This window comes from Calypte anna, chromosome 2 (genome assembly GCF_003957555.1).
Source record: "Calypte anna isolate BGI_N300 chromosome 2, bCalAnn1_v1.p, whole genome shotgun sequence".
Lineage (NCBI taxonomy): Eukaryota > Metazoa > Chordata > Aves > Apodiformes > Trochilidae > Calypte > Calypte anna.
The window spans coordinates 62,839,024-62,899,971 of record NC_044245.1 but is presented as its reverse complement, the minus strand read 5'-3'; the positions used below and the strand labels follow the sequence as shown (position 1 = coordinate 62,899,971).

The 60,948-nt window shown below is 44.1% G+C and overlaps 1 protein-coding gene across 1 annotated transcript; it reads right to left on the bottom strand.

Annotated features, from left to right (window-relative positions):
- Window positions 1-231: 231 nt before the first annotated feature.
- Window positions 232-43,634, bottom strand: GMPR (guanosine monophosphate reductase). Its single transcript, XM_008497140.2, has 9 exons — window positions 43,217-43,634; window positions 38,326-38,445; window positions 37,576-37,659; window positions 35,777-35,950; window positions 25,599-25,680; window positions 23,275-23,381; window positions 17,674-17,716; window positions 11,177-11,336; window positions 232-2,632 (listed from the first exon to the last, which is right to left on the bottom strand). Exons 1-9 carry the CDS (start codon window positions 43,301-43,303, stop codon window positions 2,452-2,454), a joined length of 1,038 nt encoding a protein of 345 aa, XP_008495362.1. The 5' UTR covers window positions 43,304-43,634; the 3' UTR covers window positions 232-2,451.
- Between the last annotated feature and the right edge of the window lie 17,314 nt (window positions 43,635-60,948).

Here is a 60,948-nt window from a genome sequence, read left to right as displayed (position 1 = left end):
GGAAGGAAAGGGGGTGTAAGAGTGGCCCCTGGCCAGGCTGGCTGTGTAAGTGTGCAGCCTCCCTCCCTGGGGGGGGGGGGGGGGGGGGGGGGGGAGGAGAGGGGGAAGCTCCGAGCTTGCCATGCCTATGCAGAGGCAGCTCCCCTACCCTCCCAGCACCTGCCCTTTGGAAAAGAAACTGTTCTGAAGCTATGTCATAAAGCTGCTCTGCTCAATGTGCATATGACTTTAAAAAAAAATGTTTACAAATATATATTTTATATATGTATACGTATTTCTTAAATTCCATTTAGAAATGTAGCTAAAAAAAGTAGAAAAGCGCTAGCGAGGGTGGGTGAGAGACCAGCAGACTGCTGCACTTCCCACGTATGAAGGCACGAGTGTGGGGACACACCTGTAGTCACCCTGGTCAGGCCTGTGCTGTCATGGTTGAACCCCACTCCTAGCAGAGGTGTTGGTTTGCCTGTGTACCCCTTCCCTTCACAGCACACAAATAAAGCAACAGTGACCACCTCTTGCTGTGCTGATGCAGCGTAGCAGAACTGTCTGTACTCAGGTAAGAGCAGTGTGTGGTTTGTGGTAAAGAAGCCTGGCACCTCGTTAATGTGATGCTTTCAGGCTGGAGGGAACAGAGATCAGGTCCTTTATTTACAGGGCCGCCTTCTCTTCTGTGTTCAGGTTCCTTTATGGTATCTATGTGGGCAGAACAAGTAGTCCTTAAAGCCAGCACAAGCATAACCTGTGTTCACATTAAGGCCATTATGCACCTCCAAAGAAGAGAAAGGGGTCATACCATAATTAAAAATTATGTCATACATGTTGAAAGGAAAACATTTGAAACACCAGGCTATTTAGAAGATATTCTGTGGGGTTTTTTTCTGATGTGCACACAGCACTTCAGAATCACCAGGGATCAGCCTGTGGCCTGGGTCTGTTCCTCTGCATGATCATTGTACCAATCCTTGTGTATGGCTTTTTTGAGCAGTCCAGCATATAAGTTTCTCTTTGCTGTTCTTCTTTCTATAGATGACTCTTTTGCTTTTAAAAGGAAGCCTGCCTCTTTCTACAGGTATCTACAGGAGGGGAGAGCAAGACACTGAAGTACTATCAGCTGTATTACAACCTCAGCAGCACTTTAAAGTAAGTGGCCCAGCATTATTAATTCTGTTGGTGCTCACTTTTACATCATTTATCATAATGAGCTACTGTGGTATTCATGTGGATGCAGTGTGTTTCCTAAGAAATTTCATTGTGATTTATCAATTAATTAGTGGGACATTACAGTTGATTAAAGTGTTACCCAGAGTCTTAAACATTCATTACTGTCTTTGCAGCAAATGCTTTAACTCCATGTCAGCCTACCAGTGTCTTGCAACTGGGGTATTGGGCTGAAAGCTCACTTTTGCTTTTCATGGTGCAAGGACTGCAAAGGAATGGCACCAGATAACTACAAGGGAATTTGATTCTTCCAGCTTCATTCACCAGGCCACAGGCACTGCACAGCACAGCATGTTTACATCTTTGTTAAGTGGATATGAATAAGCAAGGGAAGAGAGTGGGCTTGCAGAGAAACCCCCACCTCCCTTGGTGGAGTTACTGTTGCTGAGCTTCAATGTCTTAAAAATCTGCTCAGAGGGAAGAGGTAAAAGCAAGAACCCAGGTAATTCAGTAACTGATTGCATGAAAAAGCAGGTGAGCTCTGAGATGTTTTCTCCTGAATGACCTCCACAGATGGAGGCAGGGGAGACAGTATGGGTTTGCTACATTCAATGCCAGCTTCTCTGAAGAGGCAAGTCCATTGAGTAGGGAGATTAAGTACAGCAGGACCAGGCCTGTGACCTGAGAGTGAGAGAGGTCTGACATTTTTGTCATCACAGTAAGAAGTCACCAGTAGCCAGGCCTCATCCACCATCCACCTCTAACGTTCTGCAGGCTGGCAGCCATGCCACAAACATCCATTCTGTTGCCAGAACAAAGCTTAAGAGAATTTGATTTTTGATTTCTCTGTGCAATTCCTTGAATCTTTTTCCCTCCCAGCCTGCAGTGTCTGGAGGTCACGCTGCCAGAAGCGGTGGTAGCTGACAGGTCAGTCTTAAAAAAAGGGAATGTGTGTATGTGTGCAGGCATAACAGCCATGTCTGTACAAGCCAGTTCCTGCTAACTGAGGTTTCAGCAGCTATTCAGCAGAGAGGGAGAAAAATCAGGTGAAGAAATATTGATTACAAAATTAAATAGGCACAGCAATAAAAGATGAGGCTATTGCATTTTGAACCAATGGCACTGTGTTAATAGCACGACCTTCCCCTTCCAAATCCCATCTACATTTATCCACTGCCATTCCGAGAGAGGAGAGTTTGCCACTAACACAACATGGAGGAGAAAGCAAAAGAAAACAGCAGCCCTTCCTGCTCCTCTCCTCAGCCCCTCTCTCTCCAGACCCCCAACCCTTGGCTAAGAGAAGACCTGACTGTGTTGCTGGGTGACCCGGATAAATGTTGTTCTTCTGCTCAGTTCCTTGAGTTTGGCAGCTCCCACGTAGGTGCAGGTGGAGCGCAGCCCCCCAAGGATGTCCAGGATGGTGAGTTCCACATCCCCTCTGTATGGGACCTCCACAGTTCTGCCCTCTGAAGCCCTGCAGAAGAGATTAGTTACTTCATTTACAGCAAGATGAAAAACATAACTGTTCACCTGAGCAATCATATGGAGCTTAACACTCTACATGCTGCAGTTTACAAATATTCCCACAGCTTTATTGTTTGCTGGCCTGTTGCAGCTTGGTGATCTCTAGCACTGAAATGCCTCAACTCTACTCACCATCAATGCTGTGAATTAGGAGCAGAAAGATTCTTTTTAGATGCCCCAGTATCCTTCTCTTCAGTATCTGCCTACAAGCAAGTGAAGCTCCCAGGTTTAGGAAAAGGTACATGTGACCTTGAGAGTTTCAAGTTTTAAAGGATAAGGAATGGCCAGGCTCAGGCAATGAACCTCAGGAATGGTGGAGCTGGGTCTCAGCAGGTACCACTCATCCCAGTTCTACAGGGGTTTTGCAGCCCCTGGGTTCTGTCCCATGTCACTGAGCAAATGCAGGTGGACATACTCCAGCTGTCTCCTACCAGCCTGATCCTCTGGAGCCCACAGAGCTGACCCGCTCTGTGGAAAGCTGCTGCAGAGCTGTCCCCTGAAGCTAAAAGGTGAGCCAGTGTAATTCAGGGCCAGAAAAAAAAAAAGAGGTCTGTGTATACTGTCAAGTATGCACGTATGCCAGCACGGACTGCACTGTCGTCAAAAGCACATCTGAAGAGTTACATGATGGAAAGATCCAGGCAAATAACTTTAACCCCTGCCCCTTCAGCTTTCTTCAGCCTCATGCTCAGCAATTCCTCCTGCAGCAGAGTTCCCCAACCACCAGCTGATCTCTCTGGGCTTTAGAGGAAGCTTGTTCTGTATGGCATTCTGGCTCCTTGGAAGGGGGTCTAAGAGAAATGCAGAGGGGAGAGGGGACTACTGTCCTTCTCCCCTACAGAATGGAGAGAGAAATCACATTAGGAATCTGCCATTTTACATGTGGCTTTATTTACATCTCCTTAAACAGGTTGTCTAGGGGATAGTGCAAGAAAGAAAGGGCATGCCTGTTTAGAAGTTCCATTTGCAAATCATTAGCAACAGCGGCTATGTGGAGGTACTTCAGTGAGAGCCTGGCTATCTTTCATTCTGTTAGTTTAAATATGAGGTCAAAGCCCTAGAGAGACAATAAAGAAGGAGTGTTAATATGCCATGTGAATAAGGAACCAGGATTAATCTCCCTACATCTGAAGAGTAATTGCCTTTTTCTTGAAACCCTTAAATAAACACTGTAATAACTGCCCAATGGGAAATCCACGTGCCACTGGCATCCAGCAGACTGCATGGGGCTCACTGGTGCCTTGTAGGGCTGGTGCTGCCTGATGGGACTTCACAGGCTTGTGTTTTCAGCACTAGTGCCAGCAGTAAGAGCAGGCCTGGCCCACAAAACAACACAAAAGAAGTCATGCTGTATCATTCTGGAGCTTGGTTTTTGGCCATGGCCACCACCTCCAGTCAAAGTTGGGAAGTCCAGTCTGGCCTCTGGGGAGCTTCCTGTGAGAATGTGCAAGACAGCGCACAGCCGGGATTTAGGGAAAGCAGTGTGAAATTTAGCTACCAGATTCTGCCAGCTGAAGAGCCCTGGATGTGCTTCTGGGCAAGAAATGCAGGGTTCTGCATTCATGCATGACTGACCATTCAGCTCACGCATGAGTGTCCAAATGATTTATGCATGAATGCCCCTTTAGTTCAAACACGAGTGCCCTGCTAATTCATGCTTGAGCAACATGTGGGGCATAAGTTGCAGGGTTCTGATAGCAGAGAGCTGATGGCACAGGCAGCCCCAGTCACAGTGGTTCAACAGACCTGCAGAGGTGGGAATATAGCTCCTGAGAGCGTGAAGACTTGGCAGTCCTTTGCTCAGAGGAAGTTATAAAAATGTGGGATACTTACAGCCACTGCCCTTGGAAAGTGCCACTGCAGTGGCTATGGTGGTGGTGGGGAGCTTGAGCTTATGGATGCCCCTTTTGGCTTTGGAGACAAAAACCTGTAGGTTTTAGTGGTGAACACTAAGGTCACAGCCCCAAAGCTCTGACAGCTCAAAAGTTGCTATTGCTCTTCTAGCATCAGCTGGTGGGATTCCCTGTTGATCCAAGAGTGACTTACAGATACCATACTGGGGAAGCATGCTGGAAGAGGTGTGTGAGATGAGCTCCATAGAACAGTGTGTCCAGTTTTATGTTCACCCTTGGGAAAAAAAGTGTCAAAAAAGGGATGAAAATTCTCCATGCTTTCACCCTACATGCTTGGAGTAGCAGATATTCCAGAAGGAAAAGGAGGAGGATAGAATGGAAGTGGGACAGAAATCTAGAACTGTGAGTTAAGTAACTGCAAGTGCATCAAAAAGGTCAGCACCCAATTAATGTTATGGCTTTGGAACAAGCCCCAAGAAAGTGAAGCTCTTTAGTGTGTCATCTGACTCCCCAGATGGGGAAATGCCCATGCTGCTGCATGTGAACAGTGTTCACACACACACACTCACACACACACATACACCATTCTGGATGTAAATGAACCCTACAGTTGCTAAACTCAAGAACATACTGGTACCTTCAACAGCAGTGTTAACTTTTCTTTATACAATCTCAGTCATATGTTTTAGAGCTAAAGCACAGTGAATGGCTGCTGTTTTGGTCTTGGTTGTCTGTTTTGAAGGGACAAGTCCTAAATTTTGTAGCAGGTATTCAGATGAAAATGATATTAACCCTGACAGGAGTCCACAGAGGTGAGGCATAGAGTTTGTAATGAGTAAATATTCAAACTGTTGGGGCTTTCTTGCTTATGTGGGGTGTTTTGGGTTTTTTTTGCATATATGGTAAAATTTTGGTATCAAGGGCTGTTGGTGTGACTTGTATGGAAGAAGGCCATGATCTGCTGCATGCCAGTCACAGAGATGGCTCCACCTTACTCTGAAAATGGGGTAAAGCCATTTCAGCCAGCGGGGGAGCACACGAAACCTCTCCTCAAGTGTATTTAAGAAACAGCAGCAGCCACTGGGAGAGGAGACACACCTGAACATGCCTGAGGAGACAATGCAGCTAAAGATGTACTCTCAGAAAGAGGTGCTTCATGAAAATGGTGAGCACTCTCCTTAAAGAGACTGTAGTCCCTGGGCAACCCGTGCCACAGCAGAGACAGCTGCAAAAGGCCCTGTGGCCTGTGGACAATCCATGATGGAGCAGGCACAGTTAGAAGGAGGAGTGGCAGACAGAAGCCATTACACACATGACTACAAGATCCCATGCCACCCCTCTCATCACTGGAAGGAGCTGGGACAGATTGTGATCTGTGGTGAAAGTAAGGGGAGCTGAGACATGGCAGGGCAAAGAGAGGTGTCTGGCTTAAGTGGAGTCTGGAAAAGGGGGAGGAAAGGGGTTGGCTTAAGTGTGTTTTTTTAATAACCCAACAGTGATTACAAGTTTGTCTTAGTCGGCAATATATGAAACCAAGTAGAAAAATCCCCACTTTGAGACAGTTCTGCCAGCAACAAATGCCTGCACACAGGCCATGCATGGATTACAACAAGTGTCACAAAAAGCTGGCACGCTTGGCATAGTTGTACACACCAGTCAGCAGAAACTGCTGAGGGACTTGCAGCTCTGATACCTCTCCTGGTGTTACCACCTGAAATTAACCCCTTCTCAGGAAAGAAAGGTGAAGCAATTGGGACTCTCAACATCTGGAAAGGTGTGCTCAGATGCTCTCAGCAGATGCTCTCTGTCTCTTGCTAGCCACTGCATGGTGAATAGAAAGGGACAAGGGTTTGCTTTAGACTTTTCACACAGGGTCCAGTCTACAGTCTAACCCCTGTCCAGCTCAAGCCTGCTGCTGGCGTGGAGGGCTCTGCATGATGGGTGGGAATCCTGGCAGGGTGGATTGGGGTGAAGCATCCATATGATGGTGCTCTGTCAGCCTGGCAAAACATGAGCCACAATAAAGGGGTCAGGATGCCCCAGCATCAGGCAACCTTATGAGTGGAGCATTTAATAAATGGCAGGAACGGGGGGCAGATCTTCCAGGCTATCATTTGGGATACAGAAAAAGACAGTAAGCAGCAGTCAGCTGCTGGTGCTAGCCTGTCTCTGTGGCCAAAATTCCACCCTACAGCTAGTACAAAGTGCCAAAACCTAGCTTAGTAGCAGCTGTGAATTGCTGAGTGACCACAATGTGAATTGCAGCATTCACACACAAAACCTGTGAAATCTCAAAAGGGTTAACGAAGTAAATTGGCTCTAACTGAAAAATACTGCATGCTTCCCTCTGTTCCTGCTTGCCATATTCCTTTTCTCCCATAAAAGAAAATAATTGCCTTTCAGAAAATCCCAGCTCTTATCCATGTTCCTTGTGGAAAGAGGTGAAAATCCACATAAAAGTAATCAAACCAGGTACATGGATTTTGAACAAAATTAAATAGGATCAACTTGACATATCCATTACAAAAACAATTACTCTCCTGACTTTACTCCCTGCTACAGCAATCTCACCATACCTGTAAATTTTAATTTAACTGTTTGCTGGAGGCTTAAGTTCTCCAGCCAAAATGTGTGATTTTGAGAGGATGCAGTTAAGTGACAAGTAGTCTGATTCTGCAGGGGGGTTCAGCACACTGAACTCCCACTGCCTGAATAAAACATTGTGAGTGCTCAGGCTCTTTTAAAGACGAAGCAGCTTTTGGGGTTAACTGATACAGACTTACAGCTGGGCTTTTTAAATGCATATGAACAATACCCCTGACTTTTTACCTGCTCAGGGTATCCTGAAATTAAAATGCTGATTTAGAACACTTTTAGTTAAAGTTTGCCATAAGCTAAATTACTAAGTGTCTAAACTTTCTCTAACTCTTCCTGTAAGAGTAATTTAAAGCAAAGCCTTGCCCTATTTCAAATCATCCCTTCAATGGTCCATATATTTTCAGTGCTGGGTAACTAAGCAGTTGCTATTTTTAAACCACAGTGATGCTCATCATGCTTGCTAAGCAAGAACAAGACCAAAAGATGGTAGAGGCAGCCAGGTCTGGCTGCAATGCAAAGATGATGAGAATCAGCTCCTTCACAGTTAACAGCCAAGGCTTATAGATACAATGTTTGGAACTATCAGTAGATTGGGGACTCACAAAAAAGCAGTATCTCAGCAGGGACTAAACATTTTAGATTGTGCTTCTGCTCCCTTGTTGCTGAGAAGGTTTCAGAACTCCTTCCTCAGGGGACTCTAAAATCAGGATACAAAACAAAATACAGCTATGGATCAAGCAGAATTTGTGTAGTATTGCCATAAGAAAGGGAAAATGTCTATCTAGACCGAGCTTAAAACAGTGCTCTTCATTCCTGCAAGACATAATGCTTGCATTTTATCTCATTTTTAAGGACAGTGTCAATGAATTCTCCTGCTGGTGATAATTTTTTTTCCAGATCACACATACACCTAACTAGGCAAAGCAGAATTCAACTGCTGCCATATATATCCCTTTGGCTCACTGACACAGCAAGCTTTCCCAAAGTTTTTCCTGCAACTTTCACAAGCTTTGTGGTACTCAGGCCCTAGATGGCTACACAGCACTGAGATCCACATAGCATGCTTGGGATCAGCTTCCATTAACTACAGGCCTGAGCAGCATCAGGACTTTGCCACATCATTACTGTAGTTCAGACAAAAGCTTGCCAGCACCTCTGGGTAACCAGCAGCTGTCAGTTTTAAATTATGAGATAATTACTAGTGCTGTCCACTCAGGCCATTTGTTCAGAGGCTTTGATGACAAGCAAATTTGCTGGGGGATGAAAAAAGCCCCCAAACAACTGTGCAATGCTTCCAGGAACTGGTATATGAGCCTAGAGTTAATCAAAGCTCAGAGATATGCAGCACATCTTTCTGCTGCATCACTTCAGCTTATCTCGGATCCAGATGGCCACTTGTCAACTCTCGTCTTCTGCAAAGAAACAGCCTTGCTTGAAAGCCAAAGCACACTGAACCTGCAGCATCAAAACAGCTTGGCAGGCCAAGCAGGTGGAACCCTGCAACCTGCACCCTCAGCAGGCTTGCTGATGACACCAAACTGTATGGGGAAGTCAAGACGCAGGAGGAAAGGGATGGCATCCAGAGGGACCTGGACAGGCTCCAGAAGTGGGCTTGTGAAAACTGCATGAAGTTCAACAAGGCCAAGTGCAAGGTTCTGCACCTGGGTTGAGGCAATCCCATGCGCCAAAACAGGCTGGGATGAGAAAGGATTGTGGAGCCTCAGCCCTGAGGAGAGAGGCTTGGGGGTGATGGTGGAGCAGAAGCTTAACAGATGTCAATGAAAGGGGCCTACAAGAAAGCTGGGGTAGGGCTTTCTGCACAGGTGTGTATAGAGAGGATAAGGGGAAATTGTTTAAGACTTGAAGAAGGAAGATTTAGGTTATACATTAGGAAAAAACTCTTTCCTGTGAACGCGTGAGATGCTGGAACAGGATGCCCTAGGAAGTTGTGACTGCCCTCTCCCTGGAAGTGTTCAAGACCAGATTGAATGGGGCCTTGAGCAACCTGGTCTGGTGGGAGGTGTCTCTGCCCATGCAGGGGAGTTGGAACTGGATGATCTTTAAGGTCCTTTCCAACCCTATCCATTCTATGAATCTATGAAAGACAGTCACATGGGTTGCTCCCCTAAGCAATCCACTGGCTGTCATCAGCATAGCCAGATATCCTGCAGACAGCACTGCTTTTAATTGGTACAGATGTGGCCCCATATGAGACTAAAAAAGAACATCTTTTCAGCTTCTGATGTGAGCCCCAGAAAGAGAGACATGTGCTCAGGTAAAGTACAATGTACACTCTACTCCAGAAAGACATGTATGTCCTACTTAGGCAGAAGGTAAAGGTATCCCTGTCCTCTTCTCATCCATTAGATGAGAAAATTTCTGGCTTTAAAAATCTGCCAGAATATACATGTTCTCCAACTACAATATTCAATTGTGTATTTTTGCTTATTAAGATTTTTTTTTCCTGTGAAAAACAAATGCCCTTGGAACTTGCCAAAACTCATCAGAAGCTTTTTGGCTCTTATAAAAACTCTTTGCTACCATCTCCCATCCAACTGATTTTCTTTTCTTGAGAAGCCTTCCTCAAAAAGTAGTACTGAGCCAGACTGTGTCTATTAGGAACAGCCTGTCAGGTAAGTGTAGAATCCACAAGCTCTCTCTTTCCACATTTTCACACAGGCTGCTCTTTTAATGAGCCTGGGTTACCTGACAGACCAGGAAAGCTGATGACTTCATTTGTCTCCAGGTCTCTCCAGCACCATGTCTACCACCACCCTGGACATGCTCAAAAAGTGAGTGCATGTGAATCTCATGAGATTCACACAAGGCCAAGTGCAAGGCACTGCACCTGGATCAGGGCACTCCCCAGTATCCATACAGGATGGGGGATGAAGGGTTGAGAGCAGCTCAGGAGTCCTCAGTACAGGAAAGACATGGGGCTCTGGGGTCCAGAGGAGGGCCACAAAAATTATCAGAGGACTGGAGCACCATTCCTATGAGGAAAGACTGAGAGAGTTGGGGTTGTTCAGCCTGGAGAGGAGAAGGCTCCAGGGAGACCTTACTGCAGGCTGTCAGTACTTAGGAGGGGGCTTATAAGAAAGACAGGGACAAACTTTTTAGCAGGGCCTGTTGTGATAGGACAAGGGAAAACTAAAGGAGCGTAGAAATTTTTTACAATGAGTGATTCCAGTAAATCACTGGAATAGGTTGCCCAGAGAAGTGGTTGAGGCTCTCCTTGTAAATATTCAAAGTCAGGTTGGATGGGACTCTGAGAACCCTGATCTAATTCAAGATGTCCCTGCTCATTGCAAGGGGAGAAAGTTGGAGATAACCTTTTAAGGTGTCTTCCATCCCAAACTGTTCTATGATGCTGTGGTTTAGGCTTAAGGAGACAGATGTAAATGCTCTGAAGTAGGCTGTGTCTTATCACTTCATTAAGTGCTAAGTGAACTAATGCACCTTTTATGGAACATTTTAACTCCATAGAAGTGGCAGACCACCTGCCACTGAGAGGGCTTTGGAGGGTCTGGGCCTTCATTACTGTTATGGCTGTAAGTCAGCTCCATACTGAGGAAACCTCATCTGAGCTTCACTGATTCACCAGGCACCCACTTTTTGCAATTGGAAGGGAGCATGTGGGCCAGCTAGGAACCTGTACCCCAACAGGACACCCAACCTGCAAAAGCAGAGAGCCAGAAACTGCAGCCTAGCATGCCATGTTCCAGCACTTAAATTCCCACGTGTCTCCAAGAGACCTGTAAGATCCATAATGACTTCCCAGACCATACACCTAGTGCTGCAGTGACAGGACACTGTGATGGATGCAGCTGAGTAAAGATGGTTGCACTCACCCAACTCCTTCTCCCTGTCTCCCTCTTTATGTCATCCCTCCCTCAAATCTGCTGCTCTGAATGTTGGTTAACAGCTTCCAAAACGGGAACAGAGGCATGGGCCTGTTTCCAACAGATGCCTTTTGCACAGTTCTGTTCCACAAGTTACTGGCTGGATGGATCACTGCAATCACTCCTGTGTGGAATTCATACCTGTATTCAGCAACCCCTCCTGCGTGCTTCTTCATGGCTGTATCAGAGCTCATTCCATAGAAGAGTTTCACCTTCTTGCCATTCTTTTCCATAATCTCTCCAGCACACTGGTCGTGGCCTGCAAACATTCCTCCAAGCATGACAAAATCAGCACCAGCTCCTGTGATCAGCAAAGTGACATGTAAGAAAGCAGAGAAAGGAAAAAAGGGTGAAGACAAAGCAAGAACATAGTGGCCTCCAAAAACAATAGCCAGCCCTAAATCGTTTGGTACAGAGAGTCCCCTCCTGTAACAAATGCAGCAAACTTGGAAGAAATACTGTACTGAAGAACTGACACATGATGAAATTATTTGGTATTTTAAATGGAAAGAATCCTCTTTGGTTGTGGTGAGAAAGTTGCATATTATTCTACTCAACCTCACACTCTTCATTTTCAAATTAAGTTTTAACCCTTTACTTCATAACAGTATCTGAGCACAGTTCCTTATTAAATACTACTGTGACTGCAGAAGTCAGAAGCCCTAAACACAGGGCTGGGACCCATGGAGCTCCTGTACCTGAGTACAGAAAAGAAGACCAGTCCTCCTTCCAGACCTGTCTAGGCTACAAATCTGTGAGTAGAACTCTACACTTAATGAAGGCAAACTCATGAATGTAATGTACTCGTCCCTCCACTAATATAAAACAAGCAGATTTTGTTAATTAAGTGATGGATTTTTTTAAGTCCATCAGCCATATGTGTTCAGTGCAGGTCTGAGTGATCCCTTGTCAAAGAGCTATGGATGGGTCTGTATTTGATTCCTGTTGTTTCAAAACTCCAGGCCAAGGGCCTCTACCCCTAGGTTCTGTGCTTCTCAGCATGCACAACAAAGGAGGTCTAACCCATAGCTACAACTTCTAAATATGTTCCAGATACTGAATAACAACACTGAATACTCAATCATTCCTGTTCAGTCTCTCTATCTCCCCTGGCTTTGCAAATCATTAAATCAGTTCCACTGGGAGTAAGATCAGGAAGAAGGTTTTTGGAATCACTCTTGATTTTCTACTGTGATTTCCAATATTTCCAGCTGGGCTGGAACTATTCCACCAGCAGCTCCTCTTGTAATATTTTGGCATATCTAGCCTTGCTCAGAAAAGTTTGGTTTTCACTCTTGTATGAGCCTGTGGTGATCCATCCCTGAAACAAAGCACTTTCCTGATCAGAAATTCAATGTGGATGTGTTAAAGCAGGCCTCCCCTCTGCCCAGATTCTTCCCAAAATTGTCTAAAGAACTGGACTACAAAACTCACTTCACAGAAAGCAGATGAGCCTGAACTAACTCAGACCCACTATGAACATGTCCAAAGTCTGGGGAGATCCCAGGCTAGGTAAGTCTGACATTAGGATTTGCTCGGATCTGTCTCACTGTCTAAACATTAACACTGAACCTTTAAAGTAAAATCATTATCAGTTCTGCTCAGCTTCCGCCACTTTTAAAAGCTCTGAAGACAAACCTGAATTTCAGAATATTCTGATCTAAGATACATGACAACTGTGGAGTGTGCACTGCTTCATAAAAGCCAGTTCCTTCCCTTCACCCCTTTGCCAAAGGGCAGACCCAGCAGCAAAGCCAGGGAGTGGAGCACGCAGCTGCTCTGCTGACCTCACCTCCTTTTCCCTGGTTGTTGTTTGAAGGGAACAGTATGTTCGTGGTTCAAGGATATTAAAAACGAGGCTTGTACAAATCTGCTGAGCACATCACAAGCATTATTTATAGCCAGGCACCCATTCAGGTGTCCTGTCATGCCAGCTACCTGGCAGATTTTTCCTGCGTTCTCTTTCTTCAGATGGCTGAGTTTTAAAGGCTCAGTTTGACTCACATCTGATACTATTATTAATCTGCCAAAAACAAAGGGAATGCTCATCCTTTAAGACATCCTCAGTTATTGGTGGGGAGCTCCTGCTGTTACCTGGCACATCTTTGCTACACCTTTGCAAAAAATAAGTACCCTGGGAAATCTAGTTGATGTCTTCTTAATGAGTGCAAGAAAACATTGTGAGGAAGGAGAGATGGATTTGGGGTCAGATTTCAAAGAGGGTGTTTAAACAAGTCATAGGCCTGCCAAAGGATACCCTGGACTCTTGGCCTTGTCAATACTAACCCCTGATCCCAAATTCTAGTCCTGTCTCTGGCTGTGGGTCTCACAGCCTCCAAATTATTTATGCAAAACAGTCACAATAACTTTACACTTCAGAATCACAGAATTCTGGTTCCTGTGCATTTGAGTTTCTATTTCTTATGTTTCTATTGACTGCGTATTTTGGGAGGAAAGCAAATGTGTTTGAATTACAGGATTAAAACTCATCCAACTTGAGTAACTTTTGCAAACTACAACATAATTCATCAAATTCTTCCAGAAGAAAGGAGCTATTTTACAGCAGAGGTGGCACGTCTTAACATTGGAATGATACATGCCCAGTGCCCTGAAGCTCCTGGAATGACAAGCCCATATTAAACACACTTTTCCAGTACTGTCCAAAACTTTCCACTCTGCCTCAGTGTTGCAAAGATTTCTGAAAGTCTCAAGTCTGTGCCACTATTTTCCTGCCAGTTAACTCCAACTAGGAGGCTGTGGTTTTCAGCATAGTCTTTCTTTACTTATGCATGGCTTTTTGTATGACAGAAGCACTTGTGAGGCTTTAACACCTGGCTGCAGTCGTTCATTCTCAAGCACAGATAGCAGTGTGCCATCATTTTAGGTTGTGGGGTAACTGGGAACACAAGGCAACAACCCCCTAGATAATACAGGATGTGATGGGGTACCCTGATTGTAAGCATCCCAGTAGCTCTCCCAGGGTTTGCCAGATCAGTTCTGTTCCTACATGATGCCACTTCAATGCTCTGACTTCCCCCTTGAGGCCTACGTTTTACCTGGGCTGATTTCTGCTCATCCACATTTCTCTTTCAAGCTGTTATAGAGTATGTGTGCTGATACCAGCCCAGTCTTGCAGCACTTGCACAGTTATGCTGGATCTGGATGGAGTCCCTCAGATGTCTTTTATATGCCTGATAATACAAGTTACAGATAACCAGATTGGCTTTGCACAAATTCAGCTGGAGTCAGCCTGGATCTGTAGCCTGGGCAGCCCTCCAGACAGATGCAGTGTAATTCTGCCTGGACCACAGCTGACCCTGGAATCAACATTCACCTGTGCTCCAGCTGAGTTAGCAAGACTTTGCAACAGTAGGTATACACACAGCTATTGAAAACATTAAAAAAAGCCAGTATGATCTGTCACGTATATTTTGGAAACAGTGTATGTCCCCAGTTGACTTTTCCACATGATTTTTTCTTCCTTTTCCTTCCCTGCTCCTGTATCTCTTCTCACAACTGCTGTAAGGAACAGCAGTACTGTGTTAAAGATGCTGGCATAGGATTCAAAAGGCACATTCTGTTCCTGGCTCTGTCACAAAAATATATGTGACCTCAGGCAATTGAACTTAGCATTTCTGTGCTTTGACTTCTCAACTTAAAAAAAGGAGACAGTAGTGCCTCCCTGGGGCTTTCTGAGAAATGTGTCCATGTTATCAGCCTTTCCAAGGGTGCAGTTATATCAACAACCTGAGCTCAGCACAAGGTTCTTTACTGATTTCTCTGATTCCTGTACAAAAACACATCTTTTTTTTTTTTTTTTTTTTTCCTGACTAACCCATGTCTTTTCCATTATCATCTCCCATACCCAGCTGGCTGTAACATCTTCAGTTTACCACATCTAGACCAGGTTCCCATCCAGCATTTTCAGAATTACAAGTCTCTCCCAAAGTATCTATCACTTCTGGCATTTTGGTCTCCCACCTTCAGTGCTTCTCTGTTCCTTGCCTTTTTTAATAGGCAATTATATTTATAACAATATCTAGTATTTTAATACTGTTTCCCCTCTGTCAAAATGCCCAGTCTGTCTGATTCTTGACACCACTCAATAGTGTCACCTTCCACTTGTAAAGTTTCTCAGCATCTTCTTCATGGTTCTTCACAATTCTTCTCTTGTACTCAATCCACTATATTCCTCCTGTTTCCATGACCTTCAGAGAACCATAGAATCATTCTGGTTGGAAAAAACTTTTAAGATCATCAAGTCCCACCATTAACCTAGCACACTGCCAACCAAGTCCATCATTAAGCCATGTCCCTTGCCTCCTCCAATCACATATTCAGCCATTGGTCAATGCTGGATTTCGCATCCAGGAGACTCTTCCACACTTCTTATGACTGAATGGCTGCTTTGTCACTACTTTATAATGATCCACCAAAATGAGACAGTATAATCACTTTAACCTAAAGTCCTCTTTGGGCCTCCTGTCCATGCTTTGTCCAGGCCTCCATCCCCTGGTGGAAAAGTACCCCTGTGTGTTTTAGCACTCTGTCTCTGCTATCCAATATATTTATCTAACTCCTCCCCACCACGAGGCTCTCAGCAAGCAGAGGTCTGAGCCAGACAACTCAGTATCAAGGCTTTGGCTTGTAAATTCTGGCCATGGGGGCCTTCTACTATGTGCCTGACGTAGCCAATCGCCTCTGCAGCATTCAGTAAACACTGATAGCAGTAACATTACCTAGTAGCTTATCTTTCCACCCACCTTTGACAAATGCACACCTGGCTACAGCCAGTCAGATGTCCACAATGTCTTACCTCAATTACACATAGGGAGGCACGGTAAGTTTATTGCCTCAGGGGAATCTCTTTCAGTTCCAGCCCTGTGCTTGTGACACACAGCTCTGACTGATCTGCCTGGCCTACTGTCAGAGTTACTGCCTGTACAACCTCAGCTTTCTCATGCTCCTCTGTCCCAGGGACAACCCATGGTAGCCTTCACACACACTACTGAATCCCAGCATCTTCAGACAACCATCAAGGCCAGAATCACCCCATTCACAGGTTTCAAGCAAGTTTCTGTTCAGTTAGCCCGAAGAGGCTACCAAGGACCCTTCAGACTTGCTATAAACATCACAAAGGGAAAACATTATAAACACTTTGAAGTTGCTTCCTGTTGTCCTAACTTCTGGAAATGTTCTTGTTGAAGTAAGACCTTTTCCAGGGGGCAGGTTTCTGTTCAGGCAGCTGGGAACGCAGTGAGGTTGCAATCTCAGTTCCCAAGCTCCCAGCTACTACAGTGCCAGCAAGAACAGGTCAAGCTGCGCAGTCAGACAAAGTCAGGCAGAACAAAGGTCTCAGTGCAGGTGGCATGATGTCAGAGTGGGCTGGGCTGAGGTGTTTTCTTAATATAATCTTACTGTGAGAGAGGGTGGATGCTGCTGTTCAGCTATGTAAGAATCACCCAACTGGAAGTATCTATCCCTTAGGTTACATCACCTACTGGGTAACACAAAGGTGATGTGAAATCTTGTGACTGAGCAGATTCCTTGCTGGTAGCAATCACTCCACAGCTGTGCTTGAAATTCTCCAATTAAATCTTCCTTGTCATCTGACCTGTGTAAAACCGGGACCTGTCTGCAAATTTAGAAAGCAGATTTTGGTTTCAACCTTTCCAGGAGGCCCCAGAGTTTTTCTTGGCAGGTATGTAATCTGAGTTAAGGCTTGCCCCTGCTCTCTGTCCTTGCAAAACTTCCTGACAAGCAGACATGCTGTATCATAATGTGCTATTTCTTGTAGCACACCACCCTGAAATTGCAATGAAAAACTGTGCTGTCTGACTGGATTCTGAGTGTTACCCCACTGAGGCATCTCCAAAGGGTCTGGCATTTTAGGGGGTGTCTTTAAATGTCCTGTCAGCCCAAGATGTGTTCAGCACCTGCTTCACATATTCTGCTGCAACAAGGTTATGACTAAGCCACAATCCTGACCTTGACCCCCAACACCAATGTAAGTTTCATGCCCAACAGAAAATACTCATAGATTACATTTTCTATTCTATCAACAAGAGCTGAAGCAATTCACTGAAACTATTGGCATGAGAGCAAAATCTGTTAATAATTAACTTAGATGTTTTAGACATCTGCTCAGCTCTAGGGGATACAGTATAAATAAAATCTCATCTCTTCAAGTGGACAGCTGATCCCACGATCATCTCTAGGGACCTGGCCTGCCTTTTTGTTTTGTTCTTCTGTCCAACACACATTCCACCAGCTCATCGTCCATTCAAGGCCCAGGTCAGCCAGATATGGCAATGTTACAGACATCCTTGAACCCTACTCAGAAGAAACCCTTATCAGTTTTCTTCATATTCCTGTACCAGTGGCTGTATCCCATGCATACGTTGCAGACAGTTTCTAAATAGGACTTCGACCACTGTACATTTTGCACTGCAGAATTCGGACTGTCTGGTCCAAAGAGCAAATTCACGTCTGCTGTGGTAATATCACTGGAGTCAACCACAAGGACGAATGTAACCTATCACTGATTACACATTCTGGGTCAAATTGACTCCTGCACCACTGCTTACACTGCTGGAGGAAGAAGGAGTGTAAGGGGAGGCACCGAGCCCTGTCCTTACCAAACGCTTTGGCGACATCTCCTGGGCAGCTGCATCCACCATCCTGCACAAAGAAAAGAGGACAGTGAGTGCCAGTGGGCTCACTCGGGGACCCAATGAGCACTGGTGCTCTGCCACCTGCAGCAGAACGGCCCCATTGGTGCCACTGGTACACGTCATCCTGGCCGAGTTTTTAGGAAATCCATAGTATCTGTTGCATTCCTTCCTTAGGCTCGCTTACTCCACGGTACAGCCTGCAAATAATACCACTTGTAACAGCAGCAATGCCAGTTCCTGACTACTATTTCCTAAATCCCCAAAACTGGGAGAAAAAAACAAAAACAAACCTATGATGATAATCTGAATCATTCCCTGCCATTTAATGAAAGGCTATGTGATTCAGAGCTACAAGTCCTTACCTTAAACCACTGAAGATGTATAAAATCTCTTTCTCAGCAGTTTACAATACATTAAAAGGTCATGGGGGGGAGGGTGAGGAAATATGCCATCAGATATGTTGGATTTTGATTTGGTAATCTCTGAGCAGATCAGGTAATCTTTGGTAAATGAAAATGAATCTCTCATACTCCCACTGTTTGCTATGGGTTTGGTAAAGAAACACCACCACAGTGAGATCTTCAGCATTTTAGACCTATGCGTTTCAGTCTCAGTGGAAAGAAGTGACTGATGAGGGGGTTTCAGTTGCAGGAAGGGAAATCAAGTACATGTGAGAGGGCTGTAAAAAAGGAATGGCATATAGCAGAGCTCATCACGGCCTATGGTTCTTGAGGTTTTGTAGAGGTCTGAGCATCAGAAGAAAGATCCTTCTACCCTATACAGCCATTGTGCTGAGAGGGCTCCCCATTCCTTTGATGTTTAAGGGCTGTTGCAGACTGCTGACAGCTTTCTGCTTTTTGAGTAGCTATTCCCCAGACTTCTACGGTTACTTCATTTTGTTTCACCTCTCTGTTGGCAGACGTGCATGACATGACCTGTGGCAGAGCACAGCCAGATACCCCCACCGTCAGCCATTTCAGAGCTGACTTTCGTGGGTAGCTGGCAGTGGGGCTGTGTGTTAGAACCTCTGTGAGCAGAAAAGGAGCCAGACACAAACTGAGCAGGTAGATCTGAAAGTGAGTGGCTTTTCAAAGGGCATCCCTCTGCAAACAGTGCCTGGTATAAGTTTAAAGGCTTTTATTCCATTTGTTGATAACCTCTAGCACATTATGACTTTAGTTGAGCTAGACACTCTTGCTGTCAGCTCCAGAAAGGAGTTCTGGGCTGACAGCTGAATCTCTCTCTCCTGTTAAGGGTTCTGCCTGTGCAATTCTTCCCCTCTGACAAGTTTGTCAGAGCCTGGAGGAGGGTGTGAGTGTGTGTGCATGTGTCAGGGGAGGAAGAGCTGAAGTAGAAAGAGAGGTCTAATAATCTTCAAACTGTAGCGTCAGGAACTTGCCTGACTCTTACTCTCTAACTGAGATAGGTTGGCTATGAATGCTCTTTCATAGATGGGTTTCAGACTCTTCTTGTTGGGTGGCTCAGTGTCTGACTTTAATAATTAAGCCAGTAGTAACAGTAATGGAGGATTTATGCTCTCAGAAGTATCATGAAGATGGAGGCCTTACTGTGTAACCATTCATCATAGTTTTCAGAAAATACCACTCAGCAAATTACAAAATGCTGAGCAGATTAAGACACTTTTCCAAAAGCTCATAAGGTACCATTAAGATAAGAGGAACCAATGATGATGATTCACAGATCTTCCTTGATCTGTAGATGTCTCCACTTATTCACATAAGCAGGTAAATACGGTGATTCACAGATAGAGAAACAAAAAGGGGACATACTAAGCAGTAATGCCAGAAGATGATATATAATAAAGCTATATGCATTAAACCACTTCATTCCATGTGAAAAATCAAGCACTCTATTTAGAAAATAAGACTGTACTTCTGTTGCATTCAGTCTGTGAAGCTTTCACTTGCAGCTCAGCTAGTCCCAAGAGGGGCCTGGGTCTGGACTGGAAATTGCTTCTAAAATTGCTGGGCTACAGTTAGGAAGCTTGTTGCATGCTCAGCCTCTGCCTCGGGATCCTAGGGAAACATATGTGCACCAATTGCCCTGTGAATTGAGGAGGACTGGTATTATCATTCTGAAGCAAGTCTACTGGAAAGGGTGGCCATGGGGCCTGAAGAGGGCATGATTCTGAGGTCAGAGGGTGCTTACTGAAGCTGAAGGTGAGAGGAAAACTGTTTTCCAGTCACCACAATTATTTTAACATGGCTAAAATATTATTTTCCCCAGATAGTTCTCAGGACAGATCTAACATTTAACAACAACAAAATTTAGCCTGAAGAAAAGAAAAGCAGTATGGAAAACCAGTTTTAACTTTAATTTAAAAAAAAATTTAAACCGGTATTAACCAGAATATTTAATATTATATGCAAACTGTAAGTTTATAACTATGATTTATGTTTCAAGCTACTTTATAATAAACCATATAACCAGCCCTTCCTACAGTATTAGAAAACATATAGGTACTTATTATGCAGAAGATAAATAAAGTATGTGACATACACAGCAGTAGAAATAATACATATGGTGCTTTATTCTGAACTACATATGCTGGGCATATTTCTGTGTGGAGAATGTTCTGCATAGAAGAAGAGATGGTACAGAAGTAGCTGGGTGAAGAAACTCTTAGTCATCCTTTTCACAGAATGTTGGTGTCCCATCACACAGTCAGGGTGAAGGTGAAACAGGGATCTCTATCCCATGATAGCCAAGTGAGAGAGAACACATGCAAGGATGCTTTCCATTCCTCACATTGCTGTCTTACTAGAATACGTGACTTGCCTCTCTACCCAGCACAGTAGCTCTATGACCTACAAGAAACAGAAACTTTATCTCAAGTAGGACATTTCTTACAGAGCTCTTCTGCTAAATGTCTCCTCCACTGTAACTCACTGATGCACCTTCTCAAGGCCAATGGATTAGCAGGAATGAAAAATGAGACCATTGGCTCCCAGACAAATAGCATGGGACAGAAACAGTGCCTGTGTCTTACACAGGGTTTCCTCTCTTCTTTCAGTGAGTCATGAAAGATTAATTTCTGAGGTAAGCTTTTAGTCTTGAAGATAATTTAGCATGAGGAAAGTAACTACTGCAATTTCACCTCCCCCTTCTTTGTGTGCCTCTAGAGAGACACCAGGCGTTTACTTGGCCTACCAAGTTTACCTAAAAAATGTCACCTTCTTTGTCAATGTATCAGCTCCAAAAATCATAAATGATTACTTCTGTAATAAAAACTTGTTTAAAATAGCGGTTTGTGCTGCCATCTCAGCAGAGCTACCGAAGAATGGGCTTCAAGTGTGCTCTGATCCTTGCAGTGCCTGTACTGTGCTCAGTACTGTCACTGTCTCATTCTGTGGGTGAGACTTCTTTCCCTTCATAACCTAGTTTACCAGTGTAACAAGAAAGTGGAGCAATTAAATGAAGGCACTGGAAAATACAGAAGCAGATACAAGAAAGAACCCCGAGGGACTAACTCACATCACACCATCAGGTATGGTCTACATGAAGACAGCTGCTAGGATTTGAACCTTCTCACATCCTCCCTGCCATTTCCATATCAATATAACAAAAAACCTGCTGGACATATTTACTCCTACCAAACTGTCAGATAGCTGAGAAAGAGGTCTCCTTTGACTCAGGGTGTGCCCCTTCCTGAATCTACATAATGACAGCAGTGACACATTTTGAAGGATGTCATGTATGCTTGTTGCAAATTATGTACTTAGGCTTGCTCCCATATGGTGTTTTTCCCTCAGGAGGACACTTCTCTCTTACGATACTCTTGCCAGAGCTCTGACAATGACCATGCAGTCCAGAGTTTTCTTTCCCTAATAAAAACACCAATACCTATCTGAATGCTGCAGAATTCGGGCATTATTTCCTCACCCTTCCTTTAGTCTCTTTAGCCTAGGTGACAGAGTTGAGCTGTAGTGGTGTTAGAGACCCTGGTTACAGCCAAAGGCCCTGATGTTGGAGCAGACAGGGATTAAATTGCCCTCCTATACTCACTCGCCCTGTAGTGGCTACAGGATTGGGCTCACTAAAGCCAATATGACCTAAGCAGGTCAGAAACTCATCCACCTGCAAAGTAATGAAGGAGAAGAGGAGTAGCACAAAACTGTCTAATTTTTTAGCTGTTCAAATACACTCCCCATTTTCCTGTAAAATCAGGATAGTAGTGTTATTCTGTGGGTTCCTAGCAGAAAATGATTATTACAGAACTAGGATGGGTCTCTCAGCACCACTGCTTGGATGGCACCTATAGCTATCCAGTCTTCATAGTAATGAGTCAGTCCTTCATGCTCTACTGCACACATGTTCTGCTGCCTGCAGTAGGCATAAACATTTGTAATACTGCCCAAGTCATAAAACTGCACACTGTTTTTCTTTTTTTCTGCAAGAATTCATACAGAGGAACTGCAGAGAGGCGGGAATGAAAAAGCATCAACAGCAAAGGGTAAGAGAAATCTGACTGTAATGAATACTTGTTTTCCTGCTCCATTATACCCACAGCTCCAAGAAATATAGTCAAGTCCTTTTCCCATTCACAGTCAGTTTGTCCTCCTCTCCCCTCCTTCCTCAACAACACACAGATACCAGTCACTGCTGGGTCAAACAAATCAGGTCCTTCCAGTCATTTCACTTGGCAGTAGGACTAAAATTCAATGTATGATCTCTTTTAGAGCCACAGAGACAGACTGCTGGCTGTGAGGGTACCTGTATGCACAGCATGATGGTTAACCCCAGTGCCTTCCAGATCACCCCACAGGCAGCCTGACACAGTTAGGGGCACACTGGCTGGGCATGCTAAGCACACAGACCTTTGGGTGTTGCAGATAGCAGGACATTTGGGTGGCTCAGGCTCAGTCTGAGGCCATGCTTACAGTTCTACTTTTTCTACGTGTGAAGCTGGTCTTGCTGGTAGAGTGGAAATTGCTGTTAGCAGGCAATACAGATACACACGTTTTCCTCCATGGGCTCACTATTTCCCCAGAGCTTTGTGAGTACGTAAGTGGCTCACATGCCAGCTGTGCTTAACAGAGCCACCTCTCAAACATGCCAGCCCTTGCACTGACAGCTCTTGTGAGGATGCTATCTGAATCAGTCTTGCTACTAGGGCACAGATGGGCTTATATTGTTTTACCTTGTATTCTACTCTACTACCTGCCTGTCCCTCAGCCTCACTCCCTGGGGAAAGCCATGTTTGTATTTCACTTATTTTTCAGAAATCTTTCATAGGAATTACTGTTTGCTTCAATGTGAAAGCACTGTCAAACTTCCTATTCTGCTCCATTACAGATTACTCCATTCAAGGAGTGAGAAACAGCTTTCCAAAGGCACAAACACGAGTGAGATGCCCAAGTCTTGTTAAACATTAGAGGCTTCTTTACCTTTAAATCTCCACTGACTACTCTAGGAGCTAGTACAGGGGTCAACTGGAGAAGACAGCAGTATAGCCTTTAACATGCAGAGTGCTTGATGGTTTGATTCCCCTTTTCCACAACAATTGGCACAGTGGGAACCTGAGAGTAGGTGGAATTTACTTACAGAGATGATATGTCCTTTCAAGCCATGTGCTGAGTCTGCACACTCAATAACGGCACTTAGCTGTGGATAGCCCACTCCTGTCTTAATCCGAGTGGTACACACAGAACCTAGACAAGAGAATGAGAGCAAAATACATAGTCCATTAGGCTGACAGAAGAGATACAGCTTGTTTTCTTTTTTTTCTTGTGGAAAAAAAGAAGTGTTTCTGTATTAGTTTTTCCTTCAAGAAGTCAACATTGGCTTCTCATGGATAAAAGAAACACACAGAAACTTGAGTTTTGAAATGCTATCACACCACTTCATGGGAGTTTTAATTGAGGTGACTGATATCCCCACTTTCTTCTCTAGGGCCACAATTTCCAGTCTGAGTTTCATCAGTAATGTTTCCTGCTGAGGGATTTACTGCATCATGAGAAATCAAATCACCCTGAGGTGCTGGAAGGGAAGAGAGACAAAAGGACAAGAGTCACAGCCCATGAGACTCAGCAGCAGCATTTAATAACTGAATATTTCTTCCAATAAATACTTCTCTCTCTTTTTTATTTTGTTTGTTTGCTTGTTTTATGGGGTTTTGTTGTTTTTGTTTTGGTTTGGGTTTTGGGGGGTTTTTTGTTTTGTTTTGGTGGCTATTTAGCACAAGGGAGAGAAACTCATCTTTTGTCTAATACTTGAAGCAGAAATATTTGATTGATTGTAATGGTTGAGAATATCAGAAAATCAGCACACAGCATTTAGAAAGTGAGATAAGCAATCAGAAAGTTACATATACATAAAACTCCAATTATAGTTCAACATGGTAACATGGCGATATATCTTCTGGAACACTGTCTCTATTTTTCTCAAATCAAGAATTCAAATTGAGGACTGCTTTTTTGCCAGTCCAGGTCATATATTTAAGATAAAGATCATACATGTCTGCATGGTAACAAAGCTTTTAAAACAGCTTTTCAAACCAATGCAGTGAAATCTGTATCCCTTCACCGATCTGATAACCAGGTATACTCAATCTATCATTAAAATAGAAGTTTCCAAAGACCTTTCAAAGAACTGACAAAGTGAGAACACTGAGGCATTCTCCGAAGTAGAAGAAAATTAGTTTTAAAATAATCTCCACATGGTATGTACTGTACATATAATGCTTTTTAATACATCACTGCTACTTTCCACAGGATACACTATTACCTTGCCTCAAAATCTGATCTTCCGTGAGGAACATTTGTTACATGTGGTTTTGGGTAGTCAGCTTATTCAGGAAGATATCCAGAGAGGGCTATACACCATTTATTCCTAACTATCTCTACTTTGAGACATCAAACAATAATATTTCCTCTTCTGTATCTAAACTTGCATGTGACAATTGTACTATGGTATCTCTTTTGTTTATAGTTCACATATTTTGCAGTATTTATTGTCGCTTGCTGTCTTCCTCAGCACAACTGTAACCTTTATTACACCATTCGCTCTGCTCAAGTTATCCATTTGTGGGCCGTAACAATTTGGCATTGTGGAGTGAACAATCTGCCTGCACTGCACTGGCTGATCACAGCTGTATTGTCAGCAGCACTTGTGTTAGCCCTTTTAGTATCCAGCCCACATATGGTGGACTCTAGCTGGAGTCTAAAAAGAAAACCACAAGAGGAAGGAGCATGAAAAGAAAAAAAATGGCAGTATATACCAGACAACAACATTAAAGAAGATAGGAAAAATACTGAAGAGGTTTAGGATCCTCCCATTTATCCATGGGAATATTAAGGTGGTAGGTAACATAAAAGTGCATAAATGTAAGTTTTAGCTCCTAAGCAACACTAGCAGGTAGAGGCAATCTTATCCATACTTCACATTTAATTAATGACTCTTCAACTTTGAAGACACTGACAAGATGGACAACCTCAGCTTAACAGAACACAAATCATGAAGCTATTTAGAAATGTCTCTCTCCTTGATCAAAGTGGATACATGAAAGCAGTATCCCTTGAGCTTTAGCTGGGATAACTCAGCCTCTTTTCAACAGACTAGAAAAAGTTCCTAAACACAACGCATATTATCAGTGATAATGTAAGGCACTCAAGTAACTCAGTGCTTTCAATAATGGGCATGTTCACTGCCAGAAGATGGGAGTATGTAGTACCAGGCAGTATGAAATACTAGGATCCTGTGCATGTATTTCTTAAATACACAGTGTGCAAGGGCACTGTTACTTTCTTGATCTGAGGGGATTTAGGCATCTTAATGGGCAATCAAACAGTACTATGCACTGGTTCCATCTGGACAACTCCTCCATCAGTGTTAACATAAGTCCATTTATTTGACTGGATTTGACTTACCTGGTCCAATACCCACTTTAATAATATCTGCTCCAGAAAGAATAAGTTCTTCTACCATCTCTCCTGTCACCACGTTGCCTGCCTAGACAGAAGGAACAATATCACATATACGGGAGATTTCAAGCCTACTGCAGTGAAGGCCAATGATGATAATGTAGAGTTCTACTCAAAGCTTTTATGAGTTGAACTCCATAAGAATCAAGAAGAATACAGTTCACCATATTTTTTGTTGTGCATGAAACAGAGATTAAATAAATTATATAGGTACATTCTCAAGTCAATGAAATTTCATGATTGGTCCAGTAAATGCTGATCCTTAAGATCTCATCAGGATATTCAATTTGTCTTATATGGCTCTATTCCACCTGAATTACACCCACCAGAAATCACCTGAGAATGTTGGTGTGATGAAATTACTGATGATGTTATTCAGACACAAAGGAATGTGAGGTTTTTTAAATGAATAAAACGAACAATGAAAAACAACCTTCAAGAACACACGTGGGAATTAGTTTGAGAAAACAGTAAAATGAGAGCAGAAAACTGCCAGACTATGTCTGTTCAGTCACAGAATCTCAACATTCTGATGCCAATTCAATGTGATGAGACATGCCCTTGCACGTGTCCAAATGTGGACTGATGGATCAGCAGGCAGAGTGAGGCCAGACATTAATTCACTTGCCAGGAGTGTCCCCTGTCCAGAGGGATTTTAGGAAAAAGACAGACTTCAGGGAGCAAGGAGTTTAAATTACATGGGATTAATGAGCTAAAAACTATGCTTTGAGTTACACTTCAAAAAACAGCCAGTACATTTTAAGACCATGCTTTCCTCTCTGCAAAGGGCCACACAAAGCAAATGAACAATGAATGCTAAAACAATGTGCTGTAGCTGTACTAATTGCATTCCTCTATTGTGGGGGAATGCGGAATGGGAATGTAAACTGCACCCCATGATTTAAGAATCACAGAATTATTGAGGCTGGAAAAGACCTCTGATACCATCAAGTCCAGCCTATGACCTAATACCACCACAGTGGCCATACCATGGCACTGAGTGCCATATTCAGCCCTTCCTTAGACACCTCCAGGGATGCTGACTCCATCACTTCCCTGGGCAGTCCATTCCAATCCATGATCACCTTCTCCATGAGGAAGTGCTTCCTGATATCCAACCTAAACCTCCCCTGGTGCAGCTTCAGGCTGCCCTCTCCTGCCTGGGAGAAGAGCCCGACCCCCCCTGACTGCAGCCTCCCTTCAGGCAGCTGTGGAGAGTGAGAAGGTCCCCCCTGTGTCTCCTCTCCTCCAGGCCAAACAACCCCAGCTCCCTCAGCCTCTCCTTGTCAGACTTTCCCCTCAGTCCCCTCACAGCCTCGGTGCTCTCCTCTGGACCTGCTCCAGCACCTCAAGCTCCTTCTTGAAGTGGGGGGCCCAGAACTGGACTCAGTACTTGAGATGAGGCCTTATCAGTGCTGAGAACAAGGGGAAAATTCCACCCCTAGTCCTGCTGGCCACATTATTCCTGATACAAGCCAGGATGCCATTGGCCTTCCGGGCCACCTGGGCACATTGCTGGCTCATGTTCAATTGACAGTGGACCAGTACTCCCAGGTCCCTCTCTGCTGGGATGCTCTCCAGCCTCTCTTCCCCTTGCCTGCAGCACTGACTGGGACAAAGTCTGGGACCCTGCACTTGGTCCTGTTGAACCTCACACTGTTGGCCTTGGCCCATCAATCCAGCCTGTTCAGGTCCCTCTGCAGCATCTTCTTGTCCTCTGGCAGATCAACACTCCCACCCAGTCTGGTGTCATCTGAAAATTTACCAAGGGCAGGCTCAATCCCCTCATCCACATCAGCAACAAAGACACTGAATAGAACTGGGCCCAGTACTGATTCCTTGGGGACCCCCCTGGTAAATGGATGCCAACTTGATGCAGCACCACTCTCTGAGCCCAGTCATCCAGCTAGTTTTTAACCCAATGAAGGGTGCACCTGTCCAAGCCATGGGCTGCCAGCTTCTCCAGGAAGATGCTGTTGGAGACTGTGTCAAAAGCTTTTCTGAAGTCCAGGTAGCCCACACCTACAGGCTTCCCCTTATCCGCTAGGTGTGTCACTTGGTCACAGAAGGAGACCAGATTGGTCAGGCAGGACCTTCCTTTCCTAAACCCATGTTGGCTGGGCCTGATCCCCTGGTTGTCTTGTACATGCTGCTTGATGGCACTAAGGATGGTCTGCTCCATAACCTTACCAGGCACTGAGGTCAGGCTGACAAGTCTATAGCTCCCCAGATCCTCTTTCCAGCCCTTTTTGTGGATGGGCATCACACTGCTCAACCTCCAGTCATCTGGGACCTCTCTGGTTAGCCCAAACTGGTGGATCAATGATGGAGAACAGCTTGGTTGGTTCTTCTGCCAGCTCCCTCAGCACCCCAGGATGAATCCCATCTGGCCCCATAGATTTATGGTCACTACTTCCTCCTGGATTATCGGAGGGGTATTACACTCCCAATTCCTGTCGACCAGCTCAGGAGCCCAGTTGCCCTGAGCATAACCAATCTTTTTGTTCAAGGATGTGAAGGTACTTGAATGTGTTCAGAGGAGGGCACCAAAACAGGTGAAAGGGCTGGAAGAAATGTCCCATGAGGAGTGCCTGAGGACACTGTCTTTGTCTTGTTTGCAGAGAAGGTGGCTGAGAGGCAACATCACTCCTCTCTGCAGCTCCCTGAGGTACTTATCACCCAGCATCCCTGTGAGGGAGGCTTTTGGGGTACTGCTTGCCTGTGGCAGCCCTGGGGCCCAAGAGGCTGTCCCTGCCCTTCCTTGGTGGCCAGGCACTGGGCACAGCTGCTGGGCATCCCTGACACATCCTCTGTCCCTTGGCTCCCAAGGACAAACCTGATTGTTACTCTTCTCTCAGGCCATGGCAGATACCAGCCCTGCAGCCTGGAGACCAGCTCTATCAGCTGTCCCCTTTCTGCACCAAAGCTGATACCCATGAGGCCACAAGGCAGCAAGGAGGATCAGGGACTTGATCTGGTTGCACACAAAACCTCTTCCAGGAGTGGGCTGGGGTTGATTTCATAAGCCACAGACTGTAAGAAAGCAAATAGTAACCAGAGCCATAGGGGAGAAGAGCTGGAAGAGACCTTTAATGATCATCTAGTCCAACTGAGTGACCGTTTCAGAACTGATGAAAGTTAAGGCATGGTATTGTCCAAAAAGGGCAGCGCTGTACAAAAGCCTCTTAAACACTGACAGGCTTGAGGTATTAACCACCTCTCTAGGAAGATTCTTTTAGGATCTGACCACTTTCTTGTTAAAAAAATGTTTCCTCATATCAAGTTTGAATCTCCCCTGATGGACACTACTTTGAGCCATTCCCATGGTGTTTTATCACTGAATCCCAGCGAGAAGAGCTCTGCACCTCTTTCTCTACGTACCATCCTCAGGAAGCTGTAGAGAGCTGTAATGTTGCCCCTCAGCTTTATTCTCTCCAAACTAAACAAACGCAGTGTCCTCAGCCACTCCTCATGAAACAACAGCTCCTTCACCAGCTTTGGTGCCCTCCTCTGGCACTTTGAAGGACTTTCACATCTTTCTTAAATCTTGGGGCCTAGAACTGCACACAATGCTGAAGATGAGGTGGGACCAACACCAAATATAGCAGGATAATCACCTCTTTTGACTGGCTGGTGATGCTGTTTTCTGCCCTCTTCTCTACCAGGTCACACACCTGGCTCACACTGGCCCTGATGCAGACCAGAATCCCACTCTGCAAAGCTGCTCTCCAGCCACTCCTCCTCCAGTTTATACCTGTGCCCAGTGTTACACCATCCCAAGTGCAGAATTTGGCATTTGGACTTGATAAATTTCATGTCACTGATGACTTCCAAATAGAGTCAACAGCAGCTCACAGCTTAGTATCACTAGCAAACCTGCTAATAGTGCATTGAACTGCTACCTCCACATCATCAATAAAAATATTGAACAGAAATGGCCCTCAAATTGAGCCCTGAGGAACACTGTAACCAGATGTAGCCCCTTTCACTATAACCCTTTGCACCATGCCAGTCAGTTCTTCACCTGGCACACTGTGTACCTGTTCATCCCATAACTGGACAACTTGTTCAGAAGGATACTGTGAGGGACAGTGTCAAAAGCTTTACTAAATCAGAAAAACTACATCCACTGCTTTCCCTTCAACCTCTAGGCTGGTGACCTTACCATAGAAGGATATTAAATTAAACAGGACTTTTACTTTGTGAACCCATGTTGACTATACTTGAATATTGCATTACTCTTTAAATGTCTTTCAACAGCACCCAATATGATCTCCTCTAGAAGTTTTCCAGATGAGGGAAAACTCACACATCTGTAGGTTTCCAGGTCTTCCCTCATGCCCTTCTTGTAAAGCAGAATAATGTTGGCTAGGTTTCTGTCAGTGGGGACCCCCCCCCAAACTCTGACGACCTTAGTAAGTGATTGAGAGGGGATCTGCTGTAACACCCATTCAGAACTCTGGCATGAATCCTATCAGACCTATCATCCCCACAGACACTTGAAAACCAAGTAGGATAGTTTGAATTTCAGCTCTGAGGCTTGTCTCATGTCTGCGTCATGTTCCTAATTAGAAAAAACACTAACCTGCACGAAAAAAGTCCAGTTGCACACATCACAAATTTTGTACTTTTACTGAAATGGGCTAAATATCTGTGAATATACGAATCTTGTGTCTAGAGATGTTCAGAAAACCTCTTATGTAATGATATCCCAGGACTCGGCAAGTGTTTGAAGCAGTACTGATATGGACAGAGCAGGAAGCAAGTCCTAAAAAGCTTACTTAATATTTTCTCTTTTTTTATTGAAGCAAAACGCCTGCTGAAGTCAAGGAGCCACCAAGGGAATACTGGGCAAGGCCTGTTCTCCACTTACTGATTGTTGGCTCCTATTTTACCATTTATTTATTTTTAATGAATTTTACTTCCCTCTTTTATTAGCTTGAGATAGCTAACAAGGCATCACCCGAGGCACTTATAAAAACACTGATAATGTTAGGCAACAATTTTTGGTCTACATCACAGGACCACTTAACTTTGCTCAAAACTGCATGATATTGATTAAAAATAAAACAAAATAGAACAGCTGGGAAATAAAGAATACATAATAGGTATGGTGTTTCCAGTTAAGTGCTGCTTCCTTTCTGCACAGTGGCAATTTGCTATACCAAGTGGTGTACACTCCAAGGTGGAGTGATGGAGAGCATGCTGCTTACAGCATTAAGGAGGCAGTGAACATCTGCAAGGCAGATGATTATCTATGTATTATGACACACAGCACATCACAACTTGGTGAAATACTGGAGCACTTACAACAGATTTATAAACAGGAACCAATGGGTATTAAAGTCGGTGGCTCCATCAGATTTGGGATCAAATATGTATTTAACTTGAACAGCAGTGTCTTCTTATTAGCAGAGCATAGTGGGATGTCAAATTGTCTCTTTAGAAATGCTAACCAGATGTTTAATGTTAAGTTAGTGCTAGAGAATGCTGGAACTGAATGTGTTCATTCAAAATGCTCATCATAGCAGGGAAAAGCACTTGTGTCCCCAGCATTTTTTTTTTTTTCTGGAATTCTTGTAGACACATCAGTGGTTTCTGTGTTTTCTGAATGTGCACATCTTTAACAAATCTTCAGGGAAGACATGTAACTCTACATAGCAGACTTCTACCTGCCAATGACAGGCTTGCTTCATTTAGGTACCTTTTGCAGACTTCAGAGAGCACAAAAAAAAAACCAAGCCACTACAAGGGAGGCACAGATATCTGTATGTGAAGAGACCCTAATATCACAGCTGAAGAGGGAAAGCTGTTTTCTCACATCCAGCTGAACTCTACTTTCACTGAAGCCAATGCTTGCTTTACCACAGATGCCAGTAGGACAGCTGAACTGAAGCAAAACAGCTTTTGAAAGCCCCACTTGTAAGGTACTTCAACTGAAAAAAAGGTGAATAAAGAAAGACTCAGACGACAGAGTTGAAACCCACTTAAAATTAACTAAGAATATAAAGCAAGTAAAGTAACTGGATCTTGTACAAATAAGCCACTTACAGACTAAATTTTGTACTGTATTTGGGCAAGCAGCCAGGAGACATAGTGGATGTTTTGTATTATTGAAAAACCATGCTCATCTTAATCATGAGCCCATGTACCAATGCAACTCTAATTTACTGCAGAACTGGCTTTGTTGAAAGCAGTAGTTACCTTAGTGCTAATTTAACTTTGCTATGTCTGGCTGTAAAATAAGAGCATCAGTAACAGCTGAAAAGTCAGATAAGCTACCATGCTTTCAGTGCAGACAGTTATTAGGGGCTACAAGAAACTACCCTGGCTGTGGCCCTGGTCTTACACACTCAGGGTGACATTCAGCTGTACCATCACTCAGAGTGAGGTTTCAAGTGAGAGTCACCCTGGCTCATTCCAGCATTACCCAGGATGACTGAACAGTGGGTCAGTCCTGAAGGAAATCCTGGCCTCAGAAAAGTCAAAGGGAGTTTACTAACTGACTTTAATGGGATCAAGATTTCACCTAACAGGATTAGAAAGCCTACAGCTTCTCTGACAGAGATACAAAATTAGTGAACACAGTAGGGCAGTGCCTCTGAATTTCAGTCAGGCATTTGATACTGTGCCTCATAAAAGCCTGCTATAAATACTGCCTCACACTAAGACAAGAACACTGCAGCACTGATTGAAAGCTGCTGGCAAATGGCAATGGATCAAGCTGGGTAGAAGTGTCTGTGACAACAGTTCTCAAACTTTCTTCTTGTATCCTGGAGGAAAGCACAGTCTGTGCCTCCACACTATCAGGAACACTGCCAAAGGACACTTCCCACCCACCAAAGCAAGGGATACTTTACCATAAGATGGAGAGATGATGTCTTTTACAAGGCTGAGCAGTACTAGGTGGGTGTTAGCAATCAGTATTATGAACAACCCAAGGAAGTTCAGGCAGCGTCCCTGTGTCTTACAGTGGGATCCCAGCTGACCCTGTTCTGAGACCCCAGCCTTGTTGGACACGCCATGACTGGACTGACTCTGTTGCTTGTTCCAGAGATCAGACTGGGGAAAGTCTCCATGGCTCACTCTGAATTCCACCTCCACTAAGGCACTGAGAAGTTCTGCTCCTGACTCCAAAGGGAGCAACAGTTTCTGGGCCCTGCTATTTCCCTCTGCTCCTGCTTTGCAATTCTACTTGCCTTGCTCTCTGGCCCACACCTTGTGGGTGCCACTGCATCTGCAAGTGTGCTCCTGCCCCAGTTTTTTCCTTCACTCCCTGCTACCCTCTCTAGGGTTTCTTCTATATAATGAACAGAAAATACTATGAAAAGCAAAACTTAGGACTAAGATCTTGACAAAGTTTGCTGGCAAAGATATCTTAGCTTGCAAAACAGACTTCCAGTGAAATGGAAGAGCCCTAACATCTACAATTACACTAATAAAAAAAGACTTTGCTTACTGTAATAAGTAAGGCTCTGACCCTCCACCACGAATGTCAACCCAAGTTTTGCTTTACATTTGCTTAGAGTAGGCACAACCCAAGCACATGATGCTGTACTACAGCAAAAGACCCCATTGGACCATTACTTTTGATTCTGGAAGGCAATGCTGCATTTGTGAGACAGTCAGGAATCTTGAATACTGATTCTTCTTCCTAGTTCCTCAATCTAATGGGTGATTTAAGGCAAGTCATGTTGTACCACTGTGCCCTTGTTTGTCTTCCCTATTCTTTTGTTTCCATGAGAGACTGATCTTTGTAAATTAATACAACAAGAGCTTGTGTCAGAGCCAGGCAGAAGAAAGTAAGGTAATGTGATTATAAAAGCAAGCATTTAACAGGGCAAAAATGTGTGTTTTAAAGGTTGTTACACAAAAGAGATCCTCCATCTCCACTGAAGTATCAGCCACCACAGTTGCTTTGCACATCACCTTTCAGACTCAGAGCTGAACCCATTACATGGCTTCTGGGAATACACATTCCCTAAGACTTGGGGTTGGGTTCCTGTTATGTACTGCACCGCAGCTGACTGTGGAATGAATGGTCATGCTGAGGAATGCAAACAAGACAGCCTGAAAGGTCCCAGAGATCACTTTCAGCTATGAGAAAGCTTCTTTATTTTTATACCTTCTATTTAACTGCTAACTCTCTTGTCTGAAAGACACAACAGCAGAGTGCATACTGCAGGCATAGCTCAGAGACATCAAAGCAGAGAGAACAGGTAGCAGCAGGACATGTCTTCCAGAGTATCACAAAAAGGAGCCTAGATAAGCTGCTGCATTTCAGCCAGGAATAGCTTCAAAAGGCCATTCTGGTAGAGAGCATAAAGTAAACTTATTTGGAAGCAGTGTAGAGGTGTATGTCCTGAGTTGAATCAGAGACTTTCAGGGACTGCAGGCTTTGGAAACAAAAGGGTTTTGAACGCCTCAAGTTTGTTAGCATCCTTTTAGGAATCAAAATTGTCCCTGCGTAGGAGGTTGAAAAGATAAGCCATATTAAACAAAGCCCAAAGAAAGAAGCAATGATCAGGTAAGGCAACTAACCAGGTCAAGGCTATATATGTGCTTAACCAGGTGGTGCTGTCAGTACAATGAGACCTGAAGTAACAATAACCTTAATCACAGAAGCAGAGAAACCAAGCAGGTAGCTTAACAGATGTGAGGGGTGGATGAGACTGGTTTATGGACCTTGGACTAACATCTGGGCTTCATATCCAACTGCGACATTGACCTCTTGTGCCTTCTGCACAATTAATCTTGGTTGAGTTCCTTCCTCAGTCAGCAAAGTCACCGGTCTGTGGGGAGGTGGAGGAGGGGATGACAAACAATTTTCTTTCCACTCCTGATAGAGATTTGGTTTGTTTTGTTTTAATTATGTAGCTTAATCTCCCACAACTCCTGAACTCAAAGACACTGGAGTAGTCAAGTCACTAGGGACAGTACTTTAGTTCCAAAGCAAGGAAACAGCTTCTTCCCTCACTGCAGTGAGCCAGAAGCTTAAAAAATCCGTATGTATCATTTCACACTGCCAGAAGTTCTCTGTAAAACCATGGGAAATATGGCCATACCAAAGAGGTTCCCACATCTGCTGATAGCAGGCATTCCAGCCACTTCCATTTTCCAATGCCTCCGTCATTTAGAGGCAACAACACTGCTTTCCTCTGACATGGGAGGAAGTAGGAACATAGTCTCTACTGAGAAGTTTGAACATGCAGTTTCTTCTTTAAGCATGTCAGAGAGTGCATTTATGACCACTTCACATTTACTCTACACGTGTGAAGCTTTGTGTCTGGCATAAAAAAGAGAAAATGCTGCCTAAACACATGATTTTTTTCTGGCCCAGTTTGAAGTAGGGCTGGTAGCCACACAAAGAACCTGCTCCTTTGAGAATTTCTGCAATTCTCATGGAAAAAAATTGAAGACAAGGGCCCTGGGAAACAAGAAGAAGCAGTAGGGCTCTGCTGCAAGAAGTCCTGTGTCAATGAAAACACTCTTAGCCCAAAAGGGTTGGAGGAAGCATAGCATTAGCACTCTGAGAAGGGACAGCAACATCAAAGAAGCTGCATGAAAAGCACCAACACTGACTATTTTGCTCCCTGATGACCCCATTCACAATTGCACAACACTCCTGTGATTCTTATCATAAGCAAGGATTAGTCTACATTCAGCTGTCTTCATAGTGATCAAATAGACAGAAACAGCCTCTGGCCTCAACTGGCCAGAAACGTCAGCGCATTCCCACAGCAAACCTCAGCTTGGAATCACCAAAATAAATCCACACACTTTATGATTAGAGGTCACATCTGGTGTGGGAAGGAGAATGTTGAGTAGGAAAAAAATGGAATCCACCCAGCCTGCCATGCCAACATCAAGCTGCTGTATCAGAGCACACACTGAACAGTGCCACAAACTATCAACAGTGGAAGACTGATAATGCCAACATGTTATTACACAGTCACCATTTGGCTCCATTACCATCTCGCTGAATTTAAAGAGTAAATGAATAGAGCTGCTCCTTATAATCTTAGAAGGGTATCTGTGCACTTATTTTTAAGACAAGAGGTTTATAGCACCCTGGGCCAGGACAGAATTCCCACACATCCCCTCCACCCTTTCTACACACTTACCATAATGGTGTGATGTGGGAACAGGGCACGGACAGACTTCACAAACTCCACAAAGTGCTCGGAGTAGCCATTTGCCACGTCCAGACAGATGTATCTGATAGGTGGAATGGCCTCTAGAATACTTCTTAATTTGTCCAAGTCAGCTTTTCCACTACCTGAGCTTGCTGCTACATGCTACAGAGACAACAAAAGGGAGTAATAGTTTGTAAAAACTGGGATCAACACCACAGTTCTGCATTGTATTGGGAGAACTTGTGCTGGAAACTAGTGAAAATCATACTATATAATATGAAATAAGTACCTTTCTGGAAATACCAATGCATTACTTCTGATTTTGTTTAAAGGCTCTAAAATAAAGCAAAATTAGCATTTTATCAGTTCTTCATCACAAGTGAATTCTCATAAGCAAATATAATCACCTGAGATAGAGGAAGGCTCAGCCACACATTATACATTAATAAAAACACAAAAGAACTCCTAAACTGATATACTTCCAGGAAGGTAGAGCAGCAAAATTTGAGGCACTGTCAGAGGGTGGAATCTGTGTCTTTAAGTTCACCAAACACTTCCTTTATCAACAGAATCACAGAACAGTCAATTTTGGAAGGGACCTCCAGAGATCATGCAGTCAGACCCACTTGCCAAGCAGGGTCTGCTACCACTGAAAGCCGACTGCTTCCTCCTTTGTCTTCCTAGAAATTCTTCCCAATAGAATAATAGTTTCCACAGCTGTTGGTCCACAAGACCCCTGCAGAGACCCAAGGTCAAGGACCAAGTCAGTATTGAATCACTATGATCACTATAATCACTATCCTACTGCAGTGATTACGAACCACAAATGAGCTGAATGCCAAAGTGTTCAGACATGGGATATTCCTGGGACCACTTTCTGCCCTAGAGTGGCATATAAGCAACCCTGATGAATCTATGTGACAGGCTGGCTTTCAGACAATCCTGTAATCAGTAATGTTCGTAATATACTTCTAATAAATGCCACAGGTAAAGATACCATACTGCTGTGTGACATTCTTTTCTATGCAGAAAAAGTTTCAAAACTGCACTGAACTCCAAGGAGGAGGAGGAGGAGGGGAGACAGCCTGCCTCTCTCAGTGCAGGGGCCTGCCAGAAGAACACAGAAGAAATTTGGATGTAAAAGTCAGAACTTAAGTCACTGTTTGAATTTACAAAATGGTGTTTCTCTGTAATGGCTCAGGCTCAGATGCTGTGAACAAGTGGGGCAGCACAGTAGCACAGAGTGAGCTCTAGTGCAAGGAGGTAAATGGACTACACACAGGTTATGACAACTGTCAGTGCTCATCCTTGCTTGGGCCCAGCACTTGGGCCCCTCCAGCAACAGACTCTGTGTCTACTTCCATGCCTGACAGCAAAGACCCTGCCTAGCACAAGGGTGTGCAGGGCCAGCTTGTGGCTGGCTTATTCAAGGCTATTTGCATTTGTGGTCTTTAGCTTCTTCCTTATCAGCACTACCACAGCTCCCAACAGCAAGAGAAGCACAGAAGTTAAGACATTTCCAAGCAGCTCTTTCTTCTTTTTTCAGGACGCTTCTCTGCTTCCAAGAATGTATAAACTTTTCCTTTTTTGCATAACAAAGGGGTTTTCATAATGAATTTGTAAAGCTATTATTTTTAAATCAGGACAAGTCACTTCCCTTGATGCATTTAAGAGCAGCAAATATCTTCATACCCCAAAACCTCACTTAACAACAGTATTCCCAAAAGACTCCAGTGTATGTGAGCTCAGAACAAAGCAATAAACCATAATAATTTACAAAAATGTACCTCAAGGCATTCTGGGTGATTGGCAGCAAACAGTTTCCATTCTTCCACAGAATAATGCTTGTGAATTGCAGTGAACATTGCATGCTAGCAAAAATAAGAAAATTGATATTAATGTCAAAGTTATTCATCCTCCCCTTAGCTGAAGAGTAACAAGATATCAGAAATTCCCATTTAAGTATAGGCTCATCCTGCTTGAAAGAAGCAGTAATGTTGAGTAACAGATCAGGCAATTGCAAACGCCTCTTCAAAAGTAACTTAACATACTTAGCTGACCTTTTGGGATCAGGTTTCTGATGTGTTTCCTGAATTATGGTCAATATTTCAAATGTGCTTAAACACACTAAGAAATTAAGGTGAGCCCTGAAGCCAGAGGTGAACTGACAAGTGGCTCCTGACGGCTGCAGCTTTACCCAGTAACCTACACTATCAAAACTTTTTTCTGGAATGAAGCACAATATAGGCATCAAAAACCAAGCTCTAGAAGCTGCAAGTGAAGCTGAGCTACACCCAAGATGAAAATTTCCTAGTAAGCCTCTCCACTGAAAGTATCTTTTATTTGGAGCCCTGGCTCTGTTAAGTGTATTGCTGTAAAAGCACAGCTGCTTTGCAATGAAAAAACATCTTCTTGTTCTGGATTCTTTAAATTCATGCCCTGCCTGGTTTCCAAAAAAAGTATCTAAAAATTTCAAAGGGTGCTCACTGTCACCCAGTGACTTCCCAATTGTTGCAGAAATGAGAATCAATACTTACTTTTGCCATAACCACAGCCATTTCAAACGTCCCCACAGTGTCCATGTTTGCCACTATAATGGGAATTCCCGTGTAGGTCTGCTTGGAGTTGCGGAAGGTGAAGGTGCGCGTGAGGTCAACCTGCAAAGAAGAGGCACACATTCTTTTAAGTGTTTGATTGCAATCTAACAAGAGTTTTGCCACTGACTTCAGATACAGCAGTTCTGGGCACTGCCTCTTAATTTTCCTCACATTTCCTGTTCTTTCTTTCATTCCAGTACTCCCTCACTTCATTTATTTATTTGGTTACAACTTCCGCCTTCCAAATGAGAAACAAAATATAAAAGTAAAATAATGACTTCTGTTCTTGCTGGAGAAAAATACCATCAAAATGGAACTATATACATATAAACAAGTCAGAAAGTGTTGGAAAGGAAAATGAGGACCACAGAGTATTTTAAATGGAAGTAACCTTGGCTGTTTTCTTGGCTGCCTGAGAAACTTGAAGTCCTAACTGCACAGAAGTCAGAACTGGAACTCCCTCTGTCTCCAGGGCATAGAGGATTTTGTTACAATCTTCGATGTAAATGACAATATACTAAAGCAAGCTTTTACTTTTGGCTTGGTTACCAGCACTCTTGCCATACAATGTGAACAAATGTGAACATTCATACCCTGGCTTATTAAACCACAAAGCTGCTAGTTTCCAAGCTGATTTCTTGTAACAGGTTCAGCCTTCACCTTCAAAGTTACTTTGACTTCAGCACCCTCAGACATGACAACATGAGGCATTCTGTTCCTTACATTTGCAAGAGACAACACCAAATTTAGATCAGTTCCCACTGATCTACTTAGCATGTTGCAAAAAGAGGGAAATCTCTAAGAAATGTGTAACTGTAAGATAATAGGTTAGTCTCTTTAGTAACAGTGGAAAGGAAGGGTCTTTCATAGTTTTCATTACTCCTCACTTCATCTTTAATTCAAGAACGCTGAGAGACCAGAACTGAACTAAAATTCATCACCAGAAAGGAGGCAATATAAAGAATACAAGACTTGGATTATTTATTTACAACATATTTTGAGCACTGTCATATTGTGTTCTGATTAATATGGTGGGGGGGCTATTACTGGCTAGTGTAAGAGAAGGATCTTGAACACCTGTGATATATGATGAAACAGGTTCTCACTTTCTATAAGCTCAAAAAGGTTGCTTTCATGAACAAGTTAAGATACATCAATCATACGGGATACTGACCATTCTTCCCATTTACTATCAGAGAAGCCCAATTCTACACCCATCAACTGATGATGTAACATTCTTATGGGAATTCTGGCTGAAGCTAACATGAGAAAGCACTGTTAAGGTGACATGTTTTAAATAAAATGAATGTACTTTACTCCCTTTAATGTAAGTTATTAACTATGATCAAGGAAAAAAAGACACGAGTATCACACAACCAGTTCTACACAGACAATAGTCCCAGAACCACTGCCTTACAGTTTTACAGAGGAAAAACATCTCTTTCAAATTAACTTAAGAAATAAGTAGAGGAGTCTGTTTAAAAGAAGACTGAGACAAGATGCAAAGCTATGCAGGAAACACCAGGCCATTACTCCTGCAGTGATTCTCACCTCAACTTACATTTTAACTTCTCATACATTACTTCCTTCAGCCAGCCAGTTAGATAGATCTCATAAAATTATCTACACCGTTCATAATACTCACGGCAGGCATAAATGAGGGATAATTGTACAGATTCCCCTAGTGAGGCTTGTGTTCTATGAGAACAGGAGAAATGGCACACTGGGCTGGAGATGTTTATGTGGTGGCCCAGTTCCCCAAACAGCCAATAGCAGATGTCTGGGAAGGGAATACAGGAATGAGGCAAGTTTTGAAAAAACTCCCTAGCATACCTTCCCAGGTCCCAAGAAGATGATGTTTATAGACCTTGAAAGGCAAAGGTCTCCTTCAATCGACTGTGCTAAATAGTCACTCATAGATAAAGAACACATCTTGTAATTGTTTTAATCCTTCACACCTTCAGCTTCTCCAATATTCCACAGCAATAAATTCCAGAGATCAAATACATGTTGCATAAAAACTACAACCTTTGCCTGATAATTACATTCAGTACTTCCTACTTCTTGTTTGAGAGACAATCAACACCCACTCCTGTTCCACCTTCCCCATTTTACTCCTCGCTTCATAGACTTCCAGCCTATTCTCCACAACTGCTTCTTCTCCATACTGAGTAGTCCTAATATGTTTAGGTTTTTCCTCATCCAGAAACCAGTGAAAACTGCTGATCATCCTGGCTGCCATTCTCTGTTCTTATTTTAGCATATTATGCTGTTCTTGTAAAAAGATCACCAGACCTGTGTGGTCAAAATGCACATCCTGAGAGGCATCACATAGCTAACTGGTTTTCCTGAGTTCCTCCAGTAACTCATCTCTTTGTCTGTTTCCTGGGTGGTAACGCTAATTTATAGTTCATTATTTATAGCTTATGTATTATAAGAAAATAATTTCTAATTCTAGGATTGCTCACAATCATTCAGCAGTAAAAGCTTCCTCAGAAAGAAAATAATAAAATTTATTTTCTAACTCCTACCCAGACCTTTGACATATGAAAGTACTACGACATTAGCTGTTCTTTTAAAGACTTCTTTGAATTTACAAATTTAAATTAATGACTAGACTTCCTAAAGGAAATCACCTAAGGTGAACTTCTAACAGACAGCCTGCAGAACAAATCCAGCAAAGGCAAGAATACTAGACTATGTGAGTACCAAGACCCCCCATGGACAGGTAGTGCTGCTTCCACTCCAATCATTGCTTTAACCAATTATGACACGTGAATTCAAGCTTCAAATTTGCTAGTATCTCTTCAAAAAGAGAAAACAATTATGGAAAATTAAAGCAGTACAAGGAATCAAAACCAAACACCAACACCGCAGACCTACAAGAGGAACTGCAAACACCCCAAGCTGCCTAAGAAGCTGACTTCATCCTAGCTACTGCATACAAAGCAATCCTTCCACAAAATGAGGCATTCACACCAGAGAAGCAGACGCTTGCTGATATAAGCTTCAAAGCAGCAGCTTGCTGGGTAACAGGCACTGTAGTATGCTGCCTCTGTTCCTCTGCCAGAACTATTTATTTATATTCTTGTTTTGAAGCAGACGTCCATTTCAGATCTGGCTCTCACAGAAACTGTTTATTCCTGTTGCTACAGCCTCAGTGATGGTGTCCAATTTCTTAACCTTCATCAGTTTTCACTGACCCCCCTCATGACATGCACTTTTTCTCATGTGAAATGTTTTTAACAGTTCATCATAGCCAACCATTACAACCCTGCCGTATCAGCTCATGTTCCTCCTATCATTTTCCACTCCCAGCAGCCCTTCATTCCACAGCCTGCACACAACTAAATATACAAAACATGGCACTTTGAGGAGCCATGTGTCACTCGGTGGAGCACAGCTCCACCTGTTTGCCAGGCTAGAGCAGAGAATTTTAGAGGGGACTACTGGTGCCCAAGCAAATGAACAGCAATTGCACGCAACAAGCAGTTACTCAGAAAGGACACCATTCTTTGTAAATTAAAAATTACGAGCCTGAGCTTACCTTCCTACTGAGAAGGCATCTCCAATCTTACACCTTCATAATGGCAAAAGTTTTGCTTAGCTGCTGCCCTCAAAATCCCTGCACATAGGCCCAGAATAAACACAGTCACCCCAGTTCGCTTTCCAGATTTGTGTTTGCAGTCTCACTTGATTTGTCTTGGTCTCTCTCAACTGTTACCCCTGGAGAAAAGCTTAATCCTTTTTCCATCCCTCAACACAACGTAATTCCTTCACTAGTCAAAGCAAATCTTTTGTTAACTTTGGGGTTATGTGAGGTAATCGAGGCAGCACCTTGAACCCTGAGGCAGACATCTTTTTTTTAATTTTTTTTTTTTTCTGTAGAAGCAATCCTCATGGCATTTCTTCGGATCTTTCCTCATCCCTACAGAGAAATAACTCCAGCAACATCACGGCTAACAGTGGGCCAGCACGGACACGGAGCCCCGGGCAGTAGAGGGGTTGCTGGGCAGTGCCGGTGCAGGTCAGGCAGCATCAGGCGGGTCGCGGGGGTTAACATTAAGGGAGGGTGAAATGGGATCACTGCCCCGATCTGACACCTTACGGGATCCCAGCCCGGAGGACCCCGTGCTGCGGATAGCGCTCCCCCACACCTTCGCTGCTTGTTTTTTATTATTGCTAGATTTTTAAAAATTATTATTTTAACCAGGGTGTCAGTTACTCGGTAACAGCACTGCTCGCAGCCCCCGCGGCTGAAAGCGAAGATGCCTGCCGCCCCGCACCCCCGCCTTATGCTGGCCCAAGCTCCGGGGCGCGTAGCCGGGCAGCCCCCTACCTCCTGCCTGACCTGCCTCTTCAACGCTGCCCCGACGGCAGGCAACCCCCCCCCCCCGCTTCCCTCCGGAAACCGGAGGTCACCCCCCGCGCAGCGCCGCAGAAATCCGCAGAGGCACCTGTTAGGAGCAAACAATTCCCCCCCCTCTCCCCCCTCATTCCCCACCCCACTCCCTTTTTATTTTTGCTGAGGAGCGGGGGACGACAGTGCAGCACCGGCTTTGCAGCGCCCGCCGCCGCCTCCTCTTCCTCTGGGGCTCGCCTCGCTCGGGGGAGGGGAGAGGGGGGGCCACGCCGCGGGCTCCGCAACCACGGCCCCCCCTCCACCGCGGAACAGCGGCATTCCCCCCCCGTCAGGCATAGGGCGTTACGATCGGGGAAGGCATCGCTACGTTAGACTGAGGAATAAAAATAAAAGTAGGGAGGGAAGGAGGGTTAATGAAGTTAGGCGCTAAGAATGGAGGTAAAACATGCTGGGTTTGAATGCCCCCACCTCTGATCTGCTTTTGAGGCTGCTTCGTTTAGGTCTGAGCAGGACATCTTTAAAGTCCAGCTTGAGGTCTGCGTCTACCCGGGGCATCTTGCTGGGGTGTCAGGGTGCGAGGCCCAGGTTCTCCTGGCGGCAGTGGCAGCCCCGCTGGTTTTGCTCCGCTCCGCTGCACCGCGCCGCCTGCAGAGCCGCGCCGGCCAAAGCCCGCCGGCTCTGCACGGAGCGTATTTATAGGGCGCGTGGAGTGCGGCGCCGCGGCCAGGGCCCCATCGCTTTATTAGGAGAGGGTTGTTTTTAGCTGAGCAGCCGGCCGCCCCATGCCCCTTCTCTCGCTCTAACCACCCGTGTGTCTCCGCCGCGCTGGGTACTTTAAGTGTGGCGGGGACCGGCGGCAAGACAGGGGACGCGGCGACCGTCCGCAGCCGCCCGTGTGGGGTGAGAGACGGGCACCGCCGGCGACAGAGCGGCCTTAAGGGCGAAGCAAGGGCAGAGGAAATGGCGCCGCCATGTGACTAAACGGGCGGCCGCTAGGGTCCCCGCCGCTGCTGCTGCCGGGTGTGGGCGCCCGGCGGTGCCGAGCGGCCGCTGCGGGGCTGAGGTGACATCTCGGCCCTCCGTCCCTCCCCCCTCCTCCCTCTCCCCTCCTCCTTCTCCTCTTCCACTGCCACGGGCGGCGGTTGCGGATCGACGGTTGCGGCCTCAGAGGCGGCCACAGCGATGGGGGTTGGCGGCGCTTCTTAAGGTTTTTGGGGCGGCCCAAAACTTGGTGCCTCCGAGGGCAGCCTTTAGTCTCTGCCTGGGCTTCGGTGGAAATCTAGACTTTCGGGGGAACTCCTCTCTGAGCCCTAACCCGTTCCCCTCTCTGCCCACCATCCTCTGGTGAAACTGAGCCTTGTTCGGCTCCTGAGCCCCTCGAGCTGGTTCCCCATCTGGCTGCAGAGCACAGGGCTGGGTCTGTGGTTTTGGTGTTAAAAACGTTGAGAAATGTGCAGAGTGCTGGTCATAGGAGGGCAGCCATGTCACCAGCCACCTGGAGATGCCTCGGCATAATAATTTCCTATTTTAGAACATGCAGAGAAACAACAGGGAGCCTTTTCTTTTTTTCCCCCCTCTATAGCATGGAGGAGCCTGATTTCTGACTTTTATGTGTTTCCAAGGGCTAGCCACTGTTTAACATGCAGTCAAAAAAAACCCCATGGCAACAGATCTAGACACGCTGGGTTCATCTGTGTCTGTTGGCACAGTGATCAATACAAGGTTACCAGATAGCATATGAGATGACTTAAAGAGAAGCTTTAAGCCTTCAAGTCTACTTAATTATGAAATAAGATTTGGACTTTTTTGGAAAATAGGTATGCTAAGCCTTGTGAGTGACTACAAACAAGCATAGGAGGATCTGTGGCTGGCTTCCCTTCCTCAGACACGTTTCAGGATGAGGTAGTGAGAGCTCTTTTTTTTTATCTGAAAGTTGCACACATCTGGTCAACACCCTGCCTTCAGTAGCACTCTTCTACATCTCTTTGCTCTAGTGTCCCAGATAATTTAATATGACCAAGCATGAGGCCCAGGGTTTACACAGCAGGCAGGGCATTTAAGCACTTGTAGTTCTGAATATCCAGGTTGAGAAGCCTCGAATCTTGTTTCCAGAGAGCCTTGAGGCTTCAGAACTCCAGATGGTGTTCCAGGAGATCATTGCTGCTCTGGTATTAGAAGCCTCATCTGGATAACAGAGGCCACTGGCTTGCTGGTTGCTCCACTGGATTCAGCAATGGAACTGAACTACTAAAATTTATCCTTCAGACAGCCACATCTCCCACCATTTATTGTTCAGTAGTAAACAAACATTTTGCTCAGGAACAAAGAGTACTGATGAGAATGGGTCCTGTGAAAGTGGCATTCCTGTAGCAGAGGATCAAGTACAGAGGAAAAACAAATGCCTTCTGTCTGTTCCTGGCACCATGTCTTCTCTCTGCCCTCACAGCAGGCATGTGATGCTGAGAAGAAAGAAAGAAGCTACTGCACTGCACTGTGAATTCAAAAGGTCAACAGTCTCTGGGGAAGTAGTGGGCTCTAGAGTGATAGGTAGGAGACAGAGGCTCTAGAGTGATACCTGTAAACCCAGAAAATCCAGACCTGATGCTGTTCCTCATTTACAGTATTTTAGTTGTAGTTTCCACTCACAGAATTCACCATGCTGTTTTTTCTGTAGATTATAGTATCTGCTAATATCCACTATTTTCCCCATGTACATGTGCCAACAGACTAGCTGAGTGTCTCAGGTCCACTCTGGTCATCTTGAAAATTTACAAAATCCTCCAGTTTCTCACTTCATTTCATTTTTGCTATGAAATTTTTTTTCTTGCTAACCACCTGTATGTTTCTGAGTGTCCTTTCTGAAGTATTGACACCAGAAAGGGCATGATCAGTAATCATCATAGCCAGAAATGAGGATCATCTTGTTTTGTATCTTTGCTATTCCTTTTTACACCTGCAGTGATCCTGTATTACCCCTTCGCTATGGAAGGAAGAGCCATTCAGCTATGCTGTATGCGGTTTGGTATTTATCCTGTGAGTGCAAGTGATCTATCAGTGGTTTCAGAAATTAGCATATGTAAATAATTTCTGCTACTTGGCTTCAGAGCTGTTCCTTACTTCATTGTTTTATACATATACTTAAAAATAGATGGCATAGTACATTTAGAAGAGAACTTGTCATCAAGAAGATTCATCAAGAGAACTTGAGTCACTGTGTCTGAAAACACCAATGCCAGTGTAGTTCCATAGGCCTTTTGACAACTTCCTAAAATTGGTGTGGTTGGGAAGAGGGAGAAGTGGTCACAATAATGCAAACAGTTATTACCATATCTCAAGAAGAAGTATCTGTCTGACTTCAGTATGTGATTATCTGAGAGTTTCTGTTGTCCTTGTGATTTTCATACTGTTAATGTCACTAATTTTAACTGTTGTATCTCATAATAGAGATAAGTTCATAAATGGTATCTGGTGACAAAGGACAACAAAGAGGCAGAGGTACTCATTGAGGTTTTTGCCTTCTTGGCAAGATTTGCCTGAGGAGTCCCAGGCCTCTGAGACCCATGGGAAAGTCAAGAGCAGTAAAGACTTAACCTCAGAAGACAGGATCAGATTGGGGTGGGGGAGAAGGGAAAGGCTTCCTGAAGACTGAAGTAAAACCATCAGCCCTGTCTTTGAGAAGAGCAAGAAGAAGAGAGAATCTGGGGAACTGCAGGTGAGTCACCCTCATGGTGATGTCTGGGAAGGTGATGGAGCAAATGAACCTGGTAACCATTTCCAAACATATGGAGGACAAATAAGGTGACTGGAAGTAGTTGGTGTGATTCTACAAACACAAAATCATGCTGAGCTAACCTAATTACCTTCTATGATGAAATTACTTGTCCCGTTTCATCATAGTGGGGTGAGGGGAGAGTAGTGGATGTTGTTTGTTTTGACTTTTGCAAGGTTTTTGACGGGTTTCCATAACATCTTCATAGACAAACTGATGAAGTGCACACTAGCTAAAAGGACAATGAAGTGGATGCAGCAGATCCTCCACTTACACAAGGCACATGCTGACTTCATTGCTGTGGTTCCTAGGAAAATACTATAGCCTCATATAGCTCCATCCAGACAGCCTGTAACATAATTAGCATGCGTGTTTAAGGAGTGTGGTGAGCAGTAGTGAAAGCATTGCTCAGCTGGCAAGTGCTCCCTCAAACTGTGTGTCACAACTTCCCAACAAAATCCCGTATCTGGAAAGAACAACATGCTGCAGGACATGTGTGATGAAAACATTTCAGTGTTAAGGAGAAGCAGTACATTTGGGAAAAGAGTCTTTTTTCTTCTTCTTCTTCTTCTTGCAAGAAATTTAAATAGTATTTGTTATTCTGTTTGAATTTGGGCCTAGTCTACACTGAATAGCATTTCTCAGTAGATGGATTAGAAGACCTAACTCAGCAAACCCTGCAAATGCAAGCAGAAGATTTCTTTTGCTTGTAAAGATATGTGAGTTTCTCTGAACTATCACTAGTATTACAGCATCTCTGCTAGGACTTTTGCTGGCTTTGATAGCCAGCAGAAATGGAGAGGAGTGATGCTGACACTCCTGACTTAGATGTGTCAAGCAAACTTTAGCTACACACATGAAGATCATATGAATGGAAGAGACTCGTACGCCTTAAGTATATCTGTTAAATTCAAAGGTCTTAGGGTAAACCACTAATCATAAGCTGAATCCCAGATCCACATTGAATTCAGTAGGACAACCTCTCATTCAAGGTACAATTTACTTAGTAAATAACAATATCCATTCCCATTTGATTTTAGCAGATTTCAAATGCTAATTATAAGTAATCACAGCAATTAATAATTAAAGAAACTCCAACCTTCCTTGGCTCATGAAATATGTTTAGAGTCTGTCTGTGCTGATAAATAAAATGGACCAAGCCCAATCTCTGTGCCTGCAAGGCAAGGAACAAAGTGTTACTCACAGATAACATCAATTTAGATGCCATATGTGATCTTCAAGGGGTTTCACTCATATTGCAAATTAGAAACAGTCTGGTACTCTCCTTTGGCTCTGTATTCAGACTACCTGGATAGAGGAGTGATAGCTGGCCAGGTTGTACACAGGAGTGTGATACTAAGTAAAGAGTATGGACCAATGCATGGTAGACGTTATGGCCATGCACTGGTCCTGTTTGGTTTACTACAGAGCTTACTGTTGCAAAAAAAGTCTTTAGATTTGATTTAAATGGGACAAAACCTGGTGCGTATTATCAGTTGTGAGCTGATATTTCTGTAAATTACATCCAAGTCCCACATACCATAAAAGAAATCGAGATTCTCTCCATGGAAATTTTAAGCCGTCTCACAGAATGTAACACATCTTCTGTTGCTGCTACAGTGCTTGTATACAGAAACAGCCTCCCTTTGGTGGTGCCCACTGGTAGGATGAGAATGGGCACAAACTGAACCACATGGAATTCCATCTCAACATAAAGAAACACTTCCTCCTTTGAGGGTGGTGGAACACTGGCACAGGTTGCCCAGAGAAGTGGTGGAGTCTCTGTCTTTGGAGTCATTCAAAACTCAACTGGACACAGTCCTGTGCAACCTGCACTGGCTGTTCCTTACTCAGCAGGAGCTGGACTACATGATCTTAAGAGGTCCCTTTAAACCTCAATCACTCCGTAATTCCTTGGTTCTGTACATTACTTGGTCAATACAGTGTATCTTCCCTTTCAGGATATCAAGGCTCTCTAAAAATTCTGGTGATTAAATACTTTATTTGATGGTCAGAAGCATTTTTAAAGCTTGTTTATGTAAGAGAAAGGCATGGAAAAACAAATCCAGGGATGGAGAAAAGTCCTATCCAAGTTACACATCAGAATTCTGATTATGATCTCACACTGGTTTTATGGTGGTAAAATTCTACTGACTTCAGCAGAGCTGTCCATACTTAATACCACCACAGGAAGAAAGAGGCTGTGGAGCGAACTAATCAGAGACAAGTGGCAAAGTGTCATAGCCTACATTGATCTGTCATTTATGACAAGTTGACTTCAGATAGCAAATACAGTGAACTCAATCCCATGAGCATCATTAGGATTTTTTACCACCAAAAAATGGTGAAATTTGACCTTGAACTGTAAATACTCATGGCTGAAGTCATACAGAGGGTCATATTTAGAGCTGGTACTGAAATAAAAAAGTTCTTAACTCTCAGTGTATGTTCAGCTTGGCAGAACCCATCATGTTCCATGTTCTGTGTTTGAGTTTCTCCTCTGCTCTCATGAGGTTTTGTCTGTGTGTTTGTACACATGGCATTCAGTGCCTGAAGGTCACTTCTTCATCAGCATCTTCCTTGCTGCACCCAGTGTGGTTATACACACCACAAAGCTCAGTAGGCAAAGGGATTTCTGACAATGGACCTTACCTATTCTTTTCCCTTGTATCTCTGAAAAAGTTCCTTGATGTGGCATTTGTAGCTCCTTGGATTCCTTTTGGAAGGGGTCAGCATTTCTGGGGCCTCTTCCCCCAGGGATCAGTATTGGGCCCAGTTCTGTTTAATATCTTCATTGATGATTTAGATGAGGGAATTGAGTCCATCATCAGCAAATTCGCAGACGACACTAAGCTGGGGGAGAGCATGGATCAGCTGGAAGGCAGGAGGGCTCTGCAGAGGGACCTGGACAGACTGGAGAGTTGGGCTGATTCCAACGGGATGAGGTTCAACACGGCCAAGTGCCGGGTCCTGCACTTTAGCCACAACAACCCCATGCAGCACTACAGGCTGGGGACAGAGTGGCTGGAGAGCAGCCAGGCAGAAAGGGACCTGGGAGTCTGGATTGACAGGAAGCTGAACATGAGCCAGCAGTGTGCCCAGGTGGCCAAGAAGGCCAATGGCATCCTGGCCTGGATCAGGAACAGCGTGGCCAGCAGGTCCAAGGAAGTGATTCTGCCCCTGTACTCAGCACTGGTGAGGCCACACCTTGAGTACTGTGTCCAGTTCTGGGCCCCTCAGTTCAGGAAGGATATCGAGGTCCTGGAGTGGGTCCAAAGGAGGACAACTGGGCTGGTGAAGGGACTCCAGCACAAGTCCTATGAGGAGAGGCTGAGGGAGCTGGGGCTGTTCAGGCTGGAGAAGAGGAGGCTCAGGGGAGAGCTCATCACTCTCTACAACTCCCTGAAAGGAGGGTGTAGCCAGGGGGGAGTTGGTCTCTTTTCCCAGGCAGCTCTCAGCAAGACAAGAGGGTATGGTCTTAAGTTGTGCTGGGAGAGGTTTCGGTTGGATATTAGAAACAATTTCTTTACTGAGAGGGTGATCAAGCATTGGAATGGGTTGCTTTGGGAAGCAGTGGATTCTCTGTCCCTGGAGATATTTAAAAAGAGACTGGATGTGGCACTCAGTGCCATGGTCTAGCAACCGCAATGGTGGTTCAAGGGTTGGACTTGATGATCTCTTGAGGTCCCTTCCAACCCAGCCAATTCTGTGATTCTATGATTCTATGATTCAGTGTTTTACTCCTTCAGAATCTTGCTGTGGCTCTGGAGGCTCATGCGTGCCCATGGTTCTGCGTCTGCTGTACTATAAAATAATTAGGCAGCCTGCTTACTTGGCCTCTCCATCTCAGATTAAGGGGATAGAGGTTTTTTGTCTTGGCTGGACATAAGCTGATTTACCAGGATTTTACCAGGAAGGAAGGAAGGAAGGAAGGAAGGAAGGAAGGAAGGAAGGAAGGAAGGAAGGAAGGAAGGAAGGAAGGAAGGAAGGAAGGAAGGAATTAGATGCAGATGGCTTTGGACTGAGAAGAACTAACCAGAAATGAACTTCTGGTGTTGCCTGCATACTGGATGATGATTTTTTTATCAGCAAATCACCTGCAGTCATGTCAATGCACAAGAATTTAATCATGTTACAATCCAGACTCTACTTGATCTGGCCATACACCCTCCTCCCCACAGTGTTTTCATTAAAACCTGTATGCAGACTTGCCCTTCAGCTTCATCCATCATCTCTAGCCTAGAAATTCCCAAGAATCCATTGCCAATTCAACTTGCTCATGTAAAGGGAGGATAATAACTGGATTCAAGAAGCCATTTTACACAAACATTTTTTCTCACCCACAGCTGACTTTACAGTATGCACTAGAGAAGTTACAACACTTCTGGGGCAATGCAAATTCTGATACTGCTGCTTGCACCTTATTTTTTTAATTTTTCTTTTTAATGTACCTTTATCCACATGCTTCTTCCTTCCTGTTAACCTATTTCTTGTGCAATTAGTGAGTAGTAGGTTTATCCCTAAATTTGTGTTACGCAGGATGAAGGTGGTTAACACTAAAAAGAAAAAAAATACTTCTTTTGCTCCTAGCATCATCAGTTTGCTCAGTCCCTCAGGCATAATGCAGACTAAGGTCCTGAAAGTCCATTTCCTCCTTATGGAAAAGGGTCAGGACATTGTGTTTTTTTAACCCTGATAACTGTCTTGTTTGGCTTGGTGCCCAGAGCCTGTCCTTGAATAAGTACAGTGTCACTGCTATATGAAAGAAACAAAAGGCCCATCATTAATTAAAACAAAAACAAAACCAACCAACCAACTAAAAAAACCCCAAACAAACCAAAAACCCCAAACAACAACAACAGCAACAAAAAACCTAAAACAAAACGTTATATAACCAAAATGGTATTTTCTTTATTTTCTGGGCTTTCCTTGAATTTTTGTTTTGGGTGTCAATCTTGCTGCAAATTTTGAACTGGAAAAATATTTCTTAGTATTTCCTAACTATGAACATCTGATCTAGTAAAGACTAGCTTTCAATCCAAATTAAATCTTTATTTAAAGAAAAACTTCATCACCTTGCTGCCCAACTGCACCATCTACAGGCAATAAACCCCATCTTGTTGATACTTCAAAATGTTTGAACTGTATTAAGCACTTTCTGTAATCATTGCGATTAATAAATAAAAAAGGAATTTTCCAATTTTAATCTCAGTAAGTGTGAGGAGTTTATGTCTTTTGTGTTTAAAATGACATTTCCCACAACTTTAAATGTCTTGTATGCCTTGGCCAGGGAGTTATCCTTCTGTGGAACGTGTTAATTTAATCTTGTCATGGGGAAATAAAACACAAGATTGGCTTGGACTGCTGTTGCATTTTAGAGTTTAATGGGATGTAAATAAAAGCTGATGCATTTATCAGCCATCACAGACTTTTTCATAAAGGTACCTACACAGGGATTATGGTTAGCATCAGCTCAGTTGTCACCACTATGCCTTTCTCACTTGACATTCCTCCCTGCCTAAGGTAAAAGATATTCTTAAAATGACCTAGAAAATGCTGCCTCTTTCCCACAGCAAATAAAGCCTTGCTAAATATTCTCATATGTCATTATATTAAAATGGGAAGGGAAGATTTAATGTGTGAGCTTGTAAAAAATGCACTAGATTTGCAAGGCTGTTCAAGAGGCTAATGTTGTCAGCATATGAGGCTACACTAGCTGCACATCTGTCCCTGTTGGCCTGTATCTAACATGAAGTTTGGGTGCCCATGATATTTCAGTAACTGAACTGGACAAATATGGTGTGAAACTGATGGATCAAATCTCACTAGCTGCCCTCCTCCTTTTTCGGAAGAAAGCAGATCCTCTTCAGCTATTTTTAAAAAAATAGATCCAAGGGTAAACCAAAACTTAAAAACAGTCCTTAAAAATGGTAAACAGATGTAAGCATTTTGTCAAGAAAATTCAGAGAATTTGAAGTTATATTGTTGTGATAAGAGAACAAGGGGGGGGGTGTAAGTTCAAGATCATTTCTCTACTTGGATTTTAGTCCCAAATATAGTGCCTTTGCTGGGGAACTGTGAAGTTGGATTATTATTGCAGTGAGTATGCAGCACTCAGGGTCAGTAAGGCATGGATCCTGACTACAGACTCACTGCACTAACATAACGAAGACTTAAAAAAATACTTACAAAATATTTTTGGTCTGAGTTTCTACATCCTTGCCTAACAAATTGTCTGTTGTTTTGCATTTTGATTTGTGCCATCCTGTCTCAAACAGCTCTGTAGCAGTGCCAGTTTTTGATGTTAGAAGAGTTGGCATGTTTAACCCCTGTTGTCTGTGTTTCAGCAGAGGCAGAAGTCACTCCCATACACCAAGTGGGAAGTGCTTTGGGATCCTCCTGGATGAAAAGTGTAATAAAAATATAGGATAACATTCATTCCTTTTTTTTTTTCCAAGATGCACACAGTGCTAATGGGTTTTGCTTTCATCTTGAGTTTCCCTGACTAAATTATCAAACATCTCAGTAATCCCATGAATGTTTGCTTCAGGCATAGTCATAATCACTGTTCTGTGAGCTCCATCCTTACAAAAGGATGGCTATTCTACAGGCACACAATTGACTTTCCTCCTGCCAAGTACCTCTTTATTCTTATTGTCCTCAATAGTTTCTCTTACAATTTCCCTTGAGTTTTCTTGCTTCAGTCTAATCCTCTGGATCTCATTCAGGTCCCATTTCCCATGTCAGTTCACCTGCAGTACATTGTAAAGATTGTGCTGATCCTGTACCTTGAGTGAAAAGAACCAATGTAAGAGAGGGTTTTTTTTTGGATTCCGAGTCCTGTGGTTTTCTTTCTTCCACAGTGTTTAGATGGCAAAAGCTCTTCCTTTTTAGGGAGAGCACCGTGAGGAAAGCAATAATCAGCTTCTCCAGGCTACCTAAGCAACACCTCATTCTCTTCTCAGAAAGAAAGAGGCAAAACACAATTACTTTTCTCAGCCCTTCTTCCCAGCTCTGTGGGAAAGGGAATGAATGGCCTCATTTAGCTACGGGGCCAGCAGCCCCTTGCCTCCCCTGCAATCCCCTTTGCTGACCCCACTGTGTCAGGAGCTGCAGACAGTCCCGTGGCGCAGACAGTCCCGTGGCACAGACAGCAGAGCTGCTCCCTGCTCTTCCTCATGTGCTGCACAAATGGCCCTTAGAGAGCTCAGATGGCAAGTGCAGGACATGGTGGGACGTTTCATCACGCTTCCCTTTTTTCATGCCTTGTTATTTTAGTTCAATTATTTTTGTTCCCGTGTTTCCAGACCCTCTCACATTCAGGTGCAGGCTACTTCCTTTCGTCCTGACACCCTACTGTCAGGTAGTGATATATTGCACACCCCAACAGGGACTTGTCAAGAGAATCAAGGAGTTGCAGTGTCCCTTTGGTGCCAGGCAAACAAATCTTGTGGAATTTGTTAAATTAGGTGTGTGGGGCTACACTGTCACAGAGGGGAAAAGTTGGGAATGAATAAATGTCTATAAACATTTGATTTCCTGATCCTTGAAACTGATCCAATGGAATCATGGTGTCTGGTGCCCAGTTTGGTAAAAATACATCTTCCTTTACTCCTGATTACTTTCCTAAGCCTTTATTTGAGCTGTGGTGTAGCAGACTGGTATATTCCATGGCACAGAATCTAGCTTCCCTCACTTAGTTTAGTGTATACTGGGACTGTGTCTATAGGAGACAGTGACAGTATCATGATGTAAAACCCGTGTGTGTGATCAAAAGGAGTAATTTGTTTTTTTTCCCACAACTCAGAACAGAGCTCAGGAATCGAGAACCATTTTGATATTTAAAAACCATTTGATATTTAATCAGAACAGAAACATGGCATGTGAAAAACATGGGCATATATTTGAGCTGAGCTTTGGGAGACATTAATAATGAATTATGCTGATAAAGAACAGCTGTATTCTTACATCAAAAACCAAGGACAAATAATTAATTTGCCTTCATTAATTTCCCAGTTCCTTCCTGGCAGAAAGTCCAGAAATGCTTAGACTACAAATCTAATTGCCATGGCAAGACTGTATGCTTCAAGAGCTTGTATCAATTATTGGGCCATCAGATGTTATTATGAAAGCTTATTTTTGTTTCTGCAATGTTAAGACCACTTTTACCTCCCCCTGCCCTGTCACTTTTTAAAGTTGGTTACCAACAAGAAGTCTGGAGAAAAGAATAAATGATAAAATGTTTAGAGGAAATGCAAGCCAGAGGGCAGGAAAAATGCTGTGACATACTCAAAGCTCAGATGTACCTGGCTCCTGATGAGCCATCTCATGGCCCCTTGCAGGATGGGGCTTGACAAAGACTTCTCTGCCCAGCAATGGCCCACGGCAGCACTGCAGGATGTGATGAGATACGTGGTGGTCTGGACTGGAGGAGAAATACATCCAAGACTTTTTGTACCTTGTCCATGCTACAGATGGAGCCTTCTTCCCTTGTATGCCTTTGATGCTGGAGCATCATATGGATTTAAATTTGTGTTTTAGAGAAAAAAAGAGACATGGACATAGATGGACAGAGTACACACGTATAAAAACTGTGCATCGCAAACACTCCTATTGCAGCAAGCCTACAGGCTGAGGAAATTGTTAGAAACTGGTAGATACTCAAAGGACAGAGCAGGACTCTATTTCCTGGGAAATACAGGCTAATCTTTGGCTGGTGTGATTCTTCTGAAGAATGTAGACCTTATATTTATAATTGATCAAGTGCCTTTGAATGTGTCAAATTTATTTCAGTGGCAGGAAGATCAGAAATCTTGGCATTGTTTTTAGCCATGAGCAATCTTGTCAAGTATATATGGCTGCTACTTAAAAATTCCTCCTGCGTCACCGAAGCACTTCCAGGCATCACTTAATCAGGTGAAGGAGATCCGAGCTCACTCTTTTTTCTCGTGCAGACTTGCCAATTATAACCTGTCTAGAATTTTGTCTCCTTTTACTTGTAGATGTCTCTTCAGTTCTTTTTGCAGGTAGGCTGTGTGGTCAGAACTAACTGGCATGTATGGTTTGTATTCTCTCCCTTTGCACCACACTGGCCTTGCTGGTATTTTGTTTATCATGGAGCAGGAGGGCTTGAGAGGTTGGAGCCCAGGGCTGCATGATACTGCTTTGCTACACAGTGCAGGTTGCACATCAGTAGCAGGAGTACTAGCTGTATAGCTCCACTACAAGATCTGTGCACATGGAATGAATTGAGGAAGCTTTTCATGTATGATTTATAAGTTCAGTTTTTTACTGGGGGCTCTTTATGCACAACCACCAGTTGAACTGGACTCTGTTTTGGGTATCTGCTGCTGGTTTTCTCCCATGCCAGGTTGTAATCTTGGCTGCTGGGGGCACCAGGCTGACCTATCAAGGAAGCTGTCTGAGGTGCTTTCTTCTAGACAACAACCTAGCTCCTACACCAGAATAGATTTATCAGAGGGTGCTTGCTGAGCATGAAAATCATCTGGTAGAAATCTTGGTACTTAATAGAGCAGGAGCTATTTTACTTTGGTCACTCAGTTTTACAGCCTCAGACTGCAGAGAGCTGGGATTACAGCTGACCCCACTGAAGAACTGGTGGAGTCTTGAGGGACCACGTGCCACTCTTGTGACAAGCTCCACCAGTGCATCCATCACTAGTGCAGTAAAGAGGTGACCTTTGGTAGAACTGGGAACTTGAGAGAGACATCACTGCTTCTACTGCCCAAGTAGGTGGATGGGAACATCGAAGAGAAGGCCTCAGATATTCAGAAGCCATCAGAACATGGTCCTGGGCAGCCATCTCTAGGTGACACTGCTTGAGTAAAAGGGTTGGACCAGATGACCCCTAAAGGTCCCTTCCAACGTCAGCCGTTCTCTTGTTCTGTTATGTAGGTGTGCAAACGGACTACATATAGAATCAGAGAATCATAGAATTGGCTGGGTTGGAAGGAACCTCAAGAGATCATCAAGTCCAATCCTTGATCCACTACCGCTGCAGTTACCAGACCATGGCACTGAGTGCCACATCCAGTCTCTTTTTAAATATCTCCAGGGATGGAGAATCCACTACTTCCCTGGGCTGCCCATTCCAATGCCTGATCACCCTCTCCGTAAAGAAATTCTTTCTAATATCCAACCTAAACCTCCCCTGGCACAACTTGAGACCATGCCCTCTTGTCTTGCTGAGAGTTGCCTGGGAAAAGAGGCCAACCCCCACCTGGCTACACCCTCCTTTCAGGGAGTTGTAGAGAGTGATGAGGTCTCCCCTGAGCCTCCTCTTCTCCAGCCTGAACAGCCCCAGCTCCCTCAGCCTCTCCTCATAGGGTCTGTGCTTGAGTTCCTTCACCAGCCTGGTTGCCCTCCTTTGGACCCGCTCCAGGACCTCAATATCCTTCCTAAACTGAGGGGCCCAGAACTGGACACAGTACTCGAGGTGTGGCCTCACCAGCGCTGAGTACAGGGGCAGAATCACTTCCTTGGACCTGCTGGCCACGCTGTTCCTGATACATGCCAGGATGCCATTGGCCTTCTTGGCCACCTGGGCACACTGCTGGCTCATGTTCAGCTTCCTGTCAATCCAAACTCCAAGGTCCCTCTCTGTCTGGCTGCTCTCAGCCACTCTGTGCCCAGCCTGGAGGTCCCCATGGGGTTGTTGTGGCCAAAGTGCAGGACCCGGCACTTGGCCTTGTTGAACCTCATCCCGTTGGAATCAGCCCAACTCTCCAGTCTGTCCAGGTCCCTCTGCAGAGCCCTCCTGCCTTCCAGCTGATCCACACTCCCCCCCAGCTTAGTGTCGTCTGTGAATTTGCTGATGATGGACTCAATCCCCTCATCTAAATCATCAATAAAGATACTGAATAGAACTGGGCCCAACACTGATCCCTGGGGGACACCACTAGTGACCGGCTGCCAACTGGATGCAGCCCCGTTCAGCACCACTCTCTGGGCCCGGCCCTCCAGCCAGTTCCTAACCCAGCACAGGGTGCTCCTGTCCAAGCTGCGGGCTGACAGCTTTTTCAGGAGGATGCTGTGGGAGACGGTGTCAAAGGCCTTGCTGAAGTCCAGGTAGACCACATCCACAGCCTTCCCCTCACCCACCAGGCATGCAAGACCTGGAAAAGATCTTTAAACACTGTCCAGACCGAGAGAATGTAGGAATGAACACCTGATCCATACACAGAAATTAATTAAGCACGCATCATGGAAAGGCCACCAAAAAAAAGCTTACATGGGATACTCTTACATAATTTAGAAGCATCAAATTGACAGCAGCCATCTCCACTTCTACACAGCACAGCTTGTAACAGGTCTGTGCTGCCACAGCTGTGACTTCAGGGGGGTTGGCAGGTGGATGTTGCTGCTGGTGACACTGAACTTGTAGGCTTATTTGGTAAAGAACAGGCCTACCTGCAGAGTGTCCACAACAGTCCTGTCTTCACCTGTCCACATCTTTTTGGCAGTCAGTTTCATAGGCTCAAGTTTCATATTTGGCTGCAGGATTAATCGAACACACTTAAGTAGGCCCCAGGTTTTTCCTCATCCTTTTCCTCCATGCATCCCCACACCCCATAGCAAAAGTCCCTCTAATTCTGCACAATGGCTGCATTACAAGTGCCCTTCAACTTGAAAGGTAATGCAGCAAAGAAATTTTATTTATCCCCTGGTCTGCCTTCATGCTTGGCAACATGAACAGCTGTCCCAAAGCTTCAGTGAGAAAACACAGGCTCCGGAGCAAGCAGAGGCAAAAGTGCCTTGGAGAAACACTCACGGCAGCATCTCTGGAAACAATGGGTGTGCTGGAGGGATTGTGGAAAGATTCAGAAGTGATTGCAAATATTAGATGAGTTAAGTAGTAGGGCTTCTGTGTCTCAGGGGGGTCTGAGCTGGACACCCACCTCGCACCACAGGCTGGGCGGGCTGAAAGCCCTCACTGCATTTGATCTTTCCCCACAGCCAGCACTTCAATGCATGGAGAGATTCCTGCTGGAAAATGTTGATGCCACATCTTCCAGGGTGGGCTTTGTTTTGGTGTTGGTTTATTGTTATCTTTTTTTTTTTGTTTTGGTTTTGGTTTGGTTTTGTGAGTTTTGATGTTTAATTATTGAGGTTTTTTGTTTATTTGGTTTGATTTGGATCAGGTTTTTTTGGTTTTGGTTTTTGTTTTCATTTTTGTTTTCGTTTTTTTGTTTGGTTTGGGTATTTTGTGGGGGTTTTTTTTGTTTATTTATTTGTTTGTTTTCCTGTTAAGGTAACTGTTATCAACACACAAGGAATCAATTTCTCCCCCCTATCTCTCTGAACCCCTTCATTCCGTCCTCAAGATGCTGAGGTGATTTATTGCGTGTTGCAGACTCAGTAACCTGCAGAGGGCAGCTTTGCTCTTGCGTCTCAGGGCCCCGCCGCTTGCTTTGTGTCATCAGCGCTGCTCAGGGCACTGCTGGTGGCTCTTTCCCTCAGGAGAAAATAAAAATTTACATCATGTAAATTTTCTCCGTTTCTTTTTCTTTAGCCTGCTTGTGACAGAGGAAGTCACCCAATCTCCTCTAATCTATTTGGCTAAATAACATGCAGTTCATCTGCATGGCATGTGATTACAAGGTTCTAGAGGACACTAATTAGGAAGAAAATCTGGGGAGAGAATAGGGATTAGAAAGTATATGTCAGTCAGATGCCTGTCAGCCCGCAGAATAATAATAATTAATCATAATTAACAATACATTCTGTGTCAGTAGTGTATCTTATCTGAGGACTCTACAAGCATTTTGTATTTAATCTGCAGAGCTCCTTCTGAGGGGAATAGACATGATAAAATATTTAGGACTAGATTTGCAAATGGCACTTCTGAAGTGAGATCCCTAAGGCAGTTGTATACAACTGCCAAAATAAAGCCCCTGTTTTTCAGACGTGCTGAGCATCTGCAAACCCCAGAGCTGGTGTGCAAGTATTAACTTAGATGACTTCTAGCACAGACAACATGAGTGCCGCCTGTTTGTTGGTGAAAGACAACATTTCAAGTGGCTGTTTTGGGAAATGTAAGTCTGACCCCGTGGTCATGGCTGGATTTACCCCTCATCTATGCTACTTGGGTGGGAGCGTGTGTTCTGCAGGGGAGGAGGAGCCTGAGCACACATGCATGAGCTTTGCACGGGCTGGGGATGTGGAAGGCCAAGTATGCCACAGGTCAGTTCACCTGCAAACATTCCAGTTCCAGCTCTTTTTATCCACGGTGAGAATGTTTTGATTACAGCTAGGATATTGCCAGCAATAATGGAAGATGTGTTGTTTACAGGACTCAGTGTGCTTACTCCTGCTAGATCAGCTCTCAAATCCTTGTACAGACCTTGTCCAAAGCACTAAGAAGAGTTATGGTGAACAAAATAGGAAGCTGCCTTACAAGGCAAACTTCAGAGTCATAACCAAAGCAACAGTGATGAGAATAAACTTCCTGAAGTTTTGTGAAATACATTTTTGTTTATATCTATGCATTTTCCTGAGTGCTTTTTCCCTCAGACAGGACGTCAAGATCTGTAATAAATGTGCACTAAAATACCAAACAAACAAATCTCTATTTTGAGCTTAAATGTCCAATGCCTTTTTGCCATGTTTTCCACACACAGAGAATTTCTATAATTTTCATAGTTGGCAAGCCTTAAAGCTCAGTGCCCCATCTCTCCAGGCTGACTGGAGAGCTACATGTCATTTCAGGTGAAAAGTGTTTGTTTTGTCCAGCTAATAGCATGGTTAGTCATTAATTGGATGCTACTCCACTTTCTGCAAACCTGGCAATTTTTTTGCTAACACAAGTAAACTGAATCAAGGCAAATAAAACTGTGCCACAAATGACTCCCCACAAACCCAGGGTATATAGCCTTTCCTGGCCTGTGTTCAGCCTTTTCTGTCCTTTTTTTTCTATCACTATCATAACAAAGAACCAGTATACTCTGTAGGGAGGGAAGCCTAAATTCTGCCACCTGATCTCCCAGGTCAGTAGCACAATGGTAGAACTCCTCCAAGTTCTGTAACAAATGCAGATTAGTTAGAAAATACCTCTTTAGAATTGACTTAAGTATAGAAAGAAAAAATACATCCAGTGTTGCAGCTTTAGTACTACTTATTTGAGACAAAAAAATCCTTCTCTTTCTTTTTTTGCTATTTCTCAAGTGTTTTATTTCTCCTGTGCTGCAATGCTGTCCAACCAGAATAACACAGACCCCTAGAAACTGGCAGATAAAGGACAAAAGGTTAGCACTTCTGGCAACTGACCAAACAGCAGATTATAGCTTCCTAATGTCCTTTTTGAGTCTCAGAGTTAGCACCACTTTGTAAACAAATGGGCAAGCTTCACAATCCTCCTTAGCTATTGTTTCAAGTTGCCAGGGAATACAGGCAGAACATTCTGCACTGGTGA

Coding starts and splice junctions, on each gene's coding strand:
- GMPR (XM_008497140.2), bottom strand. CDS start 43,303: ATGCCCCGGGTAGACGCAGACCTCAAGCTGGACTTTAAAGATGTCCTG. Junction 38,446..43,216: donor GCCTCAAAAGCAGATCAGAG/GTGGGGGCATTC, acceptor TCTTCTTTGCAG/GTTGACCTCACGCGCACCTT. Junction 2,633..11,176: donor GGAGGGGTTGCTGAATACAG/GTATGAATTCCA, acceptor TCTCTTCTGCAG/GGCTTCAGAGGGCAGAACTG.